Genomic DNA, 60,948 nt, shown 5'->3' on the forward strand with positions numbered 1-60,948 from the left:
AGATAGTCCTTAGTCTAATGTGAAATTTCAATGATTAATTCAATCAAGGCATACACAACTAGCACTAGATAATGTGACCAATCTCAATTATAGAAGTATGCATATATGACCTCCCACATAAACTTAAGTACAATTCTTTGAAGCTTTTCATTTGGCTCCATTTTCAACATATCATTTGATTCTTTTTTTTTTTTTTTTTAATAAACATATCTCATTGTGAGAACAATGCTTGTTTGGTCGCTTTTCCTTTTACCTAGTCAAATACTAGTATATGCGATAGGCTTTTGTAACTCAATATCTCTTTTCATTTGGAGATTTACATTCGTTGAGCTCTTTGAGTAAAGCAAAAAAAAATACATGTCTCAAGATCAACAAAACCATTCACTAATCATTCATGACAAGGTTGAAGATCTATTTATAACAGTCACATAGATTTCATAATTTCTTCCACAATGATATGAGTGCATAAGAGACAAGCTAAGCTCGTTAAATGCACAAAGCTATTAGTACAAAGGTACAAGACAAAACATGCTTTGAGACAACATTCAACAAAATTGATCAAGCTTTTTAGATTTTCTACTTTTTATTTGTTTTTGGATTTTTTGACACAAAAGAAGAAAAGATTGATAAAAAACAATGTAAAAACATTTTAGAAAGAAACAAATAAACAAGCAACAAATCAAAACAAACAGAAGCATAAAGCAAACAACTAAACATATTCACAAAGTATAGGAAGAATTGATGCATGGACATGTTATAATGCTTATGCATGAGTACCCTTCATCACCCACACATCATGTGCACTTGGGGTGATATCCTTGATGGATTGGGTACGAAAGTTAGGGCTATCAAACCTCTTTGTGAAGCTTTCTAAGCAATTTGTGAAGGCACCAATCATCTTCATCATGTCCATCATTCCGGGATCACGATTTTGACTTCTTGACTATTCACCACCCCAAGACCTATTGTCATTTCTTCTTCCTCGTGACCGAGGAATGCTTGCATTATTCAATGCTCTCAGCTTATGACAGTTGGGTCTGGTATGTCCTTGCAATCCGCAATAGTGACAAATGTGATTTGTTCTAGGACCCCGTTGAAATCTTGGAAGTGATCTTCCTCTAGCTTCATGTCTGGCTTCTGATGGATTACAGATTGTATTGAACACCTGTTGATCAGCCATATTCTTCTTCTTTTCAGTCTTAACCTTATCAGGAATAGACTCTTCCACAATTGGCTCTTTGGCTTTCACAAACCTCACTTCTTTGGTGACATTGACTGATGAGCTACTCCCCCCGGTATATCCCACTCCAAACTTGTCTGAGACTAATTTTTGATGTGCAAGCATTTCATTGAGTTTCTTGGATGAGACACGATCAACCTTAGCATTTGCTTGAAGTACTTCATGCTCAAGAAATCGAATCTTTGAATAAGCTTCCAGCAGCTCTCCATTCATTTTCTCCACTTCACATTTGGCCTCTTTGTATAGCACTAGAAGAGTTCTGTAATCTTCCTCGGCCCTCTTCATCTTCTTAATGGTTGCATTAGCCACCTTAGCATATTCACTGGTCTTCTCAAGGAGTGAGTTGTAAGTCTCTTGCAGTCCCACTGCTTCTTCAACTTCCTCATCTTTAGACTCCTCAACTATTCCAATAAACTCCAAATCAGAATGCACACCAAGCTCCTTCACAAGTGTACCCAAATCATCTAAGGACTCCATATATGCAATGGTCACATCCACAACATAAAATAAATGGCAAAGATAAAGGAAGAGAGATGTAAACACAAGGACAACACTCGATGTGTTATCAAAGAGGAAAACGAAGCCCTCGGTGTAAAACCTCTCTACCGCCCTCCAAGCGGTCAATAATCCACTAGAAAATATAGTTGGGATACATGAACAATAATAGACCCTCCAAGCCTAATCTACCCAGGTACCTAAGCCCTCCAAGCTTCTTGCTCCAATGAGGTTGCGCTGAATCTTTTAATTTTCTAGCTTACCGGATTCCGCTATAACCCATAACATCAACTAATAACCATTAGTCCCTTCCAAATTGCTTCCCTTACACCAAATGAACCTCCTCACAGACGTGGGTGTGATGAGAAAATAATTTGGTCAAGAACCTCTCAAGGATGTATCAATGGAGAGGAAGAGAGTAGAGGAATTTGAGGAGTCTCTTAGTGAAAATTGGGGATGAGGCAATCTTATTTTTCTCTAGGGTTTCTCTTACAAAATTCTCTTTAGAAGCTCTCTACATTTCGTGGGTATAAGGGTCTATATATAGTGGGGTGTGTTTGGAATACGAAGAGTCAGTTTTTGCCAAACAGGGCTGGTTGGCGGCTTGGCCTTGCGGTTGGTCCAACTTGCAAGTTCAAGTTGCGAGGTAACGGCCTGGTCAGCCTGGGACTTTTGTCCTGTAGTACGACGACAGCTGGCGTGACCTTTCACCTCCTCGCATGCTTCTCACGTGCACAGCATTTGGCGACTTACAAGCCGCGAGTCAGTCGCGAGTCTTAGCCGTGAGTTTATGCTTCTTTGCACAAAGATGAGCAATACTTCACACTCTCTTCACACAATACCCTTATATAAATCCCACCTAAATACAGAGTTATTAAGTGCTAAATTACAAGCAAATTGGCACAGAATAAAGCCAACAAGATGGTTGATAAATTTCAACCTTACATATTGGATTTTAAATCTTTTGGAAACTCATATTGGATTAGATTTGGGATGTAAAAAAAATATATATATATATATATATATTTTTTTTTTTTTATAAACTGCATATTCATTCAAACAAACTAAACAGAAGAACAACAGGAGGCATCTCCCTTACAGACCGACTCTAACCTTGGGGGGAGATTGCCATTAGAAAAACAAAAATGGTCCCTAGAGTTCAAAGAAAATTTTGTAGATACATGGGCTGCATAATTGCTATCCTTACGAACCCAACAGAAAGAACAAGACAAGAAAAAGGAAGATAAACTACGGATATTGCAAATAAGTGTGTCTAGAGCCCAATTTGGAGTGTGGTCTAGATGATTCAAGGCGTCAGAGCAGATTTTTGCATCTCCCACAAAAATGACTGATCTCCATTACTGTTAGGAGGCGAGCTAGATTGCCCAAAGTAGTGTCGAGGTTTCTGCTATCATGGGAGAACACAGATGATGGACTTTTCCCCATAAGAAAAGCACTTCTCCCAAATGGTTTTGGACCACAACAGCTAAGGCTAATTTAGTGGAGTCTAAGGCAGCATCCACATTAATTTAAATGTGGTCTACAGAGGAAGGAGACCAGATAGAGCGGTCAACAGTCGAGGCGAGAAGGGAAGTCAAGGAAAACACCTTGGAAAGTTCCTGAAACCTTGCTTGCACATTCAAACAAGCCTTATTTATATTAGCTTGCTCCTGATGAAAGAGATGAATACTTCTAGCTTTCCAAATCTCATTAACAATGAGGGCCATGTTAAGGGAGATAGTTCAGTGTTCCTGTGCTGAAATAGGTCCATTTGGTGGATTTAGAATCAACTTTAGAATGTCCTCCCCTAAGTTTAGCGATGCTACATTTATCCTTAGACCCCAACCTGAATTTGTCCACAGGGTTCTTGCGAAGTGACACTCAAGGAACAGGTGAACACAGCTCTCAACTTCTGAAGAACAGAAAATGCAAGATGGATCAATGTGTTGCATTGTTCGCTGTAGATTCTCTCTTGTGGGGATGGCATTGGCCCTGATTCTCCATTATAGCATTTTAACACGCTTCGGCAACCTTACCTTCCATAGAGTCTTCCAATGAGACAAGTCTTGATTCCCATTGTTGGCATGGGAGAACGCCACTCTATGGACTAATTTGACAGAGAAAATTCCCTTGACATCGGGCAACCAGATGAGCTTATCTTGCCTAAGGGAGTGAGGGATTGGAATGGTAAGTATGGTTGCGGCATCTTCAACAACAAAGATATCTTTTACCTTATCTTCATTCCAAGCTTTTAAGGTGTGGTCTAGGGGATGATGGGCTTTGATGGGTAGCTGGAGGTAATCATCAATTCTCGGCTTGGGCTTAAAGCCATCTATCCAAGGAACCCAAGGGTCCACCCATACATTGATGGTTTCGCTATCTCCTAAAAGAAAACACACTCCTTTTACAATCAAAAGCTTTGCTTTTTCTATTGCTCTCCAAGTGGGGGAGGCAGATTTACTCGGGTCTATTCTAAGCCAGTCATCGCTGACCTTGTACTTTGATTGCAATACCTCTATACAAATGCTTTGATTGCCTAAGACAACCATCCAAGCAAACTTGGCTAGGAGTGCATCATTCACTTCCTTTGTTTTTTTGAAGCCTAGGCCTCCTACACATTTGGGCCTACAAAGTTTGTCCCACTCTTTCCATGCAATAAAACTACCTTCTTTCTTCTTAGGTTGCCACCAAAATCTTCTAGCTAGAGCATCCAGCTTATCACAGTTCTTGATAGGAATATTGAAGGCTGATAAAAAGTAGGTGGGAATGGCTTGGGTTACCGAATTTATAAGTGTGCATCTACCTTCCCCGGAAAGGCTTCTACTTCTCCACCCCATGAGTTTTGCTTATACTTTGTCTATCAAAAACTTAAAATCTTTAGACGGAGATGTTGATAGAAACATGGGAGCTCCAAGGTACACAGCGTCCTTTTTGAGGCTTTTTAAATCACGGATTTGCTTTATGGCTTTTCTACTACGTGGGCCAGTGTGCTTTGAAAAGAATATACCAGATTTGGATTTGTTAATGCTCTGCCCTGACCATAAGCAATACTTTTCCAGGAAATTAGCTAATCTTTGGGCATCATTCCTTGTAGCTTTAGAGAAGAGAATAATGTCATCCGTGTACATGACATGCATTATGGCAAGCCCTCTAGCACAAGGTTTGGTACCACTGATGCTCCCCGCCCCAAGCTCTCTCTCTCTAAGAATCTTGACAAAACTTCCTATCCAAGAATGAACAAGTATGGTAAGATTGAATCGCCTTGCCTTAGACCCCTGCTTGGATTGAATCGCTCTGTCTTGCCACCATTGACCAGGACTTCGAAGTATACAAAGTTAATGCAAGTTAGAATCCAATTGATGAACATAGGATTGAAGCCTAGGTTTTTGAGAATAGCATGGATGAACTTCCAATTAAATCTGTTGTAAGCTTTCTGGAGATCGATTTTAAGGGCCATAAAACCTGATTTGACCTTTCTCGTTTTGAAACTGTGCAGGAGTACATGGACAATAACCTGGTTTTCAGCAATCCTTTTTCTTGGAATGAAAGCGGATTTGCACGGAGAAATGATTTTGTGCAGAATAGGTTGTAGCTTTGCAACAAGGATCTTGGAGATTACCTTATATACGACATTATAGAGGCTTATAGGGCGGAAGTTGTTTGCTGATGTTGGGTTGGCCGTCTTTGGGAGGAGCACAATGAGAGAGCTATTGGCTTCTCTGGGCAAGCAACCATCTGTGAAGAAAGATAAGACTGCATTTGTGCCTACATCCTTGACCATTGGCCAGAATTCCTGATAGAACAAAGCAGGGAAGCGATTGGGGCCCAGAGCTTTAAGGTCATGCATTTGAAAGAGAGTTTCTTTAATCTCTTCACGAGATGGAATTTTCTTTTGCATGTCATTATCCTCCTCGGTGATACAGTTATTCATGAGATTGTCGAGGTGTTCCGGGAAGGACACATTTTCTTCAGCATACAAATTTTTGAAGGATGAGAGAATGGTCTGCCTAATTTAGGTTGAGCTCGTGACCCATTGGCCTTCCTCTGACTTAATAGCATCAATGTGGTTCCTCCTCCTACTAATGATGGCAGAAAAGTAGAAGAATTTTGTATTTCTATCTCCTTCCTTCAACCAGAGCTCGTGGGATTTTTGCTTCCACATGATTTCACTTCTAAACAGCCATTCTGATAATTCTAGATGTAGCTCCTCCTCAATTTTGCCATTATGCTCCAAAGGTGGTTTTCTTTGAACTTCAGTGATCTTTTCCATCAGAAGATTTATTCTTGCTTGGCAATGCCCAAACACTTCTTTATTCCATTTTTGGAGTGCATCCCTGGTGTTAGTTTGCTTTTTGAGGAGTTTAAAAAATGCTGGACCTCTAGCTTGCACATTCCAAGCCTTCTCCATAATGGAGTTGCATCCACTATCCCTGATCCAAGCTGCTTTGAATCTGAATGGTCTATGGGCAATGCTATCTTTTGGATTAGTATCTAATAGGATTGGGGTGTGGTTTGATTTTAAGGCTCCCAAATGAGCCATGGCTGCACTGGGGAAAGCAAGGTGCCACGAGATACTAGCAATGCCTTTGTCCAATCTTCTCTTTATACCAGAGAATCCTAGGTCTATAGCATTGAATTCAAAGATAAACTCTTTTAGATAGTTGATGGCCAAGGATTCTCCACTTCTATTTCCTCCAAGAATCTCCTTGTCATTAGTAGTGAAGTTGAAGTCGTATATGCAGACCCATGGGCAAAGGCAGGAGTTAATAAATGCCATGAGATTCTCCTAAGCCTTTTGCTTCTTGGCAGGGTAGGAAGGGCCGTAGAAACCAATCACAGAGTGCATCAGACACTTTGATCACAATGAGATTTTTGTTAAATTCGCTTGGCTTATCAACAAACCAACTTTCCACATAACACACAGACCACCTACTATACCTTTAGCCTCAACAACACACATATTAGCAAACTTTAAAGAAAACAAAATCTTTTTCATCCTAGCTTCAGTAGCTTTAGTTGCACTAAGAAAAGTAATGACTAGGATATTCCCTTTTATTTAAGCCTTAAGGGCTCTGACTGTTGCAGCATTACAGATGCCACGACAATTCCAGCCTAGGACTTTCATGAGGAAATTGGGGGCTTGATAAGGCCTGCCTCCTCAATCGTAACAGAAGCATCAAAGTATGAAAAGTTTTTGATAGAAACATCATCATTGGAGCTACTAATTTTGAAGGACTCACCTCGATGTACTAGGTAGCATTGGCTTGTTAAAATGGCCTCACCTATACCAGAATCAGAGAAAACTGCTTCGAGAGCGTGAATGGTGATCTTGAGTCTTTTGGTGAACTTTCGAAGCTATTGTTTCAATACCTTTCTTTTGTTAGTAGGGGTTTGGTTTGAATGTGATGACATTGTTTTCTGGCATATATGGAGTGGCAATGAAGGTTGAGGATTGGCTGCATGGATAGAGGAATGGCTTAGGTTAATATGACTACAAGGCTCTGTTTCATTGTTAGGCTGAAGGATTAAATTTGGGCTGTGCATAGGTGGGGTGAAGCCAGGGAAAAAGGAAGTCTTAGGTCATCATTGTGGGCATTGGGGGGGGGGGGGTGGGGGAGAAGGGGGGCTGATTTGGGCCTTTGGGTCCATTTGTGGATTTGAAGGGATAAGTGAGGGGTTGTCTACATGTGAGGGTGAGATCGCCAGTTGGTTCTTGGTGGTCCCCTCGGGTGAACCTACCTCCTAGTTAGTGGCTTGGTACAACGCTCCTGAGGTACACTATTTTAATAGGGAATTTGTGGTGCAACCTGAAATGATGACGTATCCTTTTGTGTTGGCAAGTCTGTGACATCATCGTTGCGTTTAAATCGTCACCGTCGGTGGGGGCTGGTTGAACTCGGTGGTTAGGTTTGTGGAATAACTCCGCCGGGGTGGTGGTGTTCTTTACCCTTAGCCATGGCCCTGAGGCAATGAACTCATGGCCAAAAGGATTTTGAATGAAGAATAAACTACCATGACATACATGAGACTCATGACCAATCAACTCACAACAATAGCATACATCAACCAATTTCTCATATCTCAAACTAATCCAAAGGTGGGGGAGGTTATTTCTAGGTAGGAAAATACTTGGTATGAGAGGTCGTGAGAGGTCGATTTTGATTTGCATGCAAATAAACCTTTTGCATGTTCCTCCACATTCTCCAGCTAAATCAACCTCAACGACCTTTCCAACTTTCTCACCCAGCAAGCGGAGGTTGTTTGGGGATCTCCATAGTTCGGGGAGACCATGAAGCTGTACCCAGAAAGCAGAGGATTTGAAGTTGATCTCTTTCCATGTGAGAGAGGGATTCCACTGCTTTAAGACTAGGTGTCCTCCTCTAATGGACCATGGTCTTCTTCAATAGGTGTCATATCCGCTTCATGTTGGAAGTGAAAGGTGAATACATTGTTATCAAGGCGGCTCACCCGAATCTTAAAAGTCAGTTTCCACGCTCTGTTTACCACATCGGAGACTATGGATGGTCCTACAGATTTATATGTGATAAACTTCCCTATTAGAACCCAGGGGGGAGATTTATAGTCATCTTGGTTTGGAAGGAGCTCTAGGCATGCATCAATCCATATGCTATTCTTGGTGCGAGCAATGAGGTCTGAGACCTCCATTGTAAGAGCACCAAAGAAGAAGACCGGTTTGAAAAATAACAGTTGAAGTATAGGGTAGATGAGGGATGGAGTCAAGTTGAGAAAGAAAAAACAAAAATAAATGAAGAGGATGGTGATAGGTATAATAATAGAAATAGTGGTGATACTAGACGGCAGGGTTTGCAGTAAAGCTTGGTGACAGTGGGATTTTGGAGAGAGGGGAAAGGGTAAGGGTGCTACAGAGAAAGGGAAAGGGTGCTACAGAGAGCACGGAAATAACATAGTCCTCCTCTATTGAGTCCCTTCTTTTGGGGTGTAAAATATTTAACTTCAGTGATCCGACCCAACTAATGTTAGTAATAATAAATGCATGTATTTTAAAATTTTTAGTTAATTTATTTTAAACTTTGAGACTTTGTTTTATCGCAAGTCTGTATTTTTTTTAAGTAAAAATAAAATAAAATAAAATTTTCCCTCTTTCTTCCGATATGTGCTACTTCTTTGTCAATAGCACCATTATGACCTAACTCGACTCAAGAGGTGACTAGACTCCAAGGTTAAGGGCCTGTTTGCTTTAGACATGACTCAGTTTTCATAACTCAATATTCATAACTCATCACTCAAACTCAAAACCCACTATCACTCAAAAACTCCAAAATTTTTGTTTGTTAACAAAACCCAGTCACATATCTCAACTTTTAAGTCCACCTTTTGCCAAAATGGTGGAGCCCATCGATCAGTCTTTTTCAACTGTCTTCTTCCCTTACCTGCATGACTCTACACGAAGAACATGAAATCCACACCCAAACCCAATTTCATCACCACCACCAACGACAAACTCATATTCCACTGCCATCAACACCACCAACAACCATACACAAAATCCAAAAGAATGCGCAGGAAACCCATAACCAAATCCCACATCGCTGAAGAAGAAGAACAACAACGTAAAGCAAAAAAAAAAAAACCGAATCCAAAAAATGAAGCTTCGATTATTAACTGCTACTATGAGTACTAGCACTAGTACTCGTAGTAATAATACTAGTAGCTCTACTGACGTGGCTACACTACCTAAAGATCCAACCCAAAAGAATGAAACGATGGTGTCTGTTGTTGCTGTTACGGCGGCGAACACAAAGTACAAGCTGATGTAGCCGAAGAAGCTTCTGATCTTAAGGTCCACATGTCTCACGATCCCACCTAGGCTCAGTCTGACGTCATTTCTCGAATCCCCTCTTCTCCTCTCCAACATTAAGGTCTGGTCTTGCTCTCTCTCTCTCTCTCTCTCTCTCTCTCTCTTTGATGCCACACAAAAAATCCAAAAGAATGCATAGCAAACCCAAACCACAAACATAACAAACCCAAACTCCAAATCCTTAGTTGGAGACCCAAATCACGAAATTAGACACAGAGATGAACCAATCTGTGCTGAGCTTGAACTAATCTCACGGTGGCTCATGGTGGTTGCTTATGATGGTGAAGATCTGGTAAAAGGGATGAGAGAGAGAAAAAACACCTAAGAGAGAAACAGATTTGGCAAAGGGAGAAGAGAGAGAGAGAGAAAGAGAGAGAGAGAGAGAGAGAACGAAGGCCTAATCTAGTGGTTGCTCATGATCGTAACAACTGGTGTGGTGGTGGCGACTTGTGGAAGAGCAATGAAGGGTTAGTGAGAAGAGAGAGCTCTGGGTAAAAGAAAAAAAAATGAAAAAGGAGAAGAGACAGAGAGAAGAATGGGTTGGAGTGAGAATGCCAAACTAATTTTTGGAGAGAGACGTTATGTGATGGGACAAGTCATATAGGTGGGTCCCATCCTTTGCTTAATTTTACAAAAATGCCACTAGAACTTAATTCTCAAAAATTGAAAACACCAAATATTATGTTTTTGTTTTCCATCATCCACATCCAAAATTTTGAGTATTTGAGTCATGAAAACAATGATCTAAAACTAAGCCAAACAAATGGTCATTCATGGGACCTACTCTGTTTGGACGATGGATCATGAAAATTGTGTGATGTAACTCAGTTTTCATAATATCCAAACATGCTCTAAATGTCTCACATGGTCACGAATTGGTACCCTTTTTTTTTTTTTTTTTTTTTTTGAGAAAATGTCAAAAAGAAATTATTAATTCAACATAATTCAAAACAACAAGAGGCTGAGTTGGGAAAAAATGTGCACACCAAAGGAAAAGGGTGGGTTGGGTTTGCGAGATCTCAAGGCCTTCAATTTAGCTCTCTTAGCTAAACAAGGATGGCGATTACAGATGAACTCCCACTCCTTGGTTCATAGAGTACTTAAAGCCCGTTATTTCCTAAATACAAATTTCTTACATGCGGAGTTGGGCATAAAACCATCATTCACATGGTGAAGTATCTTGTCTGCTCAATCCGTTGTGCAGTCGGGCTACCGTTGGCAGGTAGGAGACGATAAATCCATTGGAGTTTGGACTGATTGCTGGCTGCCAAGACCCTCCACTTTCCGAGTGCTAACACCTCTTGCCTTAATTCCAGCAAAGACAATGGTAGACTCTCTCATTGACCCGGACAGCGGTGATTCGAACATCAATCTGATCAACCAAATTTTTCTTTCCGACAGTGCCACTTACATCTTTAGCATTCCACTAAGCCGCCATAAACTGCAAGACCGTATGATTTAGGCATACACTCCTAGGGAGCATTTCACTGTCAATAGTGTATATAAAGGGGCGCTATCCATGACCCAGACTTCAGTTTTGGCAGAAACATCCCATGACACCGGTCAAAACCGGTTTTGGTGCCAGATTTGGAACCTCCACATCCCTAACAAGATTAAACTCTTCACCTGGAAAGCATGCAAAAATATCCTTCCTACTGAAGCCAACCTCTACCATAGACGAGTCATTGAAGACCCCACCTATGAAGCCTACGTTCTTGCACTGAAAATTGTTGGACACTTGTTCTGGGATTGCACTGTCGCTAAGGATGTTTGGAATCTCTTGGATATACCGTTCGATAAAAACGGGATCAACCACAAAGACTTCATGGACTTCCTTTGGTATTTGCTCTTCAAGCAACACATGGGTACCAAACTTATTGAACTTGTCATCACAACGACATGGAGTGTATGGTTCAGCCACAACAAGACACAATTGGGGGAATCTCACCAATTAGCACACAAAATCCTGATGAGAGCTCGCTCACTGCTACAGGAATACCAGCTTGCTCATCTTTGGCCCACCTAGTTCAAGGAAGCCACGGATGGTCACTGGGTCCCACCTATGTTCCCCTGGTACAAGGTCAATGTGGATGCTGCAGCCTTCTCCCACCTCAGCATGATTGGAGTCGGTGTGATCATTCGAGACCACGTTGGATCGATTATTGCTGCCTTAAGCAAGCACCTCCCTCTCCCTTTGGGTCCTTTGGAAGCGGAAGCTAAGGCACTGGATGAAGCCACTATTTTTGTATGGGACATAAGGGTTAGAGATGTCATTTTTGAAACTGACTCCACCACTGTATGTCATGTTATTAAGAGTCCCACTGATGCCATGATCTCTATCTCTACTATAGTCGCAAGAACTTGCTCTAGACTATGTGAGTTTCGTACTTTCCAATCATCACACGTGGGGAGACAAGGGAATTGATTAGCTCATACTTTAGCAGCTTTTGCTAAGAATATTAACTCCTTTGTAACATGGATGGAAGAGTGTCCACCTTTCATTTCATCATTTGTTTCTCAGGATGCTATGTTTTTTTTTTTTTTGCAATTTAATGAAATGCAAGTATTTCTTATCAAAATAAATAAATAGATAATAACTACAAATTGACATGATACCCATCAAGGGTATGCAGGCAACTTAAATACATTAATTAGGTGCAATCATAAATAAATACAAAAACATATTTTCACTTAAAATACTAAAAAGTTATAAAGACGTCATGATTAGAATCAAAGGATTTCTCATTGAAATAAGTAATTGTAACTAAAAGATACATGATCTTGAATGGGTACTACACATTAATAAAGCTCGTATAGACGTACACCTAAAGACATACCGGTTAAATGTGGTTTAATAATTTTATTTGGTAGAAACAGTCACTCCGGAAACCAAGTCTTCCTCAATAATACATGTTCCTTTGATAGGTAATGGGCTTGAGGAAAGAGAGTGGGCTGGGAATGATCTAATTGTGAGAAAACTCATTGCACTCCGTTGTCACCATCATCGCTAGCTGTAGTCCTCATATATGGGTTGTGCGACGACTTGGGGTTTGTGGTGATGGGTCAACATAGTCAGGGTTCTGGGCGGTTTATGACAGCAAATTGGGATTAGGGTGGTGCTGTGAGATGGCTAATTTGCTAAGGCTCCACACCCAGCCCCCCACCCCACCCCCCTTCAAATTGCTAGTGTGTCTAGAAATGATATTATTTTAATGGGATATAAACCAAAATAAAGAAAATTAAATAACGTAGGTGTGAAAGTAGAAAATGTGACTTTTTTGGGTTTAGAAAAGAAAAAGTATGTCCAAGTCCAACCAGATGTGAATGTGCTAAGAAACATACAAAATAAATAGTATTGGATAAATGGAAATTGGCTAATAGAAACGAGAAGGAAGAATTATTAAATTGTAGATAGTATAGGTTCTTCTACAACTACAACTTTTGGCACAATTTGATGAGATTGTTGGAATCATTTTCATGTGGTTTTATCATTTTTATTTACCACTTATAGTCAACTATTAGAAATTATGGTAAAAGTTGCGGCACAAAAGTTGTGTGCTTACTCAAATAGAGTATAAAAAATTGACAAAAGAAATTAAAATAATATAAGAGAATACAATTTTCACCACAACTTTTGTTATAATTTGTTGAATATCAATAAGTAGTTATTAAAAATAAACGATAACTCTATGTGAAAAATTTTCCTTCCTTTAGCAATGATTATTTCAAAAAATTACAAACAAAACCATGGGAAAATTTGAGTGCATGCAAGAACTGATAATATAATATTGTAAAAAGATAAAGTTGACAAAACATGGAAAAGTGAATGAGAAGAGTATAAGAGTACTAGCATCAGATGTTCTAAATATTAAATTTTTAGCATTTAATACATCAAACATAAAAAATATCACTATATCTTTTTTTCTTTCTTTTTTTGAGAACTCTAACTACTTTACTACACACACACAGAGGGGAGAAGGTCTTAAAGAAATTGACAGTGGTATATATTCAAAAAAGACAAAACTTAGATACAGTACTTTAGGTGCTGTTCCTTAGGTTTTCATCTTAAGATTCAACCATGTGGCTACTTAACTTAAAAATACACTTTCGTCCTATGAGAAAAAATCTACATGGTAAAATCTTAAAAGAGAAACTTAAAGAATAGTACCTAAGTCTTGCTCGTTCAAAAAACACCAAATGTTCTAAATGAAAAAAAAAAAAAAAAAAAAAAAAAAAAAAAAAAAAAAAAAAAACTACAATAGGAAGGTTTTGACAATACTTTCATGAAAAAAAAAAAAAAAAAAAAAAGACTAGCAACAACATTTATTGTTTTATCATTTTCTCAATAAAATGTTTTTAGAAATAGTTCTTAAGGAACATTGGTTAATATTTCCCTTTTCTTATCTAACCTCTCTCTCTCTCTCGGTAAGTGATTCGATTTGCTAAAACTTAATTTGGGTATTATATGATTACTTTCTCTATCTTTTATTAATAAAGAAAGAAATAATAAAAAAGAATATTTAAATGAAGTGAAAAATAATAGAAAAGGTGATTAGAGTGTATTGTTAAGTGGTGTGTCAAAATAGCATTTCTTGCACAGCTAACACTAATGCTAATGCTAATAGCCTAATACTGGCAACAGTATAACAAACAGTGATAGTGAAATTGAGATATGATAATCAAGAAAGATTCATAAAAATAATTGTGAAACAGTGAAACAAATTTCCAGAGGCACAAATTCATCAATGAAAAAGCGAAGAGAGACGAATCAGATAAGATAATACAAGAACGGAGGCAGAGAACATGAATCACAAGAACAAATAAAGGAGTTTGAACACTTTGACTTTCTCTATTTTCAAATAAGGGGGAGAAGTGATTAGGATCTGTGTCCCCGGCCACCGTAGACTTTAGTGGGTGTTTTGAGTCTCGCTAGCTACATGCAAATTTCTTCGTCTCTTAGCTTCTTGGTACAAACAAGTCTGCTGCCTGGTCCCTTCAAACGATTAGTGAGGGCAGCAGAAGTGTGGCACCAAAATCTCTGCAGCTTCCAGCGTTCACAATGAAACTTTTCTTTTTTATAAATACCAAATTTCATTACAGAAAATAAATAAAGAAATCTTCCATGCATGCAAAATTAACGAAACATTTGGTCACCATACAGGGAAGTTCCTAGTTCAAAAGCATTAGAGAAAATGTTGTTTATAGCCAGTATCTATCTGCATAATTATTATTGAGCGCTAGTCAAACTAAGTAAACTTTTTCTAGAAATCTCTTTTTCTATTTTAGCTACCTACAAAATCTATTAGGGTTTTGATTCTCATATATCTTTTTTTTTTCTTTTTTTTTTCGCATACACTTTTATACGTTAAAAATATTGACAATTTTAAAATATGAACTTTCGTATATCAATTGTGGATGACATTTGTAAAATAGTGAAAGTGAACTAATATAAAAGATTATTATTTTTCCTTTGGCTTAGTAAAGTTAGTATAGTAACTCTAAAATTGTAATAATAGTAACTCTAAAACACATGATATTAAAAAACTATGGTACCCTATGGTCTTTTTTTTTTTTTTTTTTTTTTTTTGAAAGAACTTTATTGAATTTAAAGAATTAACATATACAATATATGTTAATTTCCAACAGACTTATCCATGATTCAAATCAGCACCCTTAGTATTCTAGAAAGCCACTAAATGTATGGTACGCATTATCTGATATATATGATAATGTTCTAAAATAGTCTAACATATATCTGCTTTGGTGGGAGTGAGACAATTCTTCACCTTCTTAACTTCTTTTGAGAGATTGACCTACAATGAGTTTTGTAATAAACACCAAATTATTCAAACCATGTTATGTAATAATATAATTCTCTATTTTATATACCATCTTTATAATACAATATGATAACATCTATGAAATCAAAAAGAATAAAAAAGATAACAACTTAAAAACACAAAACTTAATCACATTAACTGAAAGTAGAGTTTCAAATAATTATGGTTTTAAAAATCGAACCGGACTAGTCGGCTCAATCGAGAACCGAGTACAAGTCTGGTCCAATAAAAATGCTCAAAACCGGTCAAAAACCAAGAATCAGATGCGAATTCGGTTTTGCCCCTGGTCTAGTTTTTAAAACCATGCCAATAATACAAAAATTCATCAACCTAAAGTAGAGATGCACCCAAAAAAAAAAAATTTGAGAGAGAGAAATAACATTTTTTGTGTGGAAAAACTATGTATAGAATGGGAAAAAGAATTGTAAATTTATGGTAAGAGACGGGGAATAAGAAAAACCAAAAATAAAAGAAGATTAAGGGAGAGGAAAAGTGATATTAAGGTAGTTAGTATCGAGGGGATGAAAAAGTAAAAGGGAGGGGAAAAGTTAGAGAAAATATAAAAATAAGTTGGGAAATTAGAAGAAAAAGAGAGAGTTTAAAATAAGATATAGAATGTTAAAAATGGGTGGATGATGTGGCTCAATAAGAGCGTAGTAATAATAAATGTTACGTACGCTTTCACTTTTAAATATATATAGATATAGATAACCTGATCATCCCTAGAGTAAAATCAGTTCAAATGGGATTTTTGTCTAAATTTACAAAGTTATAGTTTCACCTTACAAGGATGTAAATTTTGTCTTTAATTCCATTTGGCATTGAATTTAGTAATAAACCTAGAAATATATACAATTTCACACTATTTTGCATAGTGGTCAACAATTAAGTGGTAGACAATTTCTTCCCACTACTTTTTACTTTATGTTTAACTAGCATGTAACCATGCAAATGCATGGATGCATTTAAAATTAAATATAATTTTTATTATAAAAATATAAATAATTAGTCAAATCATTTTTTTAAAGTAAACATAATTAATCACATATTAAAATTTTGACCTAAATTTAATACTACTTATGATAATTTTTTTTTCTAATTTTTAATAAGATAAAACGTGTGGTGATTATTATTGAGTATATGTGATTTTTTTTTTTTTAATTTTATAATTCATTAATATTAGATTCTTAGTATTTTGCACTCATTAACTCAATATAAAAATGAAAAAACTTAAATGGACACATGGCACAAACTTAAGTGAATAATTATAGTGTGATCTTCACATAAATTTAAGCACATGACGCAAAATTGAATTCTAATTTAAAATTCTAAGAGAAATGATATGTCTATAAAATTTTCACAACATTTTTATAATAAATCCTAAGTAGTAGGTTGTTACTGGTTATTATTATTGAAACAAAAAAGTAATCTTAGTATTAGGTTCAAATTTGAACCAATAACAATTAAGCACCTATAATTTGTCGTAAAAATATTGTAAAAATATTATGGACGTATGACTTTCAAATTCTAATTGAGCTTTTTTAAGCTTCAATACATCTAAGGACAACCAAACCAATAGGTTCTTAAATCATATAGGTAACCAGTTAAAGGCATCGTTTGGAGCTTCGTTCCTTTGGCTCATTTGCTTGATTTACTTCACCTAGGTTCCATTTCTTTATCTCTCGCTCTCTTTCTACATTAGCTAAAACCATTGCTTTAAAAAAAAAAATCGTGTTTGTTTGGTGGAAATTTGGGAAATTTATGGGGTGTTTGGATTATTTTTTTTCATCACTTAATTTCCATTACTCATCACTTATCATTCTAAAATACCATATTTGTTTGGCACCATCACTCACTTCCCATCACTCAATATTTTTCACACTATTTGTGGGCCCCATACCTGTCACCCGGTGCAGCTTTTTTTTTTTTTCTTCAATACCCAAACTCACCTAACCCAATGAAAAAAAAAAAAAAAAAACACCCCAGAACATGAAGACCAAACTAGTGAAAGAAGAAGAAGAAAAAAAAGAAAAAAGAAAGAGAAAGAAACTTAGAACAAACTGAACTAGTGAAAAAAAAAAAAAAAAAAGGAAGAAAACTGAATAGCCAACCCAAGAGAAGAAAGGAAAAAAAAAGTCAAAAGGTGCGGCTGAGTACTGTTTGCGGGTCCCCTATATGTGTTTAATTACAATATTGCCATTAAGTTATGAGTTATATATGGAAACTGAAAACAGCCAAAATGTGTTTTCAGTTTCCATAACTTATAACTCAAAAATCAGAAAATAGAGTTATGGAAACAAAGTTATGAAAACAGAGTTATTGTATAGCCAACCAACCTTTTTGCTATGGGTCCTATAATTTTTTAGTTATGAGTTATAGAAACAGATAATTGAGTTATGGAAAGAGGTGAACCAAACAGCCCCTTATGATTTTGGGTTTTGGGTTTGAAAGGATTTTTATTGATCACGTTTTTTTTTTTTTTTTTTTTTTTTGGGGCGATTCTGTTGGAAGATATATGTTGTACATGTGCTTATTGCCGTTTTTATTTATTATAATTTGTTGGAAATAAAGGAGAGATAATACCTGAATTTTCCTTGGAAATTACACAATTTGATATTACCAAAAAAGATGTGGCAGAAATGAGACGTGGACCAAGTCACTATCTTAAAACAAATCATGCCGTCTACGATATATCCGATGTAGTTAGATAAATAGTTTCTGCACGTTGCCCGAGGATACAATAGCCCAGCCACCTTTACTGATTATCCTTACGAGCCTACACTGCTCGTAGGATATAAGCTCTCTATAGTACTTTCTTTTTCCAAAAAATTTTGTAAAAGATAGAATATTTTTGTGAGTAGTAAAAAGCAATAGATGGTAAGTGTTTAGGACAATAAAAAATTGTTTTTGAAAAGTTTTTCAGCTTTGTAATTCAGAAATAATGTGTATCTTAAACTTTTATTTCTTTCCATATATATATATATATATATATATAAAGCTAGACCCGTTGCTTGTCCTTAGCCAAAAAATAAAAACGTTTGCCAACTTTTAAAACTTTAAATGGTCATAAAATTATTGAAATCAATGTCATGAATAGCTTTCTTTTTATACATATATCATATATAAACCAGTCAAACCTTTTGCCGAAGTGTACGTTGAGGTGAGGTAAGTTAGTAGACAAATCAAGTTTGTCTTGTAGTGTCATAGCTCATAATGCCATTAAAACAAAATTTACAACCCTAACGTGGCTGTGTTTAAGCTGTCAAATAATGCTTTTCTTTTAAACTTTGACTATACACCATAATTACAATCAAGAATGGAGAAGAAAATATAATGCTATAACCCATCAACAGTAAATTATATAAATATATAGCTGTACAATATCAGATACTTTCTATCTATAACGTTGCTATTAAATATATTAAAAGAAATGTTTTAAAGCAAAAGTTTATAAAGGAAAGTATACTAAAAGTTGGCAATATATGGTATTAAAATTCACATTAATTTTTAGAGATTTCCTAATTAAAATCATTGGCAATAGCTATTCAAATTTTGAATTATATTTGAATTTTCAAAATTTAGCAATCAATATATCTGACATTAAGAAATAATTGATTTCCTCAATTCACATAAATAAGTATTAAAATAAATATGATATTTTTTATAAAAATATCCAACATAATTGTTATTGTTTTAAATTTAGTTTTCAAATTATTTGATGATGTTTGGCATTTTGGAAGCACTTGTTTTGGTGCTTTTGAAAGTGAAATTGCTTTTTCTTGGAGCAAAGTAAGTACTTATATCATATGTTTGTTTGCTCACATGTAGAATTAAGGTTAATTTAGTTAGTTGAGTGTGCCTGTGCCTGAGCCTGACGGGGTTATCTTGTTTGGATATGGATCCCAGGTGTGATTGGTGTTTCCCTCTAATGATATGCAGAATTTTTTTTATTTTTTTATTTTGGTAAGTTACACAACACACACCCATGAAGTGAGGTCAGACCTTGAGCCTTGATGCGGTGATAAGTGTCTTCCATCAAAAGCAACAAGTTGTAGGTTTGAATCTAAAAATCAACATTTCCAAAGAAATTGGGGGCAAGATCAACTAGGGCAAGAAATTGGTTGACTAAGGGAAGGAGGTAGTTTAACTAGAGCTCATTGGCGGTGAAGCAAGATCAACTTCTCATTCCAAAGACTAAAGGGACTAGCCTTTCACAGGGATACTAGCTTATGTAAGATTATACCTTTCTCGGCCTTTTGGCTAAGATCAAGCGTAGATTTGTTGATTAGCGTTAGCCATAATCGGCCCTTTGATTTCCAACCTTCTTAAATTTATGAAATAATGCATACCAATCCGTCTCTTTATTATTATTTTTTAATAATTTTATTAGGAAGATTTGAATTTTTTGCCCTTGCTGGCCCATCAAAAGGTTTTTGTTGAGGAAGTTAAAAGTCCTACACCAAACAATTCATTGGATGAGATTTCCAGCTATTGACTAAAAGTAGAATGATTTTTATAGTGTGTTTCTGGCACTTCATGCATACTTTCAATCCCCCACCCCCGGAATTGCCTTTATATTCAAATTTCACCAACATACTTTTTTTTCCTTGTTATCATGAATATGTAAATACACAGGGTTTCAGATCCTTTGTATGGACAGCAGTTTCCTACCAGATGAAAGACAGGCTTAAGTTGTTGCCCACAGCCTCCCAATTTGTGTCTTCAATAGCATTTTTTCCCTGGAGCATTAAACCATTATACGGGTATGGCTCTTTCTTTACTTGGTAAATTCATGGAGGTGTGCATGCACATACAGACACAAATACACCTACTTTGTGGCTTCTGATAAATATGTTGATAAGCCTTATATGCTGCTTATTTTTACGCAGTAATGCATGTATATTTAGATTCATGTTTATAAAGTAGGGTAGAGAAATTACTCAAATTAGGTACATGTATATGAACACTGACTCCACTTTAGGGCAGAGAAATTAGATTAATATTCATGTATAAATCAAATATTAATAGCACAGAAATGCAATTAAAATTCTATTCCAATGCGCTTTTAAATTGGTTGCTGGGAATATAGGGGCTGTGTCTAGAAATCTTCCTTTCGTTATCTTATTTGATATATTATTTGTATCTGATTCTGTATCTCATGTGCAGAATTTTGTCTGATTGTATCCCTATAAAAGGAAGAAAAAAGATTCCATACTTAGTGATTGCAACTGTGCTCTCTCTCGTGCCATGGCTTGTTTTAGGCCTAAATTCAATCCTGAGGAATTCCACAAGGCACCTCATGATCTTCTTAACAGTGCAGAATCTAGGTTCAGCCATGGCTGATGTGGTAGTTGATGCAATGATTGATGAAGCAGTAAGATTTGAGCGGTATGTGAACCCACCCAAGAAGATAGCTATATCTTGTGTTTGTGTTTAGTACTGGTGTGTGGGTCTTTTGTTTAAACAAATTACTATATTATCTGCTAGTATATCTACTTGATTATTTGATTTAGAAAAGATATGGATTTGATTATCTTATGATGGCTAAGACTAAGATCTCACAACTACACTTGATCAGGGCTTCATTTGCTGGAGACCTCCTGACAATATCTTGGTTGGCAATGGCTTTGGGAGGAATATGTGGGAGTTTGCTAGGTGGTTTTGCATTAACAAACTTGCAGATAGATACAATTTTTCTTCTTTTTTCTATTCTTCCAGCCATACAGTTATTATCATGTGGTTTGGTAGAGGATAATTCAGTGGACAGTAATAATTCAAGAGGCTCCCAGGTGGTCAATGGGAACAGTATTCAGGATGAAGATAATTCATTAGGAAAGAAGTCTGATATTGGCAATTTAAGGAGAAAGAAGAGCCGAAAGAAGAGCCAAAAGAACAGCAAACAGAAAGCAGTTGTCCCTAGTGAATCCAAGATTCCTGAAATAGTTGACTCCTTGGCATTACGTTTGTTCCATTCTCTGAAAGCAGCTGCTTCCAGTTTGTGCCATGCTTTTAAACAACCGATCATTTTGAGGTAACTACTAATGAAAAAACTTGTCAGATCAATACCATTGTGGTTTAAAGGCACAAAATAATGAGTCTCTCTAGGGCCTTTACCATTGTTAAGGCAATCCATTAAGATGATATTGATTACTTAAATAGTTAATGATTAATGGTCCATGATGATCTACATCATTAGTGGTGAAATCATCCGATAGGATCACATTTTTTCCTATTTATTATTATTAATTTTTTGGGGGCATACATATACCAGGTGGAAATGTAATTTAAATGTGCTTATCCACCTATGATCCTTGTTGTCGATGCCTAGACTTCTTGTCTTTGCCATTTCTTTTCTGTAGATATCTTGTTTCTTTCTAATTAATGTTTCTTTTGATTTTAACTTTGCTCTTGGGAAGGCCAGACCAATGACTTGGTTTTTCCTAGCACATGTTACTGTTCCAAACCTCTTGACTGTCATGTTCTATTACCAGACAGAGTCATTAAATCTGGATGCATCTTTCTTGGGGACAGTGCGTGTTGTCGGATGGTTTAGCCTCATGCTTGGAACCTTCATTTACAATCGCTACTTAAAGACCATGAAGTTACGGAGAATCCTCATGTAAGTAGTACAAGGTTTAATTTGAATTTCTATTTTTAATAGGTTCATTCTGTTTTTCTATGATTTAATTTGACTGATGATGCTTTGCTTACGATCTACACGGGTGGGCTCATATTGGTTTGTCTATTTTGACTCTCCTAGATGTTGTTCTCATGTCTCGAATGAATGTTGCCTTTGGAATATCAGATAAGATCATGGTGCTCTGTGGATCAGCTCTTGCTGATGCAGTAAATCAGTTTAAGTATGTTCACCATTCACTTGTTGCTGTCTCCTTTAGTTAATCTCTTTTTTATCAAACAGTAATCATCTGTAATTGTAGCTTTATGCATGAATGTCATATCAGTCTCTCAAGTATATTCACCTTTCACTTGTTGCAGTGTCCTTTTCTTAATCTCTTTTTTATCAAACAGTAAACATCAGTAAAGTAGACTTTATGCATGAAAGTCATAATAATGTGCCTGTTTGTGTGCATGGACATGCACCAGTGTTATGAATTTATCCATTTATCTTCCTATCCATATTCTTGCATGCACACTGACCACGTGTCAGGAAATTCGAACTCTGATTCTTTCATCATCCTTACTATTGACTGATTCTCATGAACTGCAGGTTTATGCCATTCCTGATCTCATCTGGCAAGCTTTGCCCTCCAGGAATTGAAGGGACTTTATTTGCCCTTTTTATGTCAATAAACAACTTAGGGTCCACTTTGGGGTCATTCATGGGTGCTGGGTTGGCTTCTATTTTGAACATCTCTTCTGGTTCTTTTGACAACCTTCTTGTAGGCATTGTCATTCAAGTCCTCTGCACTCTCATTCCAATTGCATTTCTATTTTTGATACCAAAAGAAGCTACAGGGATATCAGCATAGATTGTGATTGATTCTTCAATGCAAAATAGGACTGCCATCATCTGAAAGTGGCCAGTTTTTATTACGACTGCAGTTATTCAATAGTGGTAAGGATTCACAGATTAGCACAGTTAAAAGCTTAAGTTTCACCTTCTCTTTTTATACAGTTCTCTATTCGGAGCATGGCTCTGATAATACTGATATGCATAACTCTAGAAAAAATTTGGTTAGAAATTGAATATGAAATACAGAAAAATCAGTTTCCTGACTTTTTTATTTATTTTTTGCTGGATTTTTATTATGACTTAGAAGGAAGCTTTTATTGCGTTAGCTCAGATATTATTATTAATCCACATCACAAAGCCAATTGATGGGTCAGTAAGGAAGAAGAACATGGTATTTACATTCATTTGTGGAACTAAACTCCCTACTGGGTGAATTTATTGTCCTTGCTGCATAAGGTTGAGTAACATACTCTGGATGTAACAGAAATACTCTTCTAAGTAATCATATCCTTGATCGCGTAGAGTTTGATGTGGAAAAGGATTTAAGGATTCTATGCTAACATGTATGGAGTTGTAATTTCATTCACTCTAACTGCTATTTGTCTGACTTGGTCCAGATAAATTTTGTTAAGCAACTATAGTAGGTACAAGTTCACACCACTACTCAAACAATGGGTATCTCATGTGCTGGGCATATGAGACTTTTGTCTCATTAATAGGTGGGCCCCACAGGTGTGGGGCCTGCTCTGTCAGTGAGATAGACAGCATATGTGCCCGACGCATACAAAATTTTCCCTTGAAACCATGATGTGCATCACCAAAAGTGGTTGAGCCATGAGAAAAGGGTGTAGACAAGTGGGAGAAAATACACCTTGTTAGGAGTGTTTGTTTCTCTCCTCTCATAGCTAGTGGGTCCCACCTTGTGAGAAGGAGGAAGCATACACCCGTAACAGGGTATACTTCCTCGTCAAGTGGATATACTTAGAATGACACATCCTCTAAAGTGTCATGACCTAGGAAATGAATCAACGTTAGAGTCATCAGAAGAGCCATTGATATTGCCGCAATCTATATGTCAATGGTAAGGAAAGTACAATGACACAATCCCCAACCAACCCATTTCTTTGACACTAAGATAGGCCTCGATGAATTTTGACATATAGGTTGAAAAGTTCTCATGAGTTTCAAAAGATCCCCAAACAAGATTGGCTATTTCTTTCAACTGTGTGTGTGTATATATATATATATATTAATAGGTAAAACTTAGAGAGAGTTTAATTAGAATCCAATTTTGCGCCGTGTGTTTAAATTTATGTGGGGACCATACCATAATTATTCACTTAAGTTTGTGCTATGTGTTTACTTAAGTATTTTAATTTTTGTGCCAAGTGAGTTAATGAGTGAAAAATATTAAGAATATAATATTAATGAACTATAAATTAAAAAAAAAAATAATCACATAAATTCAATAAAAATCATTACATAACAAAGATCGCCACATTCTATCTTATTAAAAATTAGAAAAAAAAAATGATCATAAGTAGTATTAAATGTGGGTAAGAATTTTAATATGTGATTTATTACATTTACTTAAAAAAAATTTTGACTAATTATTTATAATTTTATGATAAAAATTGTGTTTCATTTTAAATGTATCCATATGTATGCATGTGTTACATGCCATTTTTTTAAAATAATATGATTTGTGGGGATAAAAGCCCAAGTTCATTTATTAGGCCTTGGGCCCTATTTGAGGATGTGGGTATATCCGAGGAGGAGTAAATGATTGGGAGAGGTCCCATAGTGGAGAATCACGTAAGTAAAGGATGGGGGAACATAGCCCGAGGAGTGTATCTTTCTTGGATACAATAAATATCGGCCAAGCAAGTACTGGAGCGATTTAGGTGATCTTCCAGGAAGTTCCACCGATAATGATGAACTTCAGGCACGTGTAAAGATGATAAGAATACAGAAATATCAAAAGAAAAAGCTGCTACCACCGCATTAAATACACTGCAACAATTTTTCTAGCCGCATTTATGTGGAGAAGACCCCTGAACAGTGCAATTTGAACCACCACCAAGCACAGAGAGTCAAAGAAGGTGCTTAATGGGACATATACTCGAGTGAAGGTTTAGATGATTAACAGGTGTACGATCAAGATGGTCTGAAAAAAAAAAAAAAAAAAAAAAAAAAAAAAAAAAAAAATATATATATATATATTATATTTAATAATTTAAAAAAAAAAACTAGCGGTAGAGCAACATTTTCTCGGTTCCTCCTACTAATACTAATTTAATATATTATATAATTAATAAAATTGTTTAAATAACCAGTTCTTCCTATCCTATATAAAAGCCAATTAGTTCACACAAATCCTAATAAATTACTATTTTTGTTTAGTCATTAGTGTTGTTTGCCTTTAAGGAGTTAGATTGATACTAATCTTTAGGTTTTTTTAATATATTAATATTTATATTTTTTTATACTCAATTTAATAATAATAATAATAATAATAATAAAAATTTGTCAACCCATGGGTTCAACCCAACCCAACGTGGGTTGGGTTGGACTTATGTGATGGGTTGAATTTTTTTGACCCACCATGGTGGGTTGGGTCAAAAAATCCCCTCAACCCGACCCATGCACACCCCTACCATCAAGCACAGAGAGCCAAAGAAGACACCTGATGGGACATATACTCAAGTGAAAGATTAGATAATGAACAAGTGTACGATCAAGATGGTTTGAAGAAAAACTATATAATATAAAAGACCCCTCATAAGAGAAGGAGGAAAAAAGAAGAGGAGAGGGAAAAACAGATTTACTGAAATTCTAAAAATTGTATTAACTTTCTGAAATAATAGTTCAGTTCATGGTTCATCTCTTCGAACACCAATTTAATCAAGATCTAAGTGTGTTTTTGTACTTATTCATACTTTATCAATGACATATTTGATTATTCAATTAGATTTCTTTTGATGTATTAGTTCTTCCATGCTTTCAATAAGTTAAATCATGTTTTTCTTATTGTTTAGATGAATTTCTAATAGTTTCAAATAGAAATCAGGTTTTAAAGTGAATGGGTTTTTCTGAAAACTTTTCTAACCGCATTAATAATCGAGGTTATAATGCGTTCTTGAATTGTCTCAGTTCAACCGAATCATAAGTTTTTAATTGTATAAGAACAATCAATTATGAAATTTATATTTTCTTAGATCACAAAGAATCTCATATTGATATAGGGAAACACCCTGATGCCCTGGTATTTACATTATTGATTTAAATCAGTTTTTATTCTTATTCTTGTTAACAATCACCAAGCAAAATTACTTTTCTTCTTCACCCAAATTTTTGTTTAATTATATTGTCTTTGAATCTATCCTACTCCTTGTGGTTCAACCTCGATACTCCGAGAATTATATTGCTACGATCTCCTGCACTTGAGAGTGAGCAAGCATCCACCCTCTTGTATACTCTCTCGCAGTTTAGAGCATCTACATTTTGACAACATTGTTAAAGTGTAACTATCACATTAAATGGGATGTTGGGAACTCTCCTCAAGAGATACCAATTTAAAGTTGTTTTGGCTTCTTAACTGTTGTTTTTGGTTCTTTTGTTAATATAATTGTTGATTATTAAAAAAAAAAATTGCAGTTGTTTTGTTATCAATTAATCGTAAAAACTACTTGATCTCTTAAGAATCTAAGTATGAATGATTCAAAATTGATCTTTATTGTGTTCTCAGTTGTGCAAGTCTCTTTCTTATATAATGAACCTGTATTTATACTTGAGGCATTGACAATTATGCCCAATTCCACTTTCCATGTCTTGCTTTCTTGTTAATTCCCATTGCGATGTGTCTCATTTCCTTTTGGATTCAATAGCCTTTTGTAATTTTCTTGGAGCAACTACCACCTTTTTGTTGGTGATCATTTGGCACATGTCTTGGTATCGAAATTACCTTGAAAACGCTTAAGGTAACTACTAGTAAGTTTCTCGGATGAAGTATACCCTGTTACGGGTGTATACTTCCTTCCACTTAGCTGGTGGGTCCCATAGCTAGTGGGTCCCACCAGCTGTGAGTGTGAGGAAATATACACCTGTAATAGAGTGTATTTTTTTCAGTTTCTCAAGGTAACTACCCTACTTTTTAGTTGAACTACTTTGAATTGTCACCAATTGTCATTCATTTAGGCATTATCCCTTTTCATGGGCAAATCTCACTAGGTAGCTAGTCACATCGTTATTATCTTTCCCACATGACTTTACCCTACATCTCATTAGTAAATTATTTATTACAATTACGAGTCTCACTTATAACATGTCTATAAACAAGTTAGTCAGCCATTGAATATGGAGTGTAGAGAGGGAAAGATTTGCTTAGAGAGAGAAAGCTTCACACTTGGAATGAGAAAGTGATTTCCAAATAATCAAAAGCTAGTTACATAGATGAAATTCAAAGATTTATCAACCACTCTCCTTTTTTATCCTTTCCTTTACTACTTAGAATAACAAAAATGAAAAATGGAGATGGAAAAAGACTTCAATATGAAACAGTTTCCTTATTTTCATATGATATTTTGACAAAATTAAAAGTCTAAGACCTAATATGAAACAGGCTATAAACTCTATATGTTTATGTAGTTTCCCTAAAAAACAAATAAAGAAGGCACCATTCAGCAAAAAAGAAAGAAGCAAAAGAAAGAAGCACCATGATGTTGTAATCATCATCAGCGTCACCGCATGGTATACAAGCAAAATGTGCTACATGACTACGTATGAAGATTCGTACACAACCTCTTCATGTTTGAAAGCAAAAGCTTTTGCTGATGTAGTACTATAGTCTATAGCAGTAGCAGACGCCACAAAGAGAGGTGGAAATTGGAAATGACGTCCTACCTATAACTGTAAGCTATAAATGGTGGATGGACAACCTTATTTTTAACTTACAATGCAATCAGTTTTTTTTTTTATTTTTTTTTTAATGATGTAAGGTTGAATTTAATCAACCATTTAATTGGCTTTATTCCGTGACCAATTTGCTTGTAATTTAGCACTTAGCAACCTTGTATTTAGGTGGGAAAATTGTTAGGGTAGTGTGTGAGAAGATGTGAAGAAAAGTTCAAGAGTGTGCAAGAAAAACAGAGTCTCGCGGCTAGGGCTCGCGGGTGGATCGCGACTGGCAAGCCGCGAAAGGCAGGCACGTGAGAGGCACACTGGGAAGCTGAAGGGTCGCGCCAGCTGTCACGCTACAGGACAAAAGTTTCAGTCTGGCCAGGCCGTTACGTCGCAACTTGAATTCGCGACTTGGTCAAGCCGCGAGATCAAGTCGCCAACTTGCCCTGTTTGGCAAAAACTGATGTTTTGCATTCCCTTCTCACCCTACTATATATACACCCTTATACCCATCATTTTGAGAAAGCTTCCATAGAGAATTTTATGAGAGAAAACCCTAAAGTAAAACAAGATTGATTCATCCCCAATCTTCATCTAAAGAGACTCTACAAATTCCTCTACTCTCTTCCTCTCCATTGTCATACCCTTGAGAGGTCATTTACCAAACCCTTATCTCACCACACCCACGTCTGTGAGAAGGTCCATTTGGTGCTTTGGGAAGCAGTTTGGAAAGGAATCAATATACATTGGTTGATGCTATGGTCAAGTAGCGGAATCCGGCAAGCTAAAGAAGAAATAGGTTCGGCGTAACCTCGTTGGAGCAAGAAGCTTGGAGTGCTTAAGTACTTGGGTAGATTAGGCTTGGAGGGTCTTCTGTTGTTCATGTATCCCAACTATATTCTTTAGTGAATTATTTGACCGCTTGGAGGGCGGCGGAGAGGTTTTACGCCGAGGACTTCGGTTTCCTCTTCGATAACACATCGTGTGTTGTCCGTATGTTTGCATCTTCCTTCCTTTAATCTTTGCCTTATATTTACTGCTGTGGATGTGTTTATATTTGGGTTAGATTGTTTATCAATTCTGTTGTGAGCTTGTTATCATGTTCCGCACATTAATTGTTTGATATAAAGCTTGAATTGGTAATTTTATTATTTGGGGTCTATACGTTCAAGGGTGTTTCATACCCATTTTGAACTTTCAAATGAAAACACACAACTTGTCGCCCTCACGACCTTCACCCAAATAAATCGGCTGGGACCCCTGGCCTTGACGTAAAATTGAAAAATACCAGCCAAAGATGAGTGTACGTCGTAATCAATTCCATGCCCCGATTGGTAGAAATTAATAAGTGTCTAGTTTGATAGATGATCATTGGAACTGATTGGGAAACTCAGGTGCAAATTGACATTACTATGTTTGAACTGTATTTATTTTTTGTTTTATGAAATGTTTGAAATGATTAGGTAAGCAGTATCCTTCTATATATTGTAATACATTATACTTTTTAATGGCACACTAGGAGCCATTAAATCTCTATGAATGACTATCATTCGGATCCTCCTCTATATATCCCAAAGTATAAATAAAATGTACACATATTTTCTGTGCACAAAATTAACATTATGTCTTTTGCTCTCTAAGAATAACCAAATTTTATGTCCAAAACATAAAATGAATAAAGAGAAATTAAACACCAAATAATCTAACAAGTCCCGTATGCACACCCAAATAAATTTTTTTTTTTTGGGTAGTAATCGAATAACATAGAACTAGACAGAAACATCATTAAGAGGCCTAAACCTCTCATCATATAAACCATAGTTATCATGAAATAAAAGCATACATAGATCCACAAATGAACTCTCAAAAAGCATAAGGTCTTTACTTGAACCGGATTCCTTCCTAGCTAACGCATCTGCACATTTGTTTACTTCACGCAAATAGTAATTTATCCTCACTTGAGAAATTTAGTTGATGAGAGTGATTCAATCTAAATAAATTTATTATTTTTATTTTTATTTTTTATAAGAATATTATTATTTTTAGGAAGAAAACTAAAACAGTGTTATCATAGAAAATCTTTTAAGACTGCACTATTGAATCGACAACCTTGAGACTTACCCGTTGTGTACGTCTAGTAACTTCATAGCATATATCAATGATGAGTGCAAGTATACATATGAGACTAGGAAGAGGAATATACTCCCGCAAACCTTATGGAGACCACTTAAGCAATTAGATTTCTCCCACCTTTACACAATTTTCTCATATGGCGTATGTCAATTCTAAATTTTAATTGACTCCTAGCTCTTGAGGTTTTCATATTGGAATGAATACATAAAGTCGTCATCAATCATCAGATTTTTTAAGCGTGATTTGTTATTTAAAAAGTCCAAATACAGGAGAATGTGAAGTCTTTTATCCTAAAGAGTTGGATTTGTGTCCAGTAGTCAATTTCATTAGACACGTTGAGATGCAGACACGTGTCTAGTTTTAAGTACGTATCCGTATTCTAACATGTCTAGGGGAATTGATCACTAGACACACAAGCTTCTCTCTATCCTAAAAACCATTAATGTTGATTTCGGAAATTCTTGCCAATATCTGTGAGGATGGCTCTAGAATGAGTACTTAATGCATTAAATCAACGATGCTTTTGCTCTGATTTCGTTGGAGAGGGTCATATCATTTTTATTAATTTCGGTTGAAAACCTCACCACCACTGCAGTTGAGATTTGTCAAAAAATAATAATAACTAAACGAGTCATGGTTTGGACTTTTGAGTTTTGAGGGCCAGTAAACGTAGTGCAATTCTGTCCACAAACTTGTGGCCTTGTGGGAGGATAGCTCTAGCCTCCAGGAGACTAGGATGAGACTCGCAAACTACATTTCATTTAATTGCATTTTAATATAATGCTTTTATTTTATAATTTGATAGTTACGTTAATAGAAAATTGAGGATTTAAAGATATTGAGAATGAGTAATTTAAAACTAAATGGCTTTGTTGAAAAGAAGAGGAGTTAATAGTTAAGCTACAAGGCTCGTAACAATATTATACATTTTAAAAATTCATTACGATAGAATGTATATTTTAAAAAATTACACTTGATATTATGTTAAAAAATTATTATATTGAATGTTGACGGGACTGACGAATTCATTTACCAAAGACGACGTCCATGATACAAACGAAGATATCCCTGGACGAGAAAATTAATACCCACGTCATTGACGAAGGCAGGAAGGCCATTCAATGCAACATAATTACACTCAGAACAGTTACAAGGCCAACTGTATGAACCGTTGGAGCACATTAAAGCCACATTATACAGCACCAAACGTTACCAAGAGGAGCATTAAGACCTCCATAACTACCCCAATGGCTAGAAGCTATGAAAGTATATATAAAGCCCACACATTGCCAAGTACAAGATATATATACACACATAGACACTAAGAGATTTCTTTGGTTCTATTACATTACATTGTTTATTCCTAAAGAGCTTCATATACTAACTTTGGCATTAGAGGCGTTGTGGCAGGCACCACATCGATGACCACCTTCGAGGGTACGTTCGTACAAACTGGAGATTGCTTCCATCTGACTACCTTAACTGATGAACTTATGCTTCATCAAATGTAATTATGTTTGGCTATTATTCTTACTTAATGAAATTTATTTTCAATAATAAGAAAATATTATTGGATAGGTATAGTTAATATATATATATATATGTGAAAATTTAAGCTTTTTTTAGATGACTTTTTTTTTTTTTTTTTATAGAAACAAACTGATTGCTAAACACACGCACACATAATTACACTCTCTCATCAAGCTTAAATATATTATGAAAATTTAAGTTGATCATGTGTGTATGCGACCAATGTTTTATAATAACACATAAAAATTCACATGCAAATAACAGAAATTAGATAAAATCCAACCTTAAAAAATCTAAAATGTAGTCCATAATGAATTCTTATATCATATAAAGCTTACATCCTAAATTTAGTGCATCAAGGTAGTGTGATCAGTTAATAGAAAAACATCTATTAATCGACATTGATAATGTGGATACATAGTGTCCATTACATTAAAAAAAAAAATACTCCTTTTTTTTGGGGGGGTGGGTGGGGGAATAAGATACTCATACTCATGGAAGATAGACAACAAATCAAAGTAAAATATGGAGTAAAACAGAACAAAATACAACCCCATTGCTTTGCTATCAATCATTTTGCACACAAGGCCCCAGTAGAAGAAAATCCATCATTTGAAACAATCTATGAGAATATGAAATGGATGGCTAGTAAAAAATGAGCAATCTATTAACTTCTGGAACGATAATTGTACATCTCTTACCCTTGTCAAGAAAATTATCCCAAGACCTTTAAACCAAAAAATGAGGCATCTTTGAAAGTTTGTGACCTTTGGGACCCTGTCGAAAATTGGTGCTTCAAGCTTCAACAGCCTCTCCTTTACTCTGCCCTGTGACCTTGAAGGAGACCATATGGGCCATTCCTTAATCACTCACTCCAACCCATACTGACTACCTCTGCTGGATTCATTTCAAAAATGGCAAATTCAGTACCAAATCAGCCTGCAAGATCGCTCTTGACCTAAAAAACACTACTCAAAAACTCGTCCCAGATTGGAAATGGTTGTGGAAAATTGATACCTTGCCACTTTTTCCCACGGATTTATTGGAAGGATGTGTTTTTAGTAGCAGCTTAGACATAATTGACAAAAATTCCCTTTAATGATTATTTCATTTGGATGAAAGTAAATGTTTCTGTTCTAATTTAAATCTATGCGTGTTAACGTTAGTTTTAAGAAAGAACATGTGAAATGTTGGATTCAAGCATCACATTAGTATTTATCAAATATAGTGAGAATTTACATTTCCTATCTAAAAGGTGACCAAATTTTTTGCATTTCATTAGCATTGAGATGTTTATGACTTACGAGAATTGCAATTCTCAAGAATTTGTCAAAGCACAACCAAATTTGTAATAACTTTTGTGAATTAACAATTTTTATTCCAAATTCAAATCCTAAATAAAAATATACACATATTGACACACCGTTTTTATGCACATATTGAGACCCTNTTGCATCAAGACTGTCCCTGCCCTAGTCACCTCTTTTAGCTGCTCAGACAGTAACGTAATCTCCTTAAGATTACCAGTTTTTTCTCCTACGGACCGCCTTGGCTTATTGGGGCTCTTTATTCCATTCCTCGCCACATAAACTTGTTGGGTAATCTATAAAGAAGGAAAATTTTAGTATAAAAAAAAAAAAAAGGACGAATAAAAATGACAAGTTTAATTGAAGAAAGGATCAATCACTTACCATGGCCAAGTCCCTTTTAAGGGAAGGAAGAGTTCATGCTAGCTGAAAGCCCTGTAACATCCATATCCTTTGGCAGGAGAAGTGGTTGCTCCAGGGCCTTAAATGAGACTTGCCCGCCCCCCTTGATAATTCTGACTGTGGTGTCCCAAGGGAGGGGAGCACCATCCAACTCCAGTTAGGGACCAATTGCGGTCCTCGGCACATCAGTGCGAGAGAATCCTCTCAACTTTCAACGGAAGAAGCCCTTTTGTTCCGTTGGTCCTTAACCATTTTCTGTTGTTTATCCCTTTTGGGGGTCCACTCTCCCCCTCAAGAGCTTATTAGGCTTTTCTTCTTACTCAGGATTGGTTTTAGACCGAGGTAGAAGGAACTGAGGAGGGTGTGGGGAAGATTACAGCGGGTGGGACTTAGTGTTTCTTTGGCACAATGTTTTATTCCTTCCTTCATAAGATCCTTTAGGCTTTGCTCAGTATTCAACGCCATTTCTTCTTCTCTTGAAGATCTCTAGAAGGGCATTATTAAAACATGACGTGGAGCTGGAATGCTATCAGTCTCTTCTCGATGTCCGGAAAGGGAATCACCTGAACCTCCTGATGCCTCTCCTTCAAACGAAACTGGTCAACTGTTCCTCTAGAGAAGAGGTCGAGAAAGCAACTTTTTCCCTGACTGAGTAGCTTAAGGGGAATCTGTTGAATGGAGGGACAGCATGGTACACCCTCGGACCGATGTGGTAAGGAGGAAGATCGAAGGAGCTAAAAAATTAGGCGAGTACTCTATTGGTTTATCCGATGTCTCCTTGCCTTATAGCATTGCCAACCGGTTGAAATGCTCGAAAGAGGCTTGAAATCAAGAATAAGTGGACGGCTCGAAGTTCCCGTCTTCATTACAAAGATCTCTAGTCTCAATAGATAGTTAAGGCAACAACGTTAGTTAGGCTGAGCCACCACAACAAAGTAAGCATATTCAGAAACTTAAATAAACCATTGATAGGAAGAGAAGAAAGACAATGCTAATGATGAAAACCCTAAATCTATTGTTGGGGAACCTAAATCTAAGATATCCCACCTGGCTCTCTTGGTTGGGTTGGGCAATGAAGACAGTCATGCCATGCTCCCGAGACAATTAGGTAGTCGTCTTTCATCCTCTTGTTAGACTTGGGAAGATAGGAAACGAGCATGACAATGTTGGATCAGGATTTAAGGTAAAATCCCACCCCTTTTTGTTGGTGGCATTCGTACATATGGACTACATCTAGCCAAGTGAGTCCCAAGCCCAAGTGTTGGTTCAAAGCATCAACTGCTCCTAAGATCCTAAAGAGGTTCGATGCGCACTGGTGGGGCAAATTCTATGGTTACGTAGGTAATCTCTAGTAATGCGACCCATGGGGAGAGTCATTCCCCCTCTATAAAGGCTATCATAGGGATTATAACCTCTTCCACCTCTCAGTCAGTGTTTATTCCTTCCGGGGGATAATACCTCCGGTTTAGTTTCTATGGTATGTCATATCTTTCCTTAAATGTCTCTATCAAAGCAGGACTATCAACTAAGTAATTAAATCTACCCATTCTGGATAAGTGAAAAATGGGGAAGCACTAAAAACGGCAACTAGGAAATGAGAATTTGAAGGTCAAGGAAGCTGGCCGAGGAGATAAAGAAGGGTTCGAAAAAGTTAGAACTTACATGAACTGAGTCAGAAATTGATCCTTGAAATCTTGAGAAGAATTCTCAAGGATTTTTGAAGAAATGAGATTGATGATATGATAATCTTTGTAAGTTTGAATGCTTGAGTTCGCTGGAGAGTCTGAGAAATTGTGAAGTAAAAAAAAAAAGGAAATGATCTCCTTTGAGGCTTTATATAGGGGCTAGAAAATGAGTGGGAGTTATCCCGCCTAAACCGAGGAAAAATGTTGTTCGTTGGATCAATGGTTCACCGTTAGATGTCAAAGACATAGTATTGCCTGGAGCAATTAATGACACTTCGCAAATTCTGAAACGTCAGTGGCAATGATGAAGCGTCTAAATCTACACTCCCACACGTGTAAACTTGGGTATTTTTACATTTCTAGCCCTTATTTCTATGGCAGATCAAAATCTCAATTTTTTTTCTCTTCAGATGCGAGGGAAAAATTAAAATTTTGAGGGGCTATTATGGGGATAAAAGCCCAAGTTCGTTTATTGGGCCTTAGGCCCTATTTAAGGATGTGGGTATATCCGAGGAGGAGTAAATGATTGGGAGAGGCCCCATAGTGGAGAATCACGTAAGTAAATGATGGGAGAACATAGTCCGAGGAGTGTATCCTTCTCGGATACAATAAATATCGGTCAAGCAATTACTGGAGCGATTTAGGTGATCTTTCAGGAAGTTCCACCGATAACGATGAACTTCAGGCACGTGTAAAGATGATAAGAATACAGAAATATCAAAAGGAAAAGCTACTACCACCGCATTAAATGCACTGCAACAACTTTTCTGGCCGCATTTATGTGGAGAAGACCCTGAACAGTGCAATCTGAACCACCACCAAGCACAGAGAGTCAAAGAAGGTGCTTGATGGGACATATACTCGAGTGAAGGTTTAGATAATTAACAGGTGTACGATCAAGATGGTCTGAAGAAAAACTTTATAATGTAAAAGACCCCTCATAAGAGAAGGATGGAAAAGACGAGGAGAGGGAGAGAAAAGATTTACTGTACCACTAAGAATTGTATTAACTTTCTGAAATAGTAATTCAGTTCATAGTTCATCTCTTCAAACACCAATTTAATCAAGGTAAGTGTGTTTTTGTACTTATTCATAGTTTAAATCCTTACTAGCCGTTGTTTAATTCACAAATAGCCCAACTTTTTCACCCACTTTCTACAAATTTATTGTATTGGGCTCATTGGGCTCACATCCCACCTCTTTTGGGCTTGGGTTACAAATTGTAACCCTACATGATTAGTAATTTATATTTTTATAATAAAAATTGTATTGAATTTTAAATGCATCCATACATTTGCATGAGTTACATGTTAGTAGATCTTAATAAATCACAATAAAAGAAAAAGCACTTCAAAACAGATAGTTAACTGAAAATTATATCTTTGAGAGTTATTATCATTGAAATTATATAATATTTAGATTAAGGAGTCAATTGTACCCATTCAACAAAAAAATAAAGGAGTACCCGCATCTAAAACTCCTTGATATCCCTCTTATCAAAAGTTATTTGTAGATATTAATGACACAATTTTTTTTCATTACAATTTTCAATACTTGATGAGGATATAAATTGTAACTAGCTCAATATTACTTTCATATGAATTCATTATAGACAATATATTTTTATTGTACATCAATCATAGTATGTCATCTCAATAGTAGTGAAAATTTTTATGTCATTAGACTTAATGCAGCAAAACTATATGCCAAAAACACACTTGTTTACGAAAGAAATGGTGTTAAGTCAAACTGTAGACACAACAGACCTAAGATTATCATGTAATTGGATCTTTACAAATAAAAAGGGTGAAGTAAAAAAAAAAAAAAAAAAAAATTCAAAGGTTTGCTCATTGTGACAAATTAAACTTTGGCTTCTTAATTTTGTCATATTAAATCCTAAACTTTATAAACCATGACAATCTAAACACTCTATCCAAATATGAAAGAAACTACTAACAGAGTGTAGGGAGAAAATTTTGACTATAAATAAGAGAAGATAGCACTCGTAAATTATTGAATACCACTTATTTTGTTGAAACTGAAAAATTATTGTTGAAAGTACTGTAGATAAAGGTAAAAGTTAGTTAAAATAGTACAGTAGAGCCATGAATAATGCCAAAAAGTGCAGTGAGGCCCATAAATAATAGCAAAAATAAACTGAATAATGAAATAATTTTAATTTTTAAGTGTAACTCAAACGCACACTAAATATAAATTAGAAACAGTGAAAATGATATTTTAAAGGACAAGAATCAAAGAACTAATGACAATCAAAAATTGGTTTTCCCTTTATGATTTTTTTTTTAAATAAAAATATGGATTATATTATCATGGGTAGTAAAGCTTGAAGTTTAAAATAACAAATTAAAGAGTCAATATTTAATGGCTAAAATACAATTTTGGTCCCTAAACTTTAAGAAATTCATTTTTCATCCTTAAACTATTGAAAAGTTTATATTTCGTCCCTAAACTATTGAAAATGTTTTATTTATGTCCTTAAACTTTACTAAAAGTTTGTTTTTTATCCCTAAACTATTGAAAAAGTTTTCTTTTTTAATCCTTATTTTTGTCTCTATATATTCAAAAAACTTTTTACAAAGTTTAGGGATGAAAAAAGAACATTTTAAAATTTAGGGACGAAATACAAACTTTTAGTAAAGTTTAGGGACCAAAATAGTATTTTATCTATATTTAATTTGTTACAACGGCGAAACTTTGAAGGTAAGGTTTTTTTTTTTTTTTTTGTTGGAAATTTTACCAAAAAAAAATATTGAGGGGTGGGGGGGAGGATTATAATGAATTATTTAAAAGTATTTCATCAGTTCTCATAAGAGTTTATTAAGAAATGATAAGCATTCCTTAATGAAATAATATACATACATACATATATATATATATAATGCATTATTTGATTTGATTTATTTTTTATTTTTAGAAACCAAACCAAACATCACTTACAACTATGAGACTCATGTTTTTTGAGTGACGAGTTATTAAAATTGAGAATTGGTTGTTGAAAACACACAAATTAAACATGCCATAAGAGACTTTACCAATTGAACTGAACTCAAAGTTTGCATTTATATTAAAATATTAGTTCATTGAATTAGCCAATAGATAAATGCATATATTAATTATCTATTACTGTTCATTAATTATTTATATTAAATGAATTTATATGAATATTTTTATAAACTCTATAGAGAAAATAATTTTTAGTTGGAATAATAATAATAAATTTAGAATATGACATTCTTATTCATGTTTAGTTGCTTTGACAACAATTGTCACAAAAGCCATAAAAAAATTAAATATTTGTGAATTCACTAAAATTAATCTTAATCCTTTAAATTTCCAAACTCCTTTGTGTGTGTGGAACTAACACTGTTGTATGTATTATATATAATTAGAAAGATTACTAATATAATAAATATGTTTATTTTTTTATATTGATTATTTTAAGTATAATGATATTTTAATATCATTTTTCTAAGACTTATATGAGAAATAATTGGTTTTTTTATGTAAGAAAAATTAATCTGAAATATGGTATTTTTACTCAAATTTAGCTGTTTTTGCAACAATTGAAACCATGTTCAACAAAAAGGGGGAAAATTTTTAGTAGCACACAAACAAGTATGTAAAAAATAATAATTGAAGAATATATGCATTTTTCTAATAGGCATATGAAACATGCCTATCTTTATTAGCTACTATATCATGCAATTTTCAATTTGTAAACACACACACACATATATAATATGATCAAATCACCATACTACTCTTAGTGTATTTCTATTTTGTCTATGTATAAAATAATGAAAGATTACAATTTTTACAATGAAATTTATTGAAATATCTTTTTTATACATCGATTTTTGGTGTAGGGATATGAATCTTGAATGTTTCTATTACAAGATTTTTGGTACAACTTATTAAAATATTGGAGAAAACGAATAATAAATTGCATTGCACATCGTGCAGAAACTAGTTGAATATAATAGGGCAAGTTGTTCTTCTAGATCCTCAAAATTAGACTTATGGCCTGTTTGGAAGTTAAAAAAAGGAGGGGGAGTAGAGTAGAGGGAGAGAGAGTAATTCAATTACTTTATTTGGAAGTTTTTTAAGAAAGGAGGGGGAGGGGTTTGGAGGGGTTTCAACTACCTCTAACCTCTCATTTTTAATTCCTCCAAATTGGAGAGATTTGGAGGGAGAGTAGAGTAGATAAATTATTGACTAAATAACTTCCCCAATTTACCATTTCTAAATTAACAAAATTACAAACCGATTATATAAAATAAATTCACTTTTTTTTTTTCTTGAGAAAATAATGTTTGAAAAAAGTTTTCTCAACCCGCACTTTCTGGAAAACCAATCGAGCGGCGAATGTTCGTAGTCCTTGTCAGAATCACTAGTTCTCGTCGGTGACATTCCCCGATCAGCTAACGGATGAGGCTTTCTCTCCATGGTGGACTTGTCGTAAACAAAAAGTTGTGACTTCTTCTTCATGCGGCCTACGAAGATCGCAACGAACCAGGATAGAGAAGACGAACTTGTAGAAGTAGTAGTAGTTGCAGTAGTAGTAGTAGCCAAGGGCTCACGAGTCGAAACCCTAGGATCTGATTCCAATTTCTCGGATTTGGACCTGAACAGTTTGAAAGCAACGAGAACCTACTGTTCTTCTTCCAATACGACCCACTATAATATTTTGTTGATTTTTTCAATAAATAAACAAACTAAACATTTTTTTCTTATTTTAATTATTATCAATTAAGGATTTTTTTTATTATTATTATACGAAGGATGGTTTTTTTAGTATAATAAAAAAGCAGAAAAAATATTTAATCATAAACCAATGTTGATTATTTAATTCACATAAAAAAAAATTATAAAAAAAAAAATATTGCATACTATAGTCATAATTATTTAATCTAACAAATTAATCATAGACCAATGTTGTAAGTCCATTTTCAAATAAAGGTAAATTTGTCTATTTAAATCATTTCTTCTCATTTCCATCATAATTTTTAAAACATCCAAACAAGAAGAATGACTAATTACTCCCTTCTCCCTTACTAATTTTAAAAACATTCAAATAAGGTGGATGATAACTATTCTCCTCTGCTTTTCTCTCGACTACTCTCCTCCCTCTCTAAACTTTCAAATAGGCCTTTATGCCTTCCACTCTTCAATAAGTTTTCTTTTTCAAGATTTAAGAAAATAAGAAAATAGATTTCATTGGTCAATGAAAGACAAAATTTCCTTTCTATCAGAGTGGTTTCTAAATTTTTTAAATTATTTCTCCCATCATCTTTTCTACAATTAATATTTATGAGTCTGTTAGTGCTTACTAAGCTACTATTTTTTCTATTGTACCAATTATCTGTTACTAAAGATGATCTTTGATGGAGTTCAAAGTTTCTTTCTTGTTCTAAATTTAAAGTTTTAACTTTTTCATAAAGGTCCAAAAAACTGTCTATTCTGTTAACCATAGATGGAGGGTTAAGGGTGGTTTTCATAAGTTTATAATAAATTCTATAAATAATAGCTAAAGGTTCTAAGCCTTTTTTCATATAATCTCAATCATTGATTAAAAAAAAATAAAGAAAAACTTTATTAGAAGTAAAAAGTAAAATTAAAAAAATAAAAAGTGAAAATTTTTTATAAAACAACTAAGGTGAATTACCCTCGAAACAATGCCTTGTATTGCATTTGCATTGGATCTTAATCCTAATCCCGCTATATTCCAAGAGCAATTGTTTGCTGAAAGCCTGACACGGTCAGATCGTTGATTTATCAGCCATTATTTTTCACTCAACCGGCCCCACTTGGTAAGATAGCAATCATTCAGTTTTGCCTTTTAATTTGTTGGACACTAGCCCATTACAAATTCAGTCTGATTAATGTATTTTCGTATATTAATCATTTATTTAGAAAAAAAAATTTATTAAAAATTGAAAAAATTATCAAAATAATTAATCATTTTTGTATATATATATATTTTTAAAAATAGTTTATTAATACGTGTCTAAAGACATATGTTAGTAAAATTCTTACAAATTATAGATACATTAAAGGTTTTTTTGAAATCCGATAATTTTGTTGAAATTAAAAATTTTTAGCTAAAAATATTACAATGAGGCTTAAAAATAATAGCAAAAATAAATTGAATAATAAAATAAGTTTACAAAATTAATAATGTGAAAAGGTTACCAATTTTTTTAAAAAAATTTTGTGCACGTTTAATCAATCTGCACATATCAAAATTATTATTTTAAAAAAAAATGAGTTGTGAAATAGTACATGCATTCAAACCACTCGAAATGTGTGGTGCTAAAGTTTGAGCACATCCAAAGGTTCCAAACACAAAATAGAATTAAAATATAGTTTTGCTGAGAAACAAAGTTGTAGCCATGGGCATACATGGGATGCTTTTAGTCATCCAGATATCACTGATAGGGCTGATAATATCATCAATAATGGTGGCAGCAGCAGCATCTCTAGCCAAGTTTGACTGCCCCAACAAGTGTGAAGACGTAGAAATTCCATACCCATTTGGCTTGAAGAAAGGCTGTTCGCTGAATGAGGACTTTCTCATCACTTGTGACAATAAAGTAGCGAAAACAGGTGATGTTACTGTTAAGAACATATCCATTGAGAATCATGAGTTGCGTGTCTTGCACTTTGTAGCCCGAGACTGTTACGAACAACATCGCAGTGTGGAGTACAATCAGCCCTTCGTCTGGCCTTCGACGTTCATAATTTCTCAGAGCAGAAATAAATTCACAGTTGTCGGCTGTGACACTTATGGAATCCTCCATGGTGAACACAACGGAGAATATTACTCAAGTGGGTGCTTGACTGTGTGCAAAAGCCTTCACAGTGTGAGGAATGGGTCATGCTCTGGTGTTGGGTGTTGCCAGGTAGCGATTCCCGCCGGATTAAGAAATATATCAATGGAGGTAGATAGCTTTAACAATCATACAAATGTATTGGACTTCAATCCCTGCAGCTCTGCTTTTATTGTGGAACAAGGCCAGTTCAATTTCTCCTCTAATTATCTCAGAAATGTGTCAAAGGAAATGCTCCCTATAGTGCTTGACTGGACAATTGGGAATGAGACATGTGAAGAAGCAGCTCGAAACAAAACAAATTTCGCATGTCAGAGGAATAGTGAATGCCATGATCACTTCTCTACAAAGTTAGGATACCAATGCAGCTGCAAGCCGGGTTATCGGGGGAATCCATACCTTGGTTGTCAAGGTATGACTATTAATATATGATTAATTAATCATTAAGTAATGCAAGTCGCAAAAGACTGTGTCAACACAAAAGGGAATTACACATGTCGTTGTCCGAAGTGGTACCATGGGGACGGAAGAAAGGGTGGTGAAGGTTGTATTCCGGAGCCCTTACTAATGCTTAAGATTGCCGGTGGTAAGTATATTTTTGGAAATTTATTTCTAATTCTTAGGTTGCTCAATAACTTTTCCTTGTTTTATCTTTTCTTCCTTGAAAGCTTATTATAAAATTTGAAACATTTTAATATGCATTATAAAATTTTCAAATTGCAATCTTTTGTGAAAAAGGTCCCCAAAAAAATTATCCAACCTCCCCTTCACCCAAGAAAATTATCTTACGAAGCATTTCCTCCCATCATCCTCAATTTTCCTAATAAATCATAAAAACCCACTTCATCCTTAAAAAAAAAAAAAAAAATTAAAAGTGGCAGCAGCAGCATCTCTAGCCAAGTTTGACTGCCCCAACAAGTGTGAAGACGTAGAAATTCCATACCCATTTGGCTTGAAGAAAGGCTGTTCGCTGAATGAGGACTTTCTCATCACTTGTGACAATAAAGTAGCGAAAACAGGTGATGTTACTGTTAAGAACATATCCATTGAGAATCATGAGTTGCGTGTCTTGCACTTTGTAGCCCGAGACTGTTACGAACAACATCGCAGTGTGGAGTACAATCAGCCCTTCGTCTGGCCTTCGACGTTCATAATTTCTCAGAGCAGAAATAAATTCACAGTTGTCGGCTGTGACACTTATGGAATCCTCCATGGTGAACACAACGGAGAATATTACTCAAGTGGGTGCTTGACTGTGTGCAAAAGCCTTCACAGTGTGAGGAATGGGTCATGCTCTGGTGTTGGGTGTTGCCAGGTAGCGATTCCCGCCGGATTAAGAAATATATCAATGGAGGTAGATAGCTTTAACAATCATACAAATGTATTGGACTTCAATCCCTGCAGCTCTGCTTTTATTGTGGAACAAGGCCAGTTCAATTTCTCCTCTAATTATCTCAGAAATGTGTCAAAGGAAATGCTCCCTATAGTGCTTGACTGGACAATTGGGAATGAGACATGTGAAGAAGCAGCTCGAAACAAAACAAATTTCGCATGTCAGAGGAATAGTGAATGCCATGATCACTTCTCTACAAAGTTAGGATACCAATGCAGCTGCAAGCCGGGTTATCGGGGGAATCCATACCTTGGTTGTCAAGGTATGACTATTAATATATGATTAATTAATCATTAAGTAATGCAAGTCTAACAGTTTAAATGAATGTGTTTGCTTATGGTTACTATTGAGTTCTTATTCTTGACCTCATTTGCAGACATTAACGAGTGTGAGCATCCAGCTCATAATAATTGCATAAAAGCAAAAGACTGTGTCAACACAAAAGGGAATTACACATGTCGTTGTCCGAAGTGGTACCATGGGGACGGAAGAAAGGGTGGTGAAGGTTGTATTCCGGAGCCCTTACTAATGCTTAAGATTGCCGGTGGTAAGTATATTTTTGGAAATTTATTTCTAATTCTTAGGTTGCTCAATAACTTTTCCTTGTTTTATCTTTTCTTCCTTGAAAGCTTATTATAAAATTTGAAACATTTTAATATGCATTATAAAATTTTCAAATTGCAATCTTTTGTGAAAAAGGTCCCCAAAAAAATTATCCAACCTCCCCTTCACCCAAGAAAATTATCTTACGAAGCATTTCCTCCCATCATCCTCAATTTTCCTAATAAATCATAAAAACCCACTTCATCCAAAAAAAAAAAAAAAAAAATTAAAAATTGTATAAACATTCATTTAAAATATTAATGTTTCATTTTTACCTCTAACATCTAAGACCGTAGTCTTGGCCTCTCTGTTTCCAAATCTCGATTCTATCCTTGCTTAAAATTGTTTGGATTATATAAGGATTTCTTATCTGATTTTCTTTTGAATCTTTGGTGTTAGTCTTGACTGTTTGGACAATAATTTTTATACGGACTAAAATATATATATATATATAATTCGTCCCTAAAATTAGTTTAAATTGGATTTTTCTCTTCTAAATTAGAAAGTTATGATTTCATCCTTCAAAAGTTTAAAGGATATTAATTTTCTCTTTTCCATCAGATATTAGATTTATTTTAGGTCATTTTAACTTTTTAATATGTGATGGCAACATTTCAGATGCACAATTTCATTAATGGCATATTAACTACTTTTAATATGTGATGGCAACGTTTCAAGTTTCTACAGCCATAATTTACACCGCCAGACATTTGGTCCAAGTGAGGTTTGAGTTGTATTAGGATCATTTCTAACCATATTCTCAACAAAAAAACAGCCTTAAGTACAATTTCTTTAATGACAAACGGAGAAAAAAAAATATGAAATTTATATTTTTTAAACTTTTCGCCAAGATCCTTGTGGATCAACTAGCACTTCTTAGTTTTTCTAACGAAAACATCAAAAGTTCAAATTCTCCCATCCCTACTATTAACGTATCAAAAAAAAAAAAAACCATTTTTTGATATAAAAGACCAAAATCGAACTTGAATCAATTTCCAAAAGACGATGGATTAGTGGTAATGGCATTTGTTAGAATTATAGTTAAGTGATTAAATTCATCATTTCCTAATAGTTTAAGTTTTTGGGACAATTGATAATTTAATATAGTATCATAGCAGGAGATCCTAATTTCGATCCCTGTCTTTTATTCTACATCCCATTTAAAATGTTAAATTACCACTTGTTGGACCCCCATTTATTCAAAGGAAGTTTAGGCTCACAAGTGAGAGGAAGTGTTAGAATTATAGTTAAGTGATTACATTCATCATTTTATAATAGTTTAAGTTTTTGAGACAATTAGTAATTTAACAGCATCAAACAATGAAATCAAACTTCATGCTCACTTATGTGGTATGATCCTCACCTCTCATTTTCCCTTCCTCTCCCCCTCTAGGCTCCCCCACTATCCATCTATGAAAAAAAAAAAAAAAGAAGAAGAAGAAGAAGAAGAAGTATATTTTAGCATTTTTCATTATTCTTAATTAATAATCCCAAATTCGGTTTAATACTATATCCCAAAATCCCAATAGGGCTTCATGCTTCAATTCCATAATGACCAACCAACATACTGTAGAAAATGGTTGATGTAAATGTCAGAACTTAGATCATTTCAAACGATTGGAAACATTTACTTTACTATAATGCAGCAACACAAGAAATTGATTAGTATCCTTTAAAATCTATAGGTATAAAATATATCCATTAATTATATAATAAGTTGATTAAATTTTATCACATTATTAATAATTTAAATAAATACCAAAATATTACTAGATAATATTTGGTTAAATGCTATGACATGATAAATCTAATTAACTTGTTTCATAGTAAATATCTAAAAATTTAAAAATTCTATAATAAATTTATCTTAAAATCTCTAAAGATCCTAATCCAAAAAATAGAATGATCAATCTTATATATATATATCCCCATGATAACCAACCTTAATTTGCTAGCATGGTCTACTATACTTGTGGAATAATTTTTTTTAAAAATTAAATATGCTCCAATTAAGTTCCCCAAATTAAGTTTATTTTTCAATTTGTCCATAAAATTTAAGAATAATAGAAATTAATGTAAGTATTTAGCCTTTTCTATAAATTCTTACTACTATTCATTCCAAAACACTTACATGAGATGAAGAAAGAGCAAAGTACACCCCCAAAAGAGTTTGGAGGAAAATTACTCCAACTAATCACTTGACAATTGATAAAACTATCTATGTTACTTTTAATCATGTGACATATTTAATGAGTCATCAGACTTGTTTACATAACACACTTTGATAATTTTATGAGTTGCTAAGTAAGTTCCCCAAATTAAGTTTATTTTTCAATTTTTGTCCATAAAATTTAAGAATAATAGAAATTAATGCAAGTATTTAGCCTTGTTTTTTTATAAATTCTTACTTCTATTCATTCCAAAAACTTACATGAGATGAAGAAAGAACAAAGTATACCCCCAAAATAGTTTGGAGGAAAATTACTCCAACTAATCACTTGACAAATGATAAAACTATATATGTTACTTTTAATCATGTGACATATTTAATGAGTCATAAGACTTGTTTACATAACACCTTTTGATAATTTTATGAGTTGCCAAGTAATAAGTTGGAGAAGATTCTCTCAAATTGATTTGGAGGAAGATCATGTCCAGAATTGATACTTTTGATTTGTAACAAAATTAATAAGTGACCCACTTCTTAATTCCATATGCAGTTGCTGTCATAAGCTTAATTGCTATACTAGTGATTAGCTTTTGGTTGTACTTTTTAATCAAGAAAAGAAGGCTCGTCAAGCTCAAAGAAAAATTTTTCCGACAAAATGGAGGATTGATTTTGCAACAACAACTCTCTACCATGGAAGGATCTAGTGAAACAACTAAAATTTACACTGCTAAAGACCTAAAGAAGGCCACCAACAACTATGATGCAAGCAGGATCATTGGCCAAGGGGGTTATGGACTCGTTTATAAAGGATTTTTAGAAAATAATAAGGTTGTTGCGATCAAGAAGTCCAAGACAGTAGATCAAGAACAAATTGAGCAATTCATTACCGAAGTGGTTGTTCTCATCCAAGTTAACCATAGGAATGTGGTCCAATTATTGGGGTGTTGTTTAGAGACACGAGTTCCTTTATTAGTTTATGAATTTGTCCCTAATAGTACCCTCTTCAAGCACATACATCATGCATCCACCATATCATGGGAAACCCGTCTAAGGATAGCTATAGAAATAGCAGATGCACTATCTTATCTACACTCTGCAGCTTCTATACCTATAATTCATAGAGATATCAAGTCCACAAATGTATTGCTTGATGACGATTTCGCTGCAAAAGTCTCTGACTTTGGAACTTCAAGGTTGGTTCCACGAGGTCAAAAGCAATTACCTACTGTAGTGCAAGGTACTCTTGGATATTTGGATCCTGAATACATGCAAACAAATCAATTTACAGAGAAAAGTGATGTTTATAGTTTTGGAGTAGTACTTGTGGAGCTATTAACAGGACAAAAGGTACTTTCACTTGTAAGGCCTATGGAGCAAAGAAGTCTAGCTATGTATTTGCTTTGCGCATTGAAAGAGGATCGGTTGTTTGAAATTCTTGAAAAGCGTATTATGGATGAGGGAAACATGGAGCAACTCAAGGAATTTGCGAAGCTTGCAGCGAAGTGCTTAGAAGTAAAAGGGGTCGAAAGGCCTACTATGAAGGAAGTAGCAATTGAGTTATATGGATTGAGAAAGATGAAGAATCATTTGTGGGATAATGATGAATCAAATTTAATGGAAGAGACCGGACCCTTGATTGGTGAATGTTGAATGGTGAGACATCTGGCGATTAAAAATATGGTAGTTAACTCTATCATTGTAATCCCATCTCTTTGTAAGCTTTGATAACGAAATATGAACATCTCCCACGATGTCATGTCCTAGTCGTGTGCTGATTGTTGTTATTTTTGATAACTTTACCGACTTCTTAGCATTCTCTTTGTCGTCAGTTCATTCAGCAAAGCTGGTTGTGGTAGATGCCAAGCATATATTATTCGCTTTGCTGGACATTATTGGATGGTGAAAATGACATACTAACACGATGCATAATTTTCGTTCGACCTTATAGTTCTATTGTCTTGCTCTTTGTTCTTTTTCATTTTAGAAAATTACCTAAAACCCGATAGTGAAAATGACATATCTTGTCAAATTTTAGGTACAATCTAGTGCAGTACAATAGGTTGCGAAAGCTTTTGGACTCTAAAATTATTGAAGAGGCAAAGTGTGTGAGCATTTGACCGAGTTAACGAACACAAATTTTACAGCCAAAAAAAAAAAATTTAAAAGGTTTTATGTGTCTATAATTTGTTCATCAAAAAATAATTTGTAATGGGCTAGTGTCCAACAAATCAAAAAGGGAAAAAAAAAAAAATGAAGGTAGTAAAGGACTATCCTTGTGAGGGTGAAATTTGAATCACTTTACTGTGTATATATATATGCCGACAATGTGTCGCCAGGGTTTTGAAACCCGGACCGGACCGTACGATCCGACCGGTAAAACCTCGAATCTCTCAAGTCTCAACTTTGCGGTTTTTTTAACCTACAAGAACCGCTTATCCAAAAAAAACAGGAATCCGTGCAAACCGTGATCGGACCGTACGGTCCTGACAACCGTGAAAGGTTTCAGCGGTTCCCATGGACCCTTTTAAAAAAAAAAAAAAAAAAACCTTAAACGGCATCACGATCTATTTTTTCCCCTATACAACGTCGTTTAGGATGCTCAAAGAGTCAAAATTAGAAACCAAACCAGGTCTCCATCATTCGGTCCTCAAGCTCAAGAAAAATCGCCTCCTTTCGGACCCTCCCTCACCTCAGATGGCCTCTCTCCTTCTTCGGCCACCGCACTCCTCAGCTCAGTCAAATCTCTGGTAATATCCTCCACAACTCTCCAGATGCCAGCTAAAGCTTCTGTCCTTGTTGGCGTTGTCGTTTGCTGCTGCCTTCAGTTGATGACCAGCGATCGGATCTCTCTAAACCAGTGAAAGACTCGCTTTTTCTCATTGTGTTGCTTTCTCTTTTTTTACTGAGATGATCTCTCTTTTGTTTGAATTTTATTGAAGTCTTTCTCTGCTGCTGTTGGGTAAAGATGTAAAGTAGTATATACTTTGTAAAAAACGCCGGACCTTGGGTATCACCACAAACCACATAAATTGATGTATTTATTAATTATTATATTTAGTTTTTATCTTTGCTAATATTATATAAGTGTATTACAGTACCACCACTGCAGCACAGTACAGCACTACGGCTTTAAGCTTTTTAAGCTTTCCTATTTTAATAATATTTTAATGTTAGATTTAAATTTGATTGTGGGTTTTTTTTATACGAAAAAATTGATAGTGGTAGTTTACTAGTTTTTTTTTTTTTTTTTTTTGAGAAACTGGTAGTTTGCACAGTGGTGTTATACTTGTTATATCATCTGCTATAATATGGTTACATACTTATTTGTTTGTTTATTTATTAAGTTTGCTTAAAATTTAATATTTTTTATTTGTCTTATGAAAATTATGATATGAAAAATATATTTGAAAGATAAATCTTATATTTATTTGGAGACTATTTTAGTTAATTTTTTTAAAATTTTTACTAATTTAATGTATTTATTTATATTTAAAAAAATTATTAAATTAATTATGACGTCATCACGGTTTGACCTCGGTCCGACCTTAAAAACCTTGAACCTCTCTCTTTTACGATTCAATGAACGGTCCGGGTTTCAAAACCATGTGTGTCACAAGTACAATGATTGTAGCATGGGAACATGCAATGGATTTGATACGCCACGCACATGGGCAACGCCCCTAGCTTTTCAGTTTTCTATTATATATAGTATACAAATCATAAAAATAATACAAATTATAGAAAAATGTAGTTATTGCCCCCTCCTCATATTTTAGAATTTAGGCTTTTAATCCCTCAATCCTTTTGAATTAGTCCAGAACACAAGTTTTATACATTGTGCAATTGTTTGGCTTTTGGATAGTTCATATATATATATATTATTTAGCTTGGCTCCCTGAAAAAATTTTCTAATTCCGCCACTGCCCATGCACATGGCTGAGGGGAAATCCCACCACTGCTTACAAACAGTGCATATGTTAGTGTACGACACCAAGCCCCCAAGAACGTCTGGGCCTTGGGCCCAAGCTCCACAGGATGGCCTATGTTTACGAACTCCCCTGTCAGAAGCTGGGATAATGGCCCACAAGGGACACAAATGCGTGCCCCGTGACCTTGTGGTTAGCCCAAAACCTGTTAAGCCAGTCGTTGAAAAGTTGGCTCATGGTTCCGCGACAATGGAACGTGACGGGCAAATCTCATTGCCACCGAAGAACGACTGCACAGGAAAACCTTATCTCGAATGCCCGGTAAAACTCAGAGAAACACCGCCTCTAAGCATCCACCTCCAACGGGAACTGGTTCCAAAGCCACTCCCACCAAACATCTACCTAAAGAAAACAACATTGGACCCTTGAAACCACTAACTGCAAAAGTAATCATAGCACCACACTAATCGGAATACTATAAATAAGAGAAGTTGGAGAAGAAGAGGAGGTTGGTTGTCAAGAGGTTCTAAAAGAAATGAAGAGTAGGAAAGGAAAGATACAGGAAGCAAGGGAGCGAGAGAGAGTGAAAGAGAGAAAGAGAGAGAGAGGGAGAGAAAACTTCATCTAGTCTCTGGGCCGAGAACGACCTAAAGTAAGAAATTCAAAACCCACATTACAAGTAAGTTGTGAGCCCAGGTGAGTCTAGGCCCAAAAGCCTCATCTAGGCACGCACAGTTAGTTTTTCAAATTAAATCAATTAACTTATGCATTGTTTGTAAGTAATGGTGGGGTTTTCCTTAGGCCTCAGCCATATATATATATATGACCAACTTGGACCAAATAGGACCAAATGGCCCGAATAGGACTGAAGCAGATCAAAGTGGACAGGATGGACTGAATAGAAACAATGAAGACTTGAATTGGACCAAATAGAACCCAAGTAGACAGAATGGACCAAATAGGACCAATGTGGACCGAATGGAGCCAATGTGGAGGCACTAACAAATCACCAAATAACTAATATGCAGCGGAAAATAAATCAACACAATGATTTGTTGACAAATGGAGAAAGCCTATTGCAAGACAAAAACCCCACTAGGTGAATTTAAGATCATCACTCCCAAGAATCCACTAATTATTAATCAAGCAGTTACAAGTATGAAGAATCTTACCACTACCCTGGCCTATCCCAAAATATCAACCTTCAGTTGAATATTTGCTTCAATACCTAATTGAACTTGATATTGTAGTTGCTTTCTTTCCTTTGTTGCACAAATCTCCAATCTATGACTAACTCCTTTGCACGGATCCCTATACATGACTAACTCCAATAACTTGAATGATTGTTGTTGGCTATAAAGTTCTTCACTTCATCAACAATGAAGATCAGGAAGTTCTTGGTTACAAAACCTTAAGGCGTACAAACGCAGTAGCTTTACTCAGAGTATATGAGTTCTAGGTCTCCGTTTCCGTACTTGATGACTTTAAAATTAGCCTTATATATGACTAGGGTTGTGAGAAAAGAAACACTAATCATCCAAGTCATCATGGGCCAAATTTCAAATCTAGAAATTCTGAAATCGTAGATTTCGATAGATCAAGCTTGTGTCAAGCTTCTCCATTAAACTTTGATAGCAGCATTTGTTGAGCTTTTGTCGAGACTTATTGAAACAGTTTTTCTTCACTTGTTTCTTGGATCAACTTTCATTTCTTTAATGATACCACTTGATATGTTTGAATAACATACTTCTTGATATATTAAACCCAACTTACATCTACCAAATTACAAGTAAAGTGCATTTTGTCAAAAGATTAGCCAATTACATAGAAAATAAGACCCTAACAATATCTCCTTTTGGCAATCTGTGACAAAACCACAAGCATAATTATGAGAGAAGTATAAAACAACAATCTACATAACTATTACACAAAAAAATATAAGTCTAACTAATATAATGAACTCTTGAAAAGCTTTGCAAGAAGAGAGATTATGGCATGAGAGACTTGCAACCTATCTTAGCTGAAACACTTAAACAATATCCATTATGACATCAAGTGTGAAATATAAACAAGTTATATAAACTAAGAAACATGTGTATAAAGAGATAAAAGAAACAACACGTGTGATAAAGTGAAAAAAATACATCATCATCATCATATATAAAAAAATACAATGTATGTGAAATTTTCACAAGGCGAAGGTACATGTAATGAGAACTATACATCAAAAACCTCACTACATATCTCAAAAACACTCTCCCCTTATCACTAGTCTAGCTTTTCCCTTAACAACATAACTATTCTCTCATAACCAAAACTACTCCCCCTTTTTATCACGAATGACAAAGGATAAATCACTGAGAAACAGTCATCTTATCATCACAAGCAAAGCTAGAAGCATCATCACTCTCATCATTTCCACCATCAGAAGACTCCTCAGAAGGATCGAGTAAGGGAGAAGGAGCAAAACCACCAAGACATGATTAACGACGAGCGATACGGCCAATCTTGGTTTTCATCTGACACATCTCATCAGAAAGATAGTTAAGACGACTACCAAAATCAGCACATATGTGCTGAAGCTAATCCATGATGGCAGCGAGAGATGCCTATACCATAGAAGAAGAAGATGGAGCAGACGAGGAAGAGGGCCGAGAGGCATATGCAGCATCCTCAACAACTCGGAAAGCAGCCTCCTCCTGCTAGGTGAGGGTGAACTCCTCACGAGGCCACTTGGCCTTAGAGGCCATCTGTGCATCACTCCTCCATATAGATCCCTGACTAATAGCACCCATGATAGAGAAGAGAAGGGCAGAAGGAATAGGGATATGCATGTGTGTGAGAATGTGTGTGACAGCTAAAGGAAAGATTAGCTTATCACTTGTAGCAGTATCTTGATAGATATCTATCATAGATACCATCATGTGTGAAGGAAAGTCTATAGAGAAACCTTTCAAGAGAGAGAAAATAAAATGAGCACAAAACTCAGTGATAGTGTTATAATGAGACCGTGGAGTGAGAACAAAGGTCGTCACCATATTAAGGATCCTTGGAACTTTAGCGAAGTCATGTGTGGAGAAATTTAGAAGATCACCCCACACCATGGTTGTTTCACAAAATCGTAAGGCCAACTTGTCTTGAGAGATGGAATGAAGACAAGGATGACTAGGGTAGTCCGAATGAGCTACCCTAGGAACATGGAGTACCTCGAAAATGATCTCCAGGATAACTATGATGCGTGTTCCTCAGAATACTGTAGCAAACTAAGGAATAGAGGTATTGATAGCATGTATGTTGGAGTAAACCTCCTGTATAAACATGCTGGGACACCTTAAGGGTTTCACGCAAAGTGATTCCCAACCTCGAGTGCTAAATGCAACGAGTAGATGAGTGTCTAAAAGATTAAACAGAATGACTTGGCATTCCGAATGAATCACCTAGTCACTAAAGTTCTCATTAAAATCCTTTTGGGATTTCAAATCACAAAACTGATCTCTAATTGGAGGAGAGGGAAGAGAAGAAGCAGATGAAAAACCACAACAAGATATCAGGTTCTTCAAAGGAGCAGATTTCTTGGGTGCCGTAGTCAAAAACTAAGGAAGGAGAGAAAAGAAAAGACACAACAAAAATGATGCTCAGGAAAGATAAAGAAGAAACAAGCAATGCATGGGAATGCATAAGCATGTTACATGTAAAAAGAAATTGCATCATGGGCAAAAACCCAATCCAAACTACAGCACTCACAAAATATAATCAGTCACACAATCCTAGAATTCATGAACATGTGAATAAAATGCTAGAAAATGCAATGCATGATCATGTGATATCATCTCAACAAAACCTAACCCAAAAGATTTATCAAAAAAAAAAAAAAAAAAACCCAATTTTTTCCCAAAACCTAAAACCTAAGTCATAAGATGCATGAAATGCATGAAGGATGAGAAAAAGAAGATATTTAGAACACATACCAATGAATTGAAGCTTGGTGTAGGCCGAATCCTTGAAGGGAAGAAGGATTTTGGTGTAAGAATGGGTTTTGGATTGAGAGAGAAGAGAGATAGATCGAGATATTTGAATTAGAACAAAACCAGGTTAACCCTTGAATATATTTAGAATCAGGCATCTCGATTGATCGAGGATGTATCGAGAGGTATTGAGAACAAATTCTCGATAGATTGAGAGGTATCGAGGATCTATCAACAACTAAAAACTTTGATGGATCGACAAAGGTTTCGAGCTTCTATTGAGCAACTAGAGAGATCAGAAATATGGGTCGATGATTGGACTATGTATTGAGAGGTATCGACAAAAACCTAGAAAACCTCGATAAAAGAAGCTTGTATCAAGAAGCTATCAAGAATCTATCGAGCAAACAGAAGCATGATTTTTTAAGGAGGCAAAACACATGAGATGAAATCTAACAAAATAGACACCAAATTAAACATCAAAGAAGCATGTTAAGCACTCGAACACATCAGCAACTCTAAATGCAAAACATTCCTAGATCCAAACACACACTAAACAAGTCTAATCAATTTTATTTTCAAAAACATGTTAAGAAAGATTAGTAAGTTTATACTACCACATGTATTCCTTATGATGGCGAAATCACATTATACCTGTACAATAGTATCAAGAATAGCAAATAATTGCGTGTTGTGTGTGAAACTTTTGCAAGAGAGCATAAGTTTTCCATCATATGAGAATAATGATATAGGAGAATCAAGAACATTCACACACAATCATAACTGTTTGATGGGGACCATCACCTTAGAGGTATATCATATAACTCCCACATCTCCTAGAAACATGATTGCAATCTTATTTAAAAGCATTTTGATTTTTTTTTTTTTTTTTTTGCTTTTCATGTTCTTTGCATATTTTTCTTTGAAGTATAAAAAAGCATATCATGCATGGGCATATAGGAGAGAGAAAAGAATTACCCAATTATGTTATCCAAAACATCTTATTCTTGCTGTGCAAGTGCTACACCTTACTGAGCACAACTTTTATGAGTTGCACACAAATGTTTTATGATTGACGAGTTTTAGTGGTGAGATGGTTATTTATGAATCTCTTAGGATTTTTTAGTCCTTCCCTTCAAAAAGAGTGATAAAGATATGAATGATAAAAGTTTAACCAAAATCATACAAATCACATAATGAACCACAAAGCTCACATTACTTAGTTGTACATGGAGATGCTCATTTAAGCTACAAGAGATACAAAGTTAAGAAACCTTGATTCTTTGGTCATCCAAAGGTACACAAGTACCAGTATACACACACACACACACACACACACACACTGTTTTTGTATTTTTCAAAATTTTCCCCTTTTTTTTATTGAAGCAAAAAAAATATATATATATACAAAAAACAAAACAAAACAAACAAACAAGCATATCTAAAAACTAATAAAATTAAATACACCAATGTAAATGCATGAGGGAGGGAGAAAATAATTATGCCAGAGGGATTACACCAATATTTTGGCTTTAGAGTTAAGGGAAATTGCTGCAAAAAATTTAGTAATCATTGATTGATTGATTTTTTTTTTTTTTTTTTTTTTTTTTTTTTTTGAGCTTTTCTAGCCCTTTACTCCATCGGGTATTTACACAGTGAAGTCGGGTTATATGTTCCTCTACAAATCTCAAAGTTTTGACAATCATGAGTATTAACCCAATAACAGTGATTAATGGAAGAAGGTTTGGGGTTTAGCTGTGCAACCAAAAATCTGAAATTTCCTATGGAGAAGCATCAAAAATTCAATCTCGACCTAGTCTAATCTCAAACATCAATTGATTATTCTTGATAATTGTTGTGATCACTGTAAAAATGCCATGAAAGATGTTGTTCATGCGCTTTGGTCTGGCCCTCTCCTTTCACTAATATGGACTCAGGAAACTTGCTGGAGCTTCCGTTCAAGGATGACTTTTTGAATTTTAAGGATTTGGTCAAATATATCACAAAGGAAGGCACAAATTTGGCTCTTTTTGCTTCAAAAATTTTGATGGTGTGGTTCCATAGGAACTCATTGTAGACTAGATCTCTTCCTAATTTAACAAGTCAATCCTGAGGTTCAGATAGTTAGAGCTGCCTATGTTCGTGCCATCCCCCAAAACCTCCATACTAGTCCAATCGAGCTCCCTAACGACTCACTTGGAAACCGCCTCTCTGGCTGAAACTTAAGGTAAACTTTGATGGAGCTGTTTTTCGAGATGAAAATTCTACAGGTATTGGCGTTGTAATCCAGGATGACAATGGTCAGGTGGTATCATCCATGGCCAATAAATTCTCTTTGCCTTACTTGGTTATTGTAGTGGAAGTTATTGCAGCAAATAATGCTCTCAGGTTTGCTATAGATATCAGTCTCTCATCTATTGTCCTAGAGGGGGACTCCAAGATCACCATCGATGCCCTGATATGTGAGGAACCGTCGCTAGCTAACTATGGAAACTTGGTAGACAAAGCAAAGCTATTAGCAAATCAATTAGAATTCGTGGAGTTCAATCATGTTAATAGACAGGGTAATTGTTCCACCCACAACATTGCTAGACATGTGAGATATGTCAAAGAGTTTTTGGTGTGGATGGAGGATATTCCTCCACACCTTTCTGCTATAATTCAAGCCGATTTAGTAACTTCTTAATAATATTACAATGCTCTTTCTCAAAAAAAAAAAAAAAAAAAAAAAAAANATCACTCAACACACTCAAAGGGTGAGGTAAGTGTTTGGGCTATCAACCTCTCAATGGTATGGAAATGGAGAGGGAAGAGTTGAGGAAATACCACAAGCAAATGTATAGAGAAAGGTGGGGATGACAATCTCTAATTTCCAATGTGTTTGGCTAGGATTTTCTCTCTGAAGCATTCCTCAACATTTGTGGTAATGATGGTATATAAAGGATAGGTGCAAAAAGTGTGAGTCAGTCAGTACAGGCTGGCAGAACAGAATGTCTCGCAGGTGTCTCGCGGGAAGGCCTTACCCACGAGATACTCGCGAGACACAGCTATCTCCACTTGGCCTGACTCTTTGCATTCCAACATGTGCAAGGCACATGTTTCACTTCGCGGGAGCTAAGTCATCGACATACCCTGGAGAATCCTTCAGCTTCCAAATGCTTGAGTCTTCACAACTCTCTCTATCACACAACCCTTACAACAAATCCACAATAAATACAGGTATGAACAATTGAAAGTAATTACAATCAAATTTGGCACAGAATAAAAGCCAACAATATACATAGTTGTAAATAACAACTTTACAATCTCCCCCTTTGGCTATTTCGTGACAAAACCCTAAAACAGACTTTAGACTTAAACGTGAGTTTGGAACAGAGGCAAAACTCACTCACACCTAATTCTAGATTCTGATAAGCTCTTGAAACATATGAACAAGTATCTCCTGAAAAAACAATAACAGAATAATATTATTGTATGCAGAAAACTTGAAAAGCATATGGAGCAATAATAGCAATGATCAAGCAAAATGAAATAGAAACACTAGATCATGGCAAAATCAAACAAGCAAACACTATACAAAAGCGATCAATATGCTCATTCACACAAGGAATGAACATCCGGATATGCAAGATGATAAGGTCATTTGAAGAGTATCATGTGCAAATCCAACACTCAACCAATGCGAAATACACGAAGTATTTGCATCTAGGAACAATCCTACTAGGGCATAAGAGTGTTGTATCGAAGAAAAATGCATGACATTAAACTTCAAGTACACAAGCATAAAGACTGCATATGCAAGGAACTGCATATGCATAGCACAAACCATAAAAGCATACAAAGCATGCAATTAAACAAACCCTAAAAGCTTACAAAAGCAACATGGCACAAACAAGACATGCTATATAGCATAGACAAAAAAAAAAAACTACTGAAATTATACTGAAATAAAAATAGAGTATCAAAGATTGTTTAAAACATAAGTAGTAAAACAGTTATAAAGACTAAAAGAAACATGTGCAAGCTCTTCTCCAGCTCCCCTCAAATTTTCTCCCCCTCCCCTGAAACGGAAAGTGGCAAAGGACTGTTTTGGTGCTGCTGGGAAGCATTAGAAGAAGCCTGGAATGGTAGATGCAACATGGAGCTTGTTGCGAGATCCGGAGAACTAGACAAGACACAGTTCCGAGAAGTCTTGTTGGAGTAGGAGCTTGGAGGGTTTAGGTGCATCGGGTAGATTAGGCTTGGAGGGTCTCTTGCTAACCCATGTATCCCAACTGATTGTCTAGTGGATCGATTTCCGCTTAGAGGGCGGCGGAGAGGTTTTTCGCCGAGTTCTTCAGTTTCTTCTTCGAAAACACGTCTTGGTGTTTTCTGTATTTGCATCTCTCTTCCCTACTCTTTTATATTCCATTACTGCTGTGTTGATTTGTTTATGGATTAGAGTAGCTTATTTGTTCATCTGCTTGCATTTACACTATTCTGTACTTTGTATTAAGTTAATGTAAAATCTATCGGGTCGTAGCTTTAATTAGGGGGTCTAAATTGCTCTTGTGTTTTTCAACACATTTTCGAGCTTTCACCTACCTTCCCCTGAGGTCTATGGATTTTCTTCTCAAAATAACCTGGAACGTAAATGACATCCTTACCCGCTGATTGTTATGGAAGAGCTCTCAGACTTGGGCCAAACTACTAGATAGTGGTTAGAGTGCCATCACTTTAAAGCCATTGATCGCAATCCCTATCATCATGCTCTAGGTGTCCACACCAGTAGCACAAGCTCAGCAAATGCTCATACTTGAAATTAATCCAGGTTTTACTACCATTTGGTAGAGTGATAACCCTTCCTCTACACAACGGTAGAGTTATGTCAACCACCACCCTAACACGGAAAAAGCTACGTCCATCCCCATCCACCACTCCGTTTGATTTCTGGACTTCACCCACTTTTCCACGTAAACTCTCCACCACCTTTCTTGTTAAGAAACTCTTTGAGATGTCATGAAGTTGCACCTAAAATGGAACTTTGTCAAAAGCTATCTCGTGCATAAGGGCATCATTTACGTATCTTTGCATAACAATCAAGTGGTTATCAAAACTCCAAGGTTGGCTCTTAAGGATTTTGTCTACATCTGCTAGGTTATTGACTACAAACATGACAATATTGTTTCCTTGCTTGTGAATTCTGAAACCATTGTTTGACTACCACAATTGCTTGAAAGTTCTTGCCATGGCTAGTGGCAGCTAAAGGAATTTTTCCCAGGATGTTCCTTAAGAATTTCTAAGTTAAAGTCAACACGAATTCACTTAGAAGATGAAGACGAATTTTGCACAGAAGATGAATCTTGGGTACATGGTTTTCATATCAAATATTTGTCCATAATTCTAGCAAAAGAATAAACAATAAACTATAAGTTCATTTGAAATATTAATAAAATTATTAATTATTATTGTTTAGTTGTTTCATTAATTTGTTTGTATTTTATAAACTGCTATAATTTGTTATATTGTTGTTTCATTAATTATAAAATTATTAATTGTTGTTTAGCCTAATATAGTAACATAATTTAATTTGTTTGTCTTTTATAATGTATTGGTTAATTAAATTATTAATTATTGTTTATTAGTTGCTTCTCCCAATTAATTATTGGTTAATTAAATGATTGTTTATTAGTTGAACTGCTACACTAGCACACAGCCACACACCCATGTGCATTTACCCCAGCCCCATGCCCCAATCCACCCCCCAATTCAACAAACAAGTCCCAATGCCCCATGGCCCCCAATCACAGGACTAGAGCCAATCAAATAAAGCTAATTAATTGTATCTCACCAAAAACACAACACCAACACTAAAAGACAATTAATTTATCTCACCAACACCACACTAACACCAACGGATAACTCCAAAAACATGGCAAATATTAATAAATACACCATCGGATAACTCCAAAAATAGGGCAAATATTAATAAAAATTTATAAAGTAAACTAAGCAAAAGGCAAAACAACAGACAAATGACAATCACAATTCAAAGTCTTAAAAAGAGAGAGAGAGAGAGAGAGTCTGAGTCACACCTGTGTACAACTCCTCAAACTCCTCCAATAGATCAGAGAAAGGAGTTACTCCATGGACCGCCGTGGGGTCCAGCACTTAGTGCTTGGCCGCCCTTATCATATTCCTTTCGTTTGAATGTGAGATAGAGTTCGACGCCCGATCTGGCGATCTCCTTCTCTGTCCATTCCGTTGGTCATCTCAAGGGAAAAAGCGAGTGACCCAAGGCAAGGAAAGTGAACATTCCCTTATATCCAGGGCCAGCCGCAACGTATCCTAGTGGTCCATCGTCATCCACGCCAAGCGCGCTGCCTTTGAAGCCGCCATCATGTCCAAGAAGCTCTTCCATAGCACATGCAAGGCGACGTGGATCATCGGCACCACCTTCCTGATCTTGGCTGTGCCACTCATCATCGAGATGGACCGCGACCAACAACTCACTGAAATCGAGCTCCAAAATGCCAACCTCCTTGGCACCACTCCACTCCCAAGTGAGTGTGACAAAGAGAGAGGCCCTTTTGCTTCTTTCTTTTTCAATTAGGGTTTTCGAAAAGTTTCAAACTTTTTTTAGAGATAGAGATAGAGACAAAGTTTTTAATTTGGGTTCTATTTGAGGCCCGATCTAATTTCAGTATATTAGGTTGGGTTTTTTTTTTTTTTTTTTTTTAATCCATGGGTTACTGAGTTTGCTACCATCTGTTGGGCTTGCCATCCGTTCTTTTTTTTTTTTTTTGAGAATCCGTGGCAATGTCGCTTGATCTGTTACAATATAAATATATATATAATATATTTTTTTTTTTCAGATTTTAGTTTTTTTTTTTTTTTTTTTGGCTTGAAAGTAGAACAAATAATTTTTTTTTTTTTGGGTGTTACTAATTTTTTTTTTAAAGGGTAAACAAATAAAAATTTTAATTATTATATATATATATATATTTTTTTTTTTTTTGCAGTTCAAGGTGTTCGTGAAACACCCTGAGCATAACATGGCGCCGCCAATGGCCATGGCCTCCATTTGAAGAAATTGAGATGTTAAGAATTTCGCAGCTATAACAAATTCTCCCTTTCTATGGTCTTCGGGAAGGATGAAGCCAATACGTTCCTTATCTGATAAAGATAGATTATGCCAACTCATTGTCAAATGCTC

The 60,948-nt window shown here is 35.4% G+C and overlaps 5 protein-coding genes across 5 annotated transcripts; 3 read left to right on the forward strand and 2 right to left on the reverse strand.

Annotated features, from left to right (window-relative positions):
* Positions 1 to 3,738: 3,738 nt before the first annotated feature.
* Positions 3,739 to 4,572, reverse strand: LOC112034301 (uncharacterized mitochondrial protein AtMg00310-like). The gene has a single exon (XM_024067120.1). It carries the CDS (start codon positions 4,570 to 4,572, stop codon positions 3,739 to 3,741), a length of 834 nt encoding a protein of 277 aa, XP_023922888.1.
* Positions 4,573 to 5,747: 1,175 nt separating this feature from the next.
* LOC136065133 (uncharacterized) lies at positions 5,748 to 6,512 on the reverse strand. Its single transcript, XM_065768037.1, has one exon. The coding sequence runs from the start codon at positions 6,510 to 6,512 to the stop codon at positions 5,748 to 5,750; it is 765 nt and encodes a 254-aa protein (XP_065624109.1).
* A 4,582-nt stretch (positions 6,513 to 11,094) lies between these two features.
* Positions 11,095 to 12,000, forward strand: LOC112034302 (uncharacterized). The gene is made up of 2 exons (XM_024067121.1): positions 11,095 to 11,481; positions 11,602 to 12,000. The coding sequence occupies exons 1-2, from the start codon at positions 11,095 to 11,097 to the stop codon at positions 11,998 to 12,000; spliced, it is 786 nt and encodes a 261-aa protein (XP_023922889.1).
* An 8,955-nt stretch (positions 12,001 to 20,955) lies between these two features.
* On the forward strand, positions 20,956 to 23,084 carry LOC112034285 (probable folate-biopterin transporter 4). Its single transcript, XM_065769082.1, has 4 exons — positions 20,956 to 21,446; positions 21,837 to 22,034; positions 22,176 to 22,275; positions 22,644 to 23,084. The coding sequence occupies exons 1-3, from the start codon at positions 20,956 to 20,958 to the stop codon at positions 22,222 to 22,224; spliced, it is 738 nt and encodes a 245-aa protein (XP_065625154.1). The 3' UTR covers positions 22,225 to 22,275; positions 22,644 to 23,084.
* Positions 23,085 to 41,258: 18,174 nt separating this feature from the next.
* LOC112034284 (wall-associated receptor kinase 2) lies at positions 41,259 to 47,523 on the forward strand. The gene is made up of 3 exons (XM_065769560.1): positions 41,259 to 42,108; positions 43,466 to 43,636; positions 46,413 to 47,523. The coding sequence occupies exons 1-3, from the start codon at positions 41,259 to 41,261 to the stop codon at positions 47,510 to 47,512; spliced, it is 2,121 nt and encodes a 706-aa protein (XP_065625632.1). The 3' UTR covers positions 47,513 to 47,523.
* The last annotated feature ends 13,425 nt before the right edge of the window (positions 47,524 to 60,948 follow it).

Source organism: Quercus suber, unplaced genomic scaffold, assembly GCF_002906115.3.
Source record: "Quercus suber isolate HL8 unplaced genomic scaffold, Cork oak 2.0 scaffold_1, whole genome shotgun sequence".
NCBI classification, from domain to species: Eukaryota; Viridiplantae; Streptophyta; class Magnoliopsida; order Fagales; family Fagaceae; genus Quercus; species Quercus suber.

Bases quoted from the DNA above. Each gene is read 5' to 3' on its own strand.
- LOC112034301 (XM_024067120.1), bottom strand. From the start codon at position 4,572: ATGGGGTGGAGAAGTAGAAGCCTTTCCGGGGAAGGTAGATGCACACTT.
- LOC136065133 (XM_065768037.1), bottom strand. From the start codon at position 6,512: ATGGCATTTATTAACTCCTGCCTTTGCCCATGGGTCTGCATATACGAC.
- LOC112034302 (XM_024067121.1), top strand. From the start codon at position 11,095: ATGACCCAGACTTCAGTTTTGGCAGAAACATCCCATGACACCGGTCAA. The intron at 11,482-11,601 runs GTATGGTTCAGC...TGGCCCACCTAG, and splicing joins TCATCACAACGACATGGAGT to TTCAAGGAAGCCACGGATGG.
- LOC112034285 (XM_065769082.1), top strand. From the start codon at position 20,956: ATGGCTAAGACTAAGATCTCACAACTACACTTGATCAGGGCTTCATTT. The intron at 21,447-21,836 runs GTAACTACTAAT...TGGGAAGGCCAG, and splicing joins AAACAACCGATCATTTTGAG to ACCAATGACTTGGTTTTTCC. The intron at 22,035-22,175 runs GTAAGTAGTACA...TGACTCTCCTAG, and splicing joins AAGTTACGGAGAATCCTCAT to ATGTTGTTCTCATGTCTCGA.
- LOC112034284 (XM_065769560.1), top strand. From the start codon at position 41,259: ATGGGCATACATGGGATGCTTTTAGTCATCCAGATATCACTGATAGGG. The intron at 42,109-43,465 runs GTATGACTATTA...CCTCATTTGCAG, and splicing joins TCCATACCTTGGTTGTCAAG to ACATTAACGAGTGTGAGCAT. The intron at 43,637-46,412 runs GTAAGTATATTT...TTCCATATGCAG, and splicing joins AATGCTTAAGATTGCCGGTG to TTGCTGTCATAAGCTTAATT.